This window comes from Haemaphysalis longicornis, unplaced genomic scaffold, assembly GCF_048455015.1.
Source record: "Haemaphysalis longicornis isolate Haplotype H1 unplaced genomic scaffold, Haemaphysalis longicornis Haplotype H1 scaffold_1, whole genome shotgun sequence".
Classification (NCBI taxonomy): Eukaryota; Metazoa; Arthropoda; class Arachnida; order Ixodida; family Ixodidae; genus Haemaphysalis; species Haemaphysalis longicornis.
This window is the reverse complement of record NW_027526203.1, coordinates 434,293,750-434,361,488: the sequence shown is the minus strand read 5'-3', so window position 1 is coordinate 434,361,488 and position 67,739 is coordinate 434,293,750. Positions and strand designations below refer to the sequence as shown.

At 44.7% G+C, this 67,739-nt stretch overlaps 4 protein-coding genes across 5 annotated transcripts; 2 read left to right on the top strand and 2 right to left on the bottom strand.

Annotated features, from left to right (window-relative positions):
- Positions 1-7,000: 7,000 nt before the first annotated feature.
- LOC144155762 (uncharacterized) lies at positions 7,001-16,039 on the bottom strand. The gene is made up of 2 exons (XM_077687400.1): positions 15,747-16,039; positions 7,001-13,994 (listed from the first exon to the last, which is right to left on the bottom strand). Exons 1-2 carry the CDS (start codon positions 15,934-15,936, stop codon positions 13,762-13,764), a joined length of 423 nt encoding a protein of 140 aa, XP_077543526.1. The 5' UTR covers positions 15,937-16,039; the 3' UTR covers positions 7,001-13,761.
- Positions 16,040-17,511: 1,472 nt separating this feature from the next.
- Positions 17,512-50,067, top strand: Uba5 (Ubiquitin-like activating enzyme 5). Of its 2 annotated transcripts, none has more exons than XM_077687396.1 (12): positions 17,512-17,760; positions 18,524-18,569; positions 20,524-20,613; positions 21,731-21,840; positions 21,944-22,030; positions 26,058-26,139; positions 31,160-31,264; positions 34,930-35,057; positions 40,099-40,234; positions 41,954-42,032; positions 45,690-45,805; positions 49,953-50,067. In XM_077687396.1, exons 1-12 carry the CDS (start codon positions 17,618-17,620, stop codon positions 50,025-50,027), a joined length of 1,197 nt encoding a protein of 398 aa, XP_077543522.1. In that variant the 5' UTR covers positions 17,512-17,617; the 3' UTR covers positions 50,028-50,067. The 2 variants fall into 2 exon arrangements, with proteins under 2 accessions (XP_077543522.1, XP_077543523.1); XM_077687397.1 differs by lacking the exon at positions 49,953-50,067 and adding an exon at positions 47,195-48,119.
- A 2,079-nt stretch (positions 50,068-52,146) lies between these two features.
- Positions 52,147-56,588, bottom strand: LOC144155760 (transmembrane protein 41A-A-like). The gene is made up of 5 exons (XM_077687398.1): positions 56,061-56,588; positions 55,840-55,996; positions 55,581-55,742; positions 53,597-53,735; positions 52,147-52,421 (listed from the first exon to the last, which is right to left on the bottom strand). The coding sequence occupies exons 1-5, from the start codon at positions 56,159-56,161 to the stop codon at positions 52,255-52,257; spliced, it is 726 nt and encodes a 241-aa protein (XP_077543524.1). The 5' UTR covers positions 56,162-56,588; the 3' UTR covers positions 52,147-52,254.
- Positions 56,589-56,834: 246 nt separating this feature from the next.
- Rsfs312 (ribosomal silencing factor RsfS-like protein, 312) lies at positions 56,835-63,410 on the top strand. The gene is made up of 3 exons (XM_077687399.1): positions 56,835-57,543; positions 57,778-57,956; positions 62,843-63,410. The coding sequence occupies exons 1-3, from the start codon at positions 56,982-56,984 to the stop codon at positions 63,122-63,124; spliced, it is 1,023 nt and encodes a 340-aa protein (XP_077543525.1). The 5' UTR covers positions 56,835-56,981; the 3' UTR covers positions 63,125-63,410.
- The last annotated feature ends 4,329 nt before the right edge of the window (positions 63,411-67,739 follow it).

Sequence of the window (67,739 nt, the reverse complement as noted above, 5' to 3'; positions counted from 1 at the left end):
GCCATCATTTCTGGGATCAAGAAGTTCCACCACTTTCTCTATGGGAGTCCTTTCAAGGTGTACACAGATAAGAGCCGCTCCTGGGTCTTCTGCACCAGAGGCGCCCAATGCCTAACGTGCTTTCACCGCGAATGCTTCGTTGGAATCTTCTGCTTGCTCAGTATGATTATGAGCTCATTTACAGACCAGGACGACAAATGGGCAATGCGGATTTGTTCAGCCGCCTGCCGCTTCCGTCAACGGATGCTGAGAGTCCGGTTATGGGAGACGTCCTGCTGCGTCTGCGAAACCCACCAGAGGCTTTCGCAGACGCAGCGAAGATCGCTCAGTTGACGAAGAAAGATCCTGTGCTCTCTCGAGTGTTCAAGTGGGTCCGCACTGGGTGGCCAGAGAAAGTCGACGACCAGTTTCGAAATTCGACCCTACATCGTGCGCCGCAACGAATTGTCCAGCTACCGCGATTGCATATTGTGGGGCTGTCGTGTGGTGATTCCACCTGCACTTCGCTCCGAAGTACTCCAGCTGCTGCATTCATCGCACCCAGGAATTGTACGCATGAAAGGACTGGCACGAGGCTACGTTTGGTGGCCTAAGCTTGACAGCGCCATTGAGTGCCTTGTTCGCTCCTGTCAAGTATGCCAAGAGTCGAGAAATGCTCCGCCCCGCGCTGAAATCCACCCTTGGGAACAAGCTACGAGGCCATGGTCCAGGCTTCATGTCGATTTCGCCGGACCGTTTCAAGGCAAGCTATTCCTCATAGTCGTCGACTCGTACTCGAAATGGCTCGAAGTCATCATTGTATCGAATACTTCAGCAGCCAATGTAATCTGTCAGCTAAGGAAGCTGTTCGCTGCGCATGGACTTCCAGACGTTGTCGTCTCTGACAATGGTTTTGCATTTACATCTTCCCAATTTCGACAGTTCCTAGCAAGAAACAGGATATACGCCAAGCTTTGGTAGTCCCGTACCACCCTTCTTCAAACGGACAAGCGGAACGTTTTGTTCAAGAGACAAAGAAATCTCTGAAGAAGTTGAAGGGAAAGGACGTTGAACTTTCTCTCACTCGCTTCCTGTTTCAACAACACGTGCTACCATGCACAGCAACAGGAAAGAGCCCAGCCGAGTTACTTTTCTGTCGCCAGCTCAAGTCCGCTCTCGACTGCTTGCACCCTGATTCCCAGGAAGGCATCAATACCTTCAATACCAATCAGGATCAACCCAGACAAAAGAGCTCCGTCCGAACAACTCGCACTTTTTCACCGAGTGACTCCGTGTTCGCCAGAAACTTTTCCTCCGGACCACGGTGGCTTCCCGCTACCGTTTGTTCAAGAAAAGGACCTCTTTCCTATGAAGTCCGCCTTTCAGATGGTGTGCTTTGGCGAAGACACGTGGACCACATTCGAAAGCGAAGCCACAACCTACCCGAATTCCAAGGCCACAGGTCTGATCCTGCGGCACATCTCCCCGATTTCTTCAGTGAATCAGACACAACAGTCAACGCTGACCCAACTAGCGATGCACCTGCAAGCGCGCACGGCCGCTCTGAAACGGATAACACCAACGGATCTCCAGACACTTCTCAGGGACGCATCGGTCCCCGCTCAGTGCAGGACATTCCCCGCCGCTCCACTCGCGAGCGTAGGTTCCCCTCGCATCTTCAGGATTACGTGTAGTGTGTCTATCTAGCAGGATTACGTGTAGTGTGTCTAACAACAACAACAACAACAACCAGAACAACAACAACAACAACAAGCTGTCTTACTGTGGGTATGGTTGAAAGACAGCTGTCGCCTTCGTGCCATCCTGCGGCTGGCACTGCGTCGTAGCTGTCTTACTGTGGGTATGGTTGAAAGACAGCTGTCGCCTTCGTGCCATCCTGCGGCTGGCACTGCGGCGTAGCTGTCTTACTGTGGGTATGGTTGAAAGACAGCTGTTGCCTTCGTGCCATCCTGCGGCTGGCCCTGCGGCGTAGCTGTCTTACTGTGGGTATGGTTGAAAGACAGCTGTCGCCTTCGTGCCATCCTGCGGCTGGCACTGCGGCGTAGCTGTCTTTCAACGCGGCCTCTTTAGAATGGATGTTCTTTTGGGGAACGCGCACCATATGGAAAGACAATTCGACGTGTTGGCCGTATCTTTAAGAAGTTCGCGCAGATACGCGTACACCTTAACACAGCTTTTTTTTAAGTGCAATGCACTTTATAAGCGACCCCAAACCATCCACCGCCGGCGTCGGCGGCGTCGGCGTCCGCAGTGCTCCTCTATAAAGAAACAGCATCCGGCGCCAGGTTTCGATCCGCGGACTTTGCGGCCGCAGCGCGACGCTCTACCGACCAAGCCACGGACGCGACGTGATATCAGCGTTAGTGACGCGCCTTATATCTTTAACGCATTCAAACTACGTCATATCTTTAACGCATTCAAATTACGTCGTCAGCGGCGTGCGTTGGCGACTCAGCGGCGTTATAGCGGCTTGATAACTGCGTGGTGTACACGTGATACTACAAACCCGATGGAAGAGATGGAAGAGAAGGCGGCGAGGCGGTGGGCTGCGGGGGCCGAGCGCAAGCGCCGCAAGCGGGCCGACAACCGTGCATTCGCACTTTCACATTCTCCCCCTCGGGGAAATGCGGGGGAATTTTTTTCCTAACTGCCTGAAAACAGCACCCAGAAATGGCTTCCCAGCTTTCCTTTCCTATTGTTGAAACACTGCGCGCCTTTCTTAGGTAGTAGCAGAGTCCGTCAAAGCATTGACGGACTCTGGTAGTAGATTGCGGCTGTATTATAAAGAGATAATCGTGAACCGAGAAGGGAAACTTCCAGCTCCATTTTGCTAAGTTCTCACAAGCGTCTCGCACTGTTAACTTTCTCTCTAAAGAAGTACTGACACCAAATTTTTACTTCATGTTTTACTGGTTAGGTGTAATATTTGGTATACGTTGCCGTGAAGGGGTATTCTAGCGATTGCGCGATTGGAATGGTGACACTTCGGAAGCCTATTTAGGGCCCCTTTAAACCATGCATGGCCGGGTTGTTTTTATGTTGTCGTCTGTATATCCTTACACAAAAATAATCTAGATAGAAGGCTCAAACATTTCCTTGTTGCTGAATCCTCATAATTGTTCGAAAAAATTAATTTACTGGAGAAATTTTATATGCACGCTATATAAACTGGGAGTGGAGTGACGTGGGAGTGCGAGCCATACATGTCGCCAGTTAATTACAATCGTATGTTTTCCCTCCATATTGCCGCAGTAATTACAGTTGATTCATGAAATGGATTCAAACCCAAAGTTCATGTTCTTTAAATTGCCCCCTTCTTGTGACATTTAGTCACTTTTATAGCCCCTCTGATCAGCGAACGTTCCAACTAGTCCACAGCTTGCAGCCTTGTTTGAAATAAACAACATGAATTGGGCTGTTTTATATTTCAACTTCCCCATAGACATTTCACCTACCTCGAGCACCAGTCAGACAGCTGCGCCGCAGTGCCAGCCCAATTCGAGCACCAGTCAGAGCACCATCATATAAAGCAAAACAAAGACCTAACCCTGGTCTGACACCCATTTTCCAGCCGATACTGCCTGTAGGAAAGCTCATTGGCCTATTTCAAGGACTTTTCTCATTATACAAACGAACCTTCCCTGTAACCTGGTAACTAACTTCCCCATTTTTGCTTTTGTTCCCTTCCAATAGCATTGCACACACTATCTTCAGATTCTTCCTGGTGTAATTTTTATTCGTAATAGGCTCCAATGCATCGAACACTTGTCGCATTCTGCTTGGCGCGAAACGAAATACAGGGCGCCAGGCGTTCTCAGAAAAAAGCGGGGTGCTGGGATCGAGCTGGCACGCTGTCTCGCGTGTTCCTTTCTTCCTACATGCCCTATTTTTTGGTTTCGTCCCCGCCCCATCTTTTCTAGAGTGTGTCGCAACGGAAGTTTTAGCAGCCGAGCGCGAAGTTGGGGAGGGCCGAAAAAAAAAAAAGGTCCTTGGCCAACCTCCTACTCACACGCGCATACGTGCGCGCCCCTCGCAGAGTGGTCCCCTTCTGCTCCTCTGCGCCTGGCAGCCGCAGCTTGGGCGTTGGGTTGGGGAGAGTGAACGAAAAGCGCGTGCTTTTGCAGAAACGAGCAGCCATCCTGACAATCAAATGGAATGGAGAATGAGCCATGCCATACGACATTTTGTTGTGTGGCCGCATGTTGCGGCGAATACCGTAATTACCCGATTCTAACGCGCCCCCGATTCTAACGCGCACCCGATTTTCCAGGCAAAAAACCGAAAAAACTTGCACCTCCCATTGAAACGCGCAAGGAACTTTGTGAGCAAGAAAAAAGAATGCGAGAGAAACGGGCGATTTATTTCCCGAAGTAATCTCACTTATCTCAATCCTCATCGCTCTCCGAGAGCTCCTTGTCGCCTTCCGCTGAACGCAACATCTCGTCATCGGTTCCGTCAAGCGCGTTCGCGATGCCACACTTCTGAACGAACGTTCAACCATGTTCGATGGGATCGTGGCCCACGCCTCGCACGCCCATCCCGGCCGCGAGCTTCTCTAGAAGCGCTTCAGCCAACCGCTCGTTGTGAGCCGCTTGTAACCCGCGGAAGCGGCGCACCTTCGTTGCCGCTGCTGCCATTGCTGTTATCAAGCGCGAGACTGGAATAATTTGACGATTTGTGTGAACGCCGATAGAAAAGCCTAGGCGCCTAGATCCGAAAAATTGTTGCTATAAGCTTTGGCGCCATCTTAAGAGGATGATGGCGATGGGTGGAACGAAATTTTAGCTGTTCGGCAGTTTCAGTTTCGTATCCGATTCTAACGCGCATGCGATTTTTCGGTCTATTTTTGCGGAAAAAAGGTGCGCGTTAGAATCGGGTAAATACGGTATTTGTGGGCCAGAAAGCCCATAGCAACCGACCAGTGAAGGTAAGCGCTCGATTTTCTGAGCTCACCTCGTTCTTTCGAATGCAGTTTACTTCGTGGGAACAAGACTGCCCTCCCGTTTCTAGCTTCTAAGCATCCTTCTTGCTTTTGCGAATGCGTACGGTTGTAAAACGTGGAACTTGTATTCAGCGCTTATATTTTATGGAAATAATATAATGCGAAATTAGGTGGGCGCTCAGAAGTAGTTTTTTTGTTATGATGCTGAAATGGAGTGTAGGTTCTGCAAGAACCTTGATACGTAGGATTGGCTTTTAATTTAGGACGATGCTATATGTACTACGTAGTGAAGTCCCACCAGAAATTGCTATACGATGATGATGATGATGATAAGGCCTCTCCTTTGAATCGGGGTGATGGCGTGCGCCATCTAGCCTATCTTAGTAGTTTGAATTTAAATTTAGTCCCTCAACTCGGATTTCTTTTTAATTCTGCCCTGCCGCTACCCCTGGCTGGGATGTTCTTTTATCGACTTCCCTGCTTTTTTTCCACCAATACTCTAGCCGCTACTTAGTAATACCTACTGCTGACCAGTTAATGCTTCCATCAATTGCGAACCCCAGTGCCTCAGGAAGTAGGACTTTCCCCCCAATTCTATCCGGCTGAATCTTTTGGCATCCTATTACTATGTGGTCGATTGTTTCTTTATCCCTGCCACATACAACACGTCTCATCCTGGGACGAATATTTGCTCATGTAAGTTCGAGTTCTCAAGCAGCCAGCCCGCGCCTCAAAGAGCAACGCACTACCTTTATTGTTGTCATAAAAGTTCTCTTTCCGGATCTCTTTTTTGCCTGCTTTGTAGATTCCCAGCGATCCCTTCTTTTCCATCCTCTCTTTCCACATGAGCGTCTCTGTTTCCTTCACTTGCTTTTAAGTGCGAATGCACTTCTTAAGCGAGCCTGAATCGTCCGCCGCCGTCGTCCGCATAGCAACAGCTGCGGGTGCGCGCGCTCCTCGTCTTCCCTAGCAACAGGGGGAGATGGGCGCGCGCTACTCTCCTCCTCCTCTCTCCGCTCAGTGACTGCGGGTGTTGGGCGCCTCCTCTCCACTTCGGGCGGGAGAGCTCTCGCTCGCGTAGCGGGCGCTCCGCATTCCGACGCGTGAGGGCGCTCGTGTAGCCCTCGCCGTAACGGGAGTGCAGGCAAAGCCGTGAACCCGTCCTGCACCCGTCGGCACCACCGGTGAATCGAACGGCGCGGTTCAGGTGCCGCAAGCTGCACCGCTGAAACGAACGGCGAAGTGCGGCACCGCCTGAACTGGTTCACGCGGTGCAGGTGAAACGAATAGACCCCTAAATAGACCCATAGTTTCAAATTTTTAATCTGGCCTCTGTGTTACTGCTTCGGGGCACAAACGCCTTACAGAAGAGTTCTTTTATTCGGAAATGCTGAAAGTGTTTTGGTGTCTGCTACAAAGGACTTCGGGTCAGAATGCTGTTCATAAAAATTAAATTTGGTGTGCGTGCTTACTGCAAAAAAAAAAAAAGTGATTTCTGGCTGGGAATGGAAACTAATCCAGCATGAAAGAAGTGATTTCTAGCTGGAAGGTGGTGCACAATCCAGCAAGAAAACAATAAATTTCCAGACAGAAAGCGTTGTAGAGCCAGCAAGAATAAAGCAATTTCCAGCTGGTAAGCTACACCATTCTGGCTGGAAATAATAGTATTTCCAGAAAGAAAATGGTGATTCCCAGTTAGAAGTGGCATTTTTCGTGCTGGGAATGGTGCGATTTCCAGCCAGCAGACGTGGCATTTCTGGCTGGAGACAAGCCCGGAAATTTTGATTTCCAGCCAGTGGTGCCAGCTCCAGTCCAGGCTGGAAACGATTTCAGGCTGGAAGACTGTTTCATAACACAGCCGGGACTGGAAATCATTTCCATCTGGGTACCATTAGAGTTTATCAATTGAAATTTTGGTAAAATGATGCGTACACTTTGCACAAAATTTGTACGCATGATGAAGCACTGAACACCCATGTGTGCATGTATTTTAGGTATTTCAGAATAATCTTTGCACTCACCATTGGTCTGACCTAGCCTGAATTTCCCACAAGTTCCTTTCGGGCACAAAATACACGTTTATTGTTCCTAAAACATAAATACAGTTGTGGGTCAATTGACAACACAGTCATGCATAAAAAATAAATACGGCATAATACACCACAAATGGTTAACGATCAAATGTAATGACCCGTGAAGCAAGTGAATAAGTAAGCGGTAGAAGCACAAACGCCCACAAGCATGTCTGCTCCCACCAATTCCAGTTAGTGAGCTCGCCTGGCCTCCAGTCCGCCGCCGGCTTTTATGTGCACGTGTGCGCATTATCTGTTTTGAATGAAAGAAAATGCTCATGCATCGCGCCTTCAACGAATAGCAACGACGGATGCTACCAGGAGCTTCTATGAAAGGCAAGCCCTTTGTAACAAATAAACAACATGCCGCTGGTGGATGGGAGGCTAGGAGAGCTCTTAAACCATAAGCAGCGGGAGCAGACATACCCATGAGCCTTTGCGCTTCTACTGCTTACCTAAACCACGGCAAACTTCACTGTACCTAAAACTACAAAGCATGGTGCACATTACTTTCTCCACGTGCTGGTATGTGAACCACTATGCAGTGTTTACATGCTATAGACCTACATAAAATAACTATTTCGAACAAGCATTTGACAACCATGTGCGACATAATCACTGGTACAACATGTGTAGTCACAAAATGGAATTGGATACCATTGCATCAATGCAGTTGCAGAAAAAAAAAAAATATATATATCTGTATATACATGTCTATATTGAAGAAACTTTAAACCATCGGCACATAACATTGTTTTAGAGACTGTATTGTAATTTTCCATCGCGCAAGAGAGTAACAATACAGTGCCACCCGAGTATTGCAAAGACATGAAAAGCCCGAAAAGAGCTAAAAAATGCGCCTGCAGAAAATTCTCACCCATTACATGCAACTGCAAGCTAGGTGGCCTTATGCAGGATGCAACTGTAACAATGTTCCCTTGAGAGAGTACGAAAATACTATCCAGGCACCAGGGCACCAGTGGAACTGGCTGCATGTGCCACCAGTGTGCCACTGAACAAGGATGGCCTCGATTGGGCACAAACTCATGCGCCATACACAGGAAAAGAAAAACGCCACAATTCGTAGAAGGCTAGATGTACCAAATGTGCTGTACTTGTGAAATGGCAGAATAGTTTATCACACGATACACTCCATGAAAAATCAATTTCAACACGCCTTTTGCACACATCTTACAGCAGAAATGTCACATAAATTTCAGTGGTTGGTTCACAAATTTCTCAAATTTGTGCACTGTAAAAACAATTTCCCATCCCGTTTTACAACCGAGGAAAAAGAAAGTTACTTTTTAAAAGGAGGAGGAGGAATAAACTTTCCTAAGCTGAGCCTTGGGTGCTGATGCCTCGGCACCTGCCTGATGGGAGGTTTCCTGTCGCCCAGGATACCCTGGCCTGTGCTGGTTGCACAGGTCCTCTCTGCCAGGCTATACTAGGAAAGGTCAGAGCTGGTGAGTGGTGCCACCCACTGCTCGTATGCGGTTTGGGGCTTAGGAGTAAGGGGCGGGGTTAGCTGACACCCCCACGCTGGACAATGTGTGTGGAAGGCAGAACTCACAAAAAGGAAAAACAATGCTCCCGTACTGCCACATCCACAAAGCAAGCCACTAAAGCACAGAAGTCGTATGCACAGCAGATACAGTAGTACTCCGTTAAGTGTTAACATCACAGTTCATTCGTAGGTCTTAGATGCACAGCAAAATACGCCCTCAGGGGAAAATAGCTATCGAGACAAAACAGCTGTGGACCTTTTATCTACTACACATCCCATTGGCACCAGAGTACTAGCAGTGCTCAAGACAATGCTAGACAATTCACGTGCGGCCACAGTACACCGGTCTACATACGAAAGCACCAACACTGCATCCTTAACGGCTACAAAAGAGCCACGTGGTCGGAAGCAGGCCTGCATCACAAGAAGTCTGCCTCCCATCCGTGAATGTGCCCCATGCCGCCTGGCTTCTGTCAATGCACACAAGAACCAGTATATTAAACAGGGTAGGTAGGGACAACATTCTCAACCTTCATTAAATCTGCATACATTGGGGCTGCACTACACGTGCCCTTAGATCCTCCTGCCGAACGTGGCAACAAAAGCGTCACTAGAACAGTCCGACGATAAATTGCAGCACAGAAGAAAGGAAATTTGAAATGGCCCACAAGTGATGGTGCTCCCGTGCGTGTGATAAAATTTGAAGGTAACGCAGTTTCATTCATGCAGTGGCACAATCTACAAACTGTGCTCAACTACACTATACTTCCAGCCCTAGTTAAGATAATCGGACAGGTATCACCTCAGTATATGCAACACATTACAAATATAATGGCAGGCATTAAAATAAATATTTAAGTTGCGTAAAATTTAAGAGAAAGCAACTAAATTGCCTTTTGATGAGATAATGAACGTTGAGGTGTTTTTAACTTGGCCTGGAGCTGCCGGCACCACTGGAAGGTTGAAGAGAACACGTGCAGGAAGCAAATTAGTCCTCCAAAAAAGATTTACAACTCACGCTACCCCTTTTGATTAGCATTTTACAGTGAAGCCGTCTTGTACCAGGTACTGACCGAAATTGCATGTCTATCAGGTCGTGCCGAAAAAGAATGGCACGCACTCACTCCAGAGCTAGCGTAAAATGCTCTGCAAATCTAAATCTAATGTAGGTGTCTTGAAAAAAATCAGAGAAACAGCTGCTAGGACGACTCTATCATTATGCTGAGTATCATTTACTTGTCATGGTTAGGGCACAGTGAAGTTCTAAACGTTACAGAATTACCTCCAGTGGTGGCTCAATGGCTAAGGCGCGCTGCTGAGCCCAAGGACACAGGTTCGATTCTGGCCACAATGGCTGCTTCTCTGATGGAGGCGAAAAGCGAAAAGGCCCGTGTGTTGAGGTTTCGGAGCCCGTTAAAGATCCCCTGCAGGTGGTCAAAATTAATCCGGAGCCCTCCACTATGGGGTGCGCCTCATAGCCCATACGGAGGGGGTATGGTGACAGAAAACGGCTGTAACAGAAACTATCCCAAAACAAATTATATAGCAACTAATCTAAAATTAATTCTAACGAGGCTATGTGAATGTCTTTTTATAAAATCAATATAGTAAGACACCATACATAACTCAATATTGTGATCTGCCAATACAGCTTCACTGGTCTTCCACCTTCGCAGTAGTGGAAGGGCTCAAGTTTTTGCTCATGCTCACGTTCCTTTAAAGATAACCGACTTTCTGCTTTTGCTCCGATGCAAGGAGAAAAAAGAAAAAAATTTCCGGGCCATCTCCACTAACGTGAAACCTGGGGAGGGGCGAAGCATGCAGTGTGTAAGTGTATTCTCGGCGCCTTGGCGTTTTTGCCAACGGAGGTGAAACCATTGGGGTGCAGAGGTATACAGCTTTGCTATAAAAGTATCTTGTGTTTGAAGCGCGAAGCTCTCTAGTGCGAGGTGTAGATGAGTGTCCCGGAGTTTTTATTAGTACACATTACGAAGCGCTCCAGCGCGAGGCGTAAACGAGTGTCCCGGTGTTTTAGTACGCGACTAAATGAGACAAACGAGGATTATGACGACGACGACAACGACAAAAGACGCCAACAGCCCCAGCCCCTAAGGGGATTCACACCTAAAAAAAAGCACCACTCATCTTGCGTTCCATAAATTACCCCGTTCAGCCCTCATTACCAAGCAGGTATTGTTATGAAACGCCTGCCCAGCTATTGCAAACCTTTGAGTGAAACATGTTTCCTATTTCAATTTCCAATCACTAAAACCTGCTGCTTCAACTGCAGCGTTAACCAGTGAATACAGACAAAAACATGCTGACATTTTTCTCTTCACACTACTGAGAAAAAAAAGCTAGAAAATTTGTCGGGTGATTTATCAGGTACACATCTGTGCAAGCTGAAGTAGTGCACAGGGGCAAGGAGCACGGCAGAAATGCTACACTTGCCTTTGTCACCAAAAACCACCAAGCCAACAGTGACATTCTCAATGTGTCTGCAAATTATTAAATGAGTTTTAACACTCTTTAAATAGCAGCTGACAAAAACAGACGCTATATACATGACTCCTGCTACTGGTGCTGCATGAATCCACTTCCAAAGAAATCACTAACAATGAAAGAATTTCTGGAGTAGATTTCTAGCATTATATGTGGTCTCATGACAAGTACAATAAAGTGGAGTGAAATGTATTTTCATTGCATCATACAGAAATATTACTGTGCATCACAGAATAGGCGGTGTTTCTTTTGGCGAAATGGGTGCTACTGCAACGAATACAAGTTGACGGTAATGCAGTTCCACGTATGCGTAGAAAAGCCAACAGAGCATTATCTACATGCAGCTCTTTACGGATTCAAACTCCATACTAAGACCCACCAGCATATCACAAGACTTTTCTTATACTTGGCTACGAAATTCTTCTCAGAAAGAACACACAAATATATACCACTGTATGCGAGCCTGCAGTTATTTAAAATCCTGTGTCAGGATATCACCAGGTATACACAATTATGGTGAGACCTAAAAGAGGACACACAAAAACATTTCAGTCGAATCATCTGATATTACACCATCAAGCGCAGACCATGAAAAACTATTCTGGGAAAATGGCATTCCTTCTATATGAACACGAACCACCACCGGGCCTCTCGGCAAGCAAACATCAACCACGCAAACGGACAAAAGATACAAATTGACACGTACAACTTACATCAGCCTATTGCAATGCTTCCCTCACAACCCTGGTACTCTGTTTAAATAAAGGGACCATGAAAACAAAATACAACTTTGTTCAATTTGAAAGAACTAGATTTTAGTAACTCACTCAGCTCTATTGCAGCCATGAAGGAGCTTTCTGAAACCCCCAAAATATTCAAAAACTTTCAAATTTTGTGCTGCAGTGATGCAACATGGGCTGGTGTGACGTCATGTGGGCAAGCACAAAAACCGTTATCAGAGTGCCAACTGCATGTCAGCACTCGAGTGATACAATCAAACGGACCTAGTGGCCCCACTGCAATCACCCGCTCATGTTGCCTGGCAGTGGCTGAGGTTGGTGGCCGCCAATCGCACAAGCAATATTCTGTGTTGCCATAAAGAAATCACCAGGAAATAGCTGGAAAGTTGCCACTGCTTGATATGTTTCCTTCAATATCTCAATTACTTGTTTAAAGTTCGGGATAAGTTTAGTGTCTTTGATATTGGGACGAAGCAGTTTCTTGAATGAAACATTTTGTCTTCATGGCCCCTTTAATAGGGAAAGGAAGAAGTAATTATCAAGCAAAAATCAACTTGGCAACAAAGGCACTCAATTTATGCCCAACACCAACATTACAAGCAACATAGCTCCGGCCAAAGCCACGAGTTTGCCAAACACTACAAAATTAGCGTGGCTGCAAAAATAGGTGCACATGTTCAGAAAGAAATAACCAGCCCAGCTGCAGTACACTGAACATTGACCACAATATGATGAGAGAAGCAGACCAGACACACTAAAACACTACTGCACTGTCCCTGGCAAACCGTCCGCATGCTACATATGTACACTACATTAATATATTAAGAATATGTAACATTTCCTTGTTGTAAACGTTTATAGGTACTAAAAACTAAAAACCGTACATGTCACGTTGTTAAACGCCTATAGGTACTAAAAACTAAAAACCGTACAAGTCATGTTGCTGTGGTCTTGCAGATAAACAAAGAAAACAACAACACATGCTTACTGTACTTTGTTCTCACAAAAATTCATTTGATTCAAGTCAGCCCTTCACACAATCTTACTTGGCGACAATGCCGCAGCTTTTATCAACAGTCAATACAACTGGCCTCTGACTACCCCTAGTTTCAAATGTCACTGGATGTACAACCTGCTAACCATTTTTTTTTTTGCTTGTTCAAAGGTATTTTTATATCAGGGCATTTCTTAAAAGCAAACATGGCAAACCTTCACATAGTTTCTGAAATTTCTGGAGCCAAGAGGGCAAAGCTGCAGACCCAATGCACAGAGAAGAGATAGAGAGCAACAGGGCTGGGCAAGAAGTTATTTTTTCTGGCCTAGATCCCTCCACAAATGTATGCTTGCTAAGGTCAATTTAGTAAGGGAACAATTTTAGCTTGTGAAGCAACTGTTTTAAATGTCGCTGAAGCCAGATATGGCAGTAGTACCAATGCATGGCAACGATGGCAGGGTGACAAGTTTCTGCCAGAGCCTACCATACATGCCAACAGACTTGCCTTTAAAAACAAGTCAGTCATCTCCTGTTTGCTCAAAGATACTGGGTTAGTGAAACCGGTTGCTCACTACTGCGCATAGAGTGTGCCCCATGGAAGCTGCAAATGATGCAATTTGAAGCAGCAAAAGGGAACTCCAATTTACTCATAGAGGCAGTACAGAAGAAGCCTGGCTCTGCAGCAGGCACTGACGACATGCCGCTGTACTCTGAGACACACACCACAATCATATACAGTGTGGAACTGTTCGCCACACAGCTAAGCCAATCTATGAAATGCCGGAGTGCTAGGTAGTCACGTCAGAAGCAATTTGCGAGTGGTGCAAACAAATGACTACATGTACTGCTTTCATTCCTGTAGCTAAAAGAGCAGCCAGCCCCGGGACACAATTTCGGTGTGGGAAAAGGGCCCAGCCTGTCAGCTCAAGGTTGTCTCTGATTGCGCCCACAGACCGGCTGTGAGGCCAGAAGAACCGGGAAAGACGTTGGCATGGGGGGTCCCACTAGTGGTGCGTGCGGATTCCAGCCTTTTCGAGCCGCTCCCGACGCCTCAGCCGTGGCGGGTCGGTGACCAGGAGGCCGGCCAGGTCACCAGGGTGAAGCAGGCTGTACAGGATGAGTGCCCCCTGGATGGACAGCACCCGGTCCTGGTGCTTCATGTCGTCAAAGAGGTCCCAGTACATGGAGTGCTCCCAGATGTGCTTGGTGAAGCACACCTTGCTCTTGTACAGCTTCCCTGGGGGGGGAGGAGACGGCAATGCGGAGCGTCAATAAGAAGCTTTGGCAAACATCAAGTGCGGCACTGATTTCATCTACGCACGAGGAGAGAGTCCGTGGCTCACTTGCTACATTGATGGCAAGATGGCAAGAGCCACGGCATCGAAACAACTTTCAGAGCAATTTAGTTCCCATTAGCTGTAGCCGGAAGGACACTAGCACAACTCTTAGCTCTTCCTACAAGGGACTTTGTCTGTGCTCTTGCTGCTGCATACAAATAAGCAAGATGTGAAAAAAAATTATATACATATATATCACAGTAGATTGCTTGGCAACCGAAGTATACATTATAGTGAGGTTACCAAGAAAAACACAGTTTCTTGTCAAGGTGCAGCCGGCAGGCCAGTCATTTTCAAGTATGATACAAGCGACTGAAAACGTAAGGGGGTGCAGCCTGAATGCAAAGTACTGAACTAAAAAAAAGGCACACAATACATCGAGAAATGAGAAAAATGCCAGCAGGCTCTTCCCCACAAGCAAGGACAAGAACCACCTTCAAGAAAGAGGAGAACGCACCTCTCAGACTGTAAATGTTGCCCAACCATGCTCATCTTTCTTTAGGCTAGTTCATGTTGGTGGGGAGGAGCCTGACGGCCAATTTTTGTGGGTTTTTGCCATCTCACTTTTGTTTTGTGCCTCTTTAAAGTAGGCAACCATGCATCTGTTGTGCACCCCCTTATCTAACTTGCCATTTTCAGCCACTTGTATCAATCTTTAAAAAGGTTGGCCATGCAGCCCAAAAACATCGTAATGAACGTTTTTTCTGGTGACTTGATTACACGCACACAACCGATATTTTGTTCTTTCTTTTTTTATTGAGAAATCTGCGAAACCATTCAGATTGCAAACTGCAACAGAAAAATTATTGCGAAGATTGTTCGATCATTGAATCCAATATGCTTTGTATCCAATATTCCAATTTTTATCCAATATACCATTGTATCCAATATGCCTTGATTGAGAAAAAGTCCTTTAAAAACGAATTTAAGAACTTTGATTAAGAAGGAGGTTTACTGCCTGGCTGTACAAAATTTGCATCTCCATACTAAGTATTATCAACATAAATCAAAATTTAAAAAACTGGCGCAAGCATACGCTTGTAAACTTGAAGAGAACAGAAAACGGAAAACGGCATTATGAAGACAGAAGTCCTACCGTGTTTGCATCGCAGTAACTTCAAACACGCCAAAAAATAACTTCAATACTAACAGAGCTAAATTTGTGACGTTCTGCAACGCAGCGCTGATGAAAGTAGGTAAATTTGTGGCACCCGAACGATTCCAGCCGCTGTACTTTCACGTTGTGCACGGTCATCAAAAAGCAGTTTGCCGCCACTGACATCCCTCCCGAAACTTCAACCTGGGCCTGGACAGCGACTCCCATTCATCCTAAACTGATTCTGTACAGCTTTCAACCGTTCCGTTTGCAGGTACATAGGGTAAAAAGTGCAACTCAACGTCATAATAGTGCATTTACTGCAGCAACGCAGCTGTACCATATTGGCGCAAAATGATGGTGTCTAACAATTACAGCTAGCCTTAATTATAAATAATTTGGAGGCCAAAGTGACCAATAAAGAACGACCCCTTAGAAATGATTACGCGTTTCAACGGGTTTATTTTTTTTTTTCTCCCTGGAGAACTGACAGCCATCGTACCAACCATTGCGTCACAAATCACGAACGACAACGGCAAATTTGTAATATGCTTACCACAGATGCTACAGTTAATGCCTCCCACAGACTTGTTACAGGTATCCTCCTTCAGCATTGTGACAATTCCTTGAAGGTTGAGACTCCTGTCAACAACGGTGCCATCACTCGAAAACTTGGAACGCTGAGAGTCGTTCTTCAGGCGTCTCGACCTGAGTTCTTGGTCTTGCGGACAAGTATTCGTCCGCATTTTCAGCCTAAAATGCGTGACATAGATAGGAGGGAAAAAAAAACGACCTCAATCGTTCCTGACGCGCCGCTGTTGCGACAATCAAGAAGCCATACACCAGCCACACTACCACAGAACAGGGAGGATTACACTACGAATACTGCCGTAGTCAAAGCATTCGGCAAAACACGACAATCAGGGATTGTGTTGGCCTCCTCAATTTACCTGTCCTGGTTTGCCCGCAGGCAGTTCGGGGGCTACCCTCGGACTGAAAACGCACGTAAAAACGAGTGCGATGTCACGGCAAACATATCTGCTGGCAAATCGAAAACGCCCAACGGTACAAACGTTGCCAGTGCACTACTTTTCATCCACGAACCAACAAGAGAAGTTCAAGTGCTTTGGCAATAAAACTACAGTTACAGACTAGTTACCATGAAATTGAGATATTTTGAGCAAGCAGAATTGGCAGCATTTTATTTGCCATGTTCAGACAGTAAAACATTTTTAAATGAAAGAAAAAAAATAATCTTTACTGCACAAACACAAAGTAAATTTAAGGCTGTTCTGTTGCTTTTGGCTGACTATTAGCATCCTCGATTAACCGCACCGGTGCACACCGGGGCACACCGGTGCGCCTTTTCATCCTCGATAAACCGCACCGGTGTGCACCGTCCGTCCTCGATAAACCGGGGCGCACCGTCGCGGGGCAATTTTCGGTTGCACCGTCGCGCACCAAGAGAGTCGACGGTGCGCCGGGGCGCAATCCCGAGATGCATCGCGGACGACGCCGGCGAAGGGGCTTCCTCCGCCGTCTGCTGCAGCGACGGCGCATCGCCGCACTCGTGTCAAGGCGGGAGGAGCTGTGTATTGTTGCTGACAAGGATGGCGTGCTTGTGAATTCATCGGGCAACGATGCGACAGGCTCCTAACTGGCGGTAACAACGGCCAGAGATTGTAAATGAGGACGCGAACTTCGTGTACTTCAAAGACGGCTGCATGCATTGCCAGACAGTTGGGGATTGACATTCGTTTCGTTCGATCGAATTATCATGAGCTGTCACCGGAGTGCCTAGACGATGAAGACCTACTTGTTTTGCTGTAACGGAAGGGCGGAACAAAGCAGGCACTCGCATTATGGCTCAAACGAAGATAAGAAGCAGCTTGTATGTAGCTGTTTAGTGGAAGTGGTGCGGGTACGTTGTTCCGCATGTGTGACGGATTTAAGTTGTGCGTACATATAATCATTGGCCTTCAATAAATACCACTTTCTAATAGCGCTGTGTCTCATTACAGTGCTGTATTGCTACTTGTGAACGTTTTTAATAGTTGATTTCTTAGATTAAGAGATGGCGCCTGGGTAGAACCGCCCCGTTTGTCCTCGATCAACGCTCCGTGCCGGTACGCACCGTCGTGGGGCACTGTGCACCGCGCCGGTTTTGGGGGCAACACCGGTGCGTGTTTATCGAGGACGCTATATATTTCTTACAAAATCTGCATTTTGTAAGAAACTTTATCGCTAGCTTTCGCTAGCAGCGTATCCAAGACGCCAACTTCAAATCCAAATCAATCCAAAAACGGGCACGCCTGACCGCTTGCGCGCTTGTGTCGCTTGTGTGCGTGGCAGGTAGCTCACAGCTGTCAGATCTTGGGCTCGTACCTGAGTAGTTTGACGTTCGTGAGTGTCGCTTGCACCTCAATAATGGGAGACACTGAAAATCTTAAGGATGTTTTGGAGAACCTTAAGGCCGAAGTGGCGCGTTTAAGGGAAATAGAAGCAGTTCTCAAACCGCGTGAAAAACTTGCTGAGATGAGCTCGGAGGTGGTAGACTCAAATCCGTACAGGTGAGTTTCGCTTTGATGTTTGGCTTAAATGTTGAATATTTCTATAGGAAAATTGTGTGAAACCCTCTTTTTTATCTCTTGCTCTTTAGTCTGCATCACCGCGGAGATTCGCTTTTATAATTATAACTGTTCTCCTTAACAGGTTCCTACCTTGTCAATATTGTTTTAGAAAGTATCCTAATAGTCCAAGCAATGTTATTCTGGGTTTGCTTACTTTCGTCAGCAGCTGAAACTACAGCATGATTATCCATTTCCGTTACAATGGGATATAAGGCGTTGCAATGCTTTTTTTAGACACTTCAATATTTTACCTTTAGGCACAGCGCTTTCTAAATCGCATTCGCGTTGGGGCCCAAATCTCGCATAAAAAATAGCTCGTCTATTAGATTTTAACGCCAAGGTTGGCGGCAGGACGTGTCTGGCTATTTCGCGATGAAACAAAGTCCAGCTTTTGTCCGTCACAAAAAAACACGAAAGCCGATGCTGTTAAAGATTAAAGATGCCTGAATACACAAACCTTGGGTTTTGTGCGATTGCCAATTATGGAGGCAAATGCTGCCCATCATTTCGTTGTTTGGATAAACAGTGCTGTCTTCGGGTGCAATTTGGGCCCGAACGAGTGAGTGCTTCTGGGGAAATTTTTGTTTTAAAAGGCCTGTAAAAGGTTGTGAAACCCCTGCGTAGCTACAGGTGCGAATACACTTTTAACAATGACCCTGTGCACATTAACCACATCATTGTATTATGTGTTTTTCATTTTCAGCCGCCTGATGGCCTTGAAGCGTATGGGTGTCGTCGATAATTATGAGGCAAGTTACTATGTGTGAGATGTATCCACATTTTAAGTTAAAATATTCGCTGTGTCTAAAGGCACATCAGACATGCCCTGATCCCAGAAGCCAAAGATACGTTGCATGCATGTGGATTACAGAGGACATTGGTCATACTTAGTGATGTTCTGTACTGTGGAGAAAAATTCCCATTTCTATTCCCTATAAAAAATTCCCTAGTTTTAGCATATTCTCCCCGCAGGTTTGTCACGAATTCCCTGAAAATTTTCTTGTGTTCTCCTTTTGCAGCTGATACATCTTTACATGCATTCCTGTTTGCTTTTGAGTGTTAGCCAGCATTACCTATGTCTATTTGTGTAGCCTTCTGGACGCAGACGGCGTTCAGGAAATCGGAGTTTCGGCATGAATTTCACACTACCTACATCTGCCGCTCAGCAGCATTTGACTAAGCGTTCCATGTTTTGCACTGAACAGCATGCTTACTTTGCAAGGTAAAACTCTAAATTAAAACTGCCGGTAAAAAAAAGAACAAGGCATTGTTAGGTAATTGAGGAAATTTTAGCTCTGCTCCGGGACTGCTGGTGCCATCTCTTGTTGACAGCACACGGTATAAGGTGCACCTGAAATACTTTTTGTATATTGTGCAGGAATACATGCGAACAGGCTTCAGCCGTGGCCACTTCCTGCTTTACTAGCTCTTTCTCATGCAGTATTCTTTCCTTTATGCTCCCTCCTGTTTTATGAACTGGGTTGGAGGCAGTCTTGGATGCTTGTGGCTTGCGGTAACACGACTGTGGATATTTGAAAATAAATCCGAGGAAGTGGTAAGGGAACTTTTTTTTTAAAGAAAACAATGTACTGAATGATTCAAGGTCTGGTTTACTGGGATTATTTATCCTTTTTACTTAAAAAACAATTCCTAAAATTCCCTGCATCTACTAAAGATGCCCTTTTTTCCTTCTTGGCCAAAATTACAACCGAAAATTCCCAGAAAAAGGGAACCCGCATGGAACATCACTGGTCATACCTGGGACTGGAAGTCTAAAGATGTGTCGGATAGAGTCAGCGCCAATCCGTCAGACACACTCGCTGGTGTATCCTGAGAAGTCCAGAGGTGCTACATCTCGCCGTCCACTTCACAGCTCACGTTGAGAGCAGTCTGTTGATTTTTACTGAACTATCCAAACAACTTCTGCTGACAGACTAGGCAGAGTCACTGTTAATTATTTTTTTACTATTCCCTGCTTAGATGTACCTGGTACGACCATCATACCATGGACACAGCAATCCCACTCCCAACTGCGTCTGACATACCACTTGTACATTAGACGTACCTTTAGACACATCGTGAAAAATGGCGTGGTCACATTCGCTGTCCCTGTGCAAAGTGGGTGAAGAGTGGTAGCTTTTCTTGGGCTCGCTTCCGTTGCAGATGTGACTTGTATCCCATTAATTGCACATCTTTTTTATTGAGGGGATATTTCAAGTTAGCATCTGTTTAAAAAGTGTCTGTTTTAAGCTGTGCCACAGCATATGCACGGGGCCTGTAATGTGCCTACGCCGCTATGTTTATTGTCTGTTTTCAAAAGTGCCCTATTTTCAAGCCGAGTGGTATTTTGTGATGAGGCACACACAAAGCAGACATCCCTGATCTTCTTGCAATGCCGGGCATGGTACGAAGCTTAGTTAGGTAACATCTACTGCCACACGATGCAGCTGCCTCCATGCAGTGGCCCCCTAGGCAGGTGCACAATCTGCTGCCATTTGCATGTCCTAGCTGTAATTTTGTGGCGACACCTGGTGAGGCAGGACTTCCCATTGGTGCCATGCAGCATAGGAGATGCTGCCAAGCCTTGAGGATTTCAAAGACATACACAGGACATAATTTTCCCCCACACCTTCCCACATTCAAAACAGTCAGCTTCGTTGTGCCCAATAAATCTGATCTAGAGTGCTTTTCCTTTGCCTTCAGGCCATCAGGACTTACACAGTAGCCATCGTTGGTGTTGGTGGCGTCGGGAGTGTGACTGCTGAGATGCTGACAAGGTGTGGTGTTGGAAAGGTATGCCTTTTGTCTATGCCTTTGTAGTGTGACTGACAGAGTGTGGTGCAATTTATAAGCAGCCTTGTAGACAGTTTAAGGAGCAGTAGATGGCAAAGCAACACAAATTCTTGAGGGCAGCCTCTGCTAACTGCTTTGGATGGAATAACCCAAACGTACAATCAGCGTGCACTGCATCATTCCGCAGAACGCAAATGGCCGAAATGCAGAAAAAATGTGTAGGGGGGCTGGCTCTCTACTTATGCAAAGAAGCTTAGTGAAATAGCACGGTGCACTCACATTGTAAAGCAGATTAGGGGGCCTACCATATGCATGCAGAATCTAGTAGGATAGTGTAATACTGCTGATGCATCACAAGCGTTTGCCAAACAATGGTACATCTAAGGATGAGATGGCACAGTTGTCGTTTTCAGAAGGTCAACTGTGTAAGTACTCTGTGTCGAGTACAATTTCACATGTTAAGTTCTCAAGCTGTCTACGATGCCGTTGTCGCGAAAATTACTGTCCTGCATAGCCTTCATGTTTGCCATCTACTTGAGGATTTGAAATGCTCTGGGAGGTGGTGGATAATGTACTGTTGACCGCAATGTTTAGGGCCAGAAGTAAAGGGAACCCAAGAGTGAGCAGTGTTCATTGTGCATCTCAGTGCCGTTCACCTAGCAACACATTGTGAACTGAGAAACAAAGACTGCAGAAGGGCACTTATTCAGACTATTGGGAGGTGTGGTGCTCTGAATTGTTGTTTTATTCATGGCTGGGCAGTCGTAACCACTTCTAAAGCACACCACTAGGCAAGTTTTTATGAAGATGCCAGACTGCTTGGAGCAAGTCATGTAGCTGTGCATGCATGCTTCCTGTGCAAAACATGTTTTTTTTTTTTTTTCAGCACCTATGTGAGCTGAACAGGGCATGCTTGCAACATCTGCACATTTTCTATAGCTTTTATTCTAGCGAGCTTAAAGCCTGGAAGGATGCACTCTGTTTTATTAGTTTTTATTGCTCATATAATGGCTTGCGGGGACAGTGCTAGTTCCTAGCTTCAGAAGAAAAATGTATAGATCTTTCTTTTGCTAACACTTCAAAACGTATAATGGTCAGTGTTCTTTTTCGTTCACAGCTTATTTTGTTCGACTACGATAAGGTTGAGCTTGCCAACATGAACAGGCTGTTCTTCCAGCCGCACCAAGCGGGTAAGAGCAAGGTGGAAGCAGCCGCCAAGACATTGGAGTACGTACATGTCACACTTGTGCACGTCAAGCATGTTTTCATGCTAGTCTGGTTGCAAGCTCTTTGGCCATCTCAAACATTGCCCTTTCAACTTCCCTTACAGGTTTATCAACCCTGATGTAGAGTTTGAAACTTACAACTACAATATTACTACTGTTGACAATTTCCAGCATTTCATGGACACTATAAGGTAAGATACTGTTATCCTGATCATTGTGCTGAAACAGCTATTAGCTATGCAAAAAAAGTTTTGCTTGTGTATGACCTTCTGAAATACTACGAGATAAATTTGTGGCCTGCTGGGGCTTATGATATACTTTTGATGGCAGCATTCTTCACTCATTGTGTCTAATGCTTTCTGCTGCTGAACACAAGGTTCCCAGCTGCCACAGCCACTGCAGCCATATTTCTGATGGAGGCGAAATGCATAAGGGCCGTATGCACTATGTTCGGTGCAATTCAGGAAACCCCTGGGACGTCTCAGTTAGTACGCAGTCTTTCGTTCTGTGCACTCCTCCGCCATAAACAAGGATTTGAATTGATGGCAATACAGTTCAAAAAACGTGAACACAAGGGCAGTACAGAGGCGCCTGCCTAGTAAGATATTAATGCACGGCAAAAAACATCAGGTGGCTAGATTAACTTATAGCATCCTCAATAAACAGCACTGGTGTGCACCGTCTGTCCTTGCTAAACCGGGGCGCACTGTCGCGGGATAATTTTTGGTTGCCCCGTCACAGACCGAGAGAGTCGACAGAACGCCGGGGTGCAGTCCCGAAATGCATCGCGAAGGCCGCCGAGGAAGCGGCTGCGTCCACTGTCTGCTGCAGCGACGGTGCGTCAATGCACTCGCGTGAAGGCAAAAACGGCTCTTGCGAATTCATCAGACAGCGATTTGACGAGCTCAGAACGGGCGCTAAAAATGGCCAAAGATAGCATATGAGCACACAAACATGTACCTATGTGCCGTGTAGAAGTTTTACTGCAAAAAGGGCGGCATGGCGAGCCTTTAGGAGTAAATATTGGAGCTTTGCATTCGTTTTGTTCAAATGAGGTTTCACTAACAGTCACTGGAGTGCCTAGGCCACGAAGGGCCTACATATTTTGCTGTAGCTGAGGGACAGGTCACGACTGCAGGCCCTCGCGTTGTTGTGGCTCCCAGAATATGAGAAACAGCTTGAAGGGGGCCGTTTAGTAGGAGTACGTTGTCGCACGTGTTTGAGAAATATAGGTTGTGTGGTAACTTTCAATAAATGTCAGTTTGTAGCAGTGCTGTGTCTTATTGAGCTCCTTTGTTGGAACTTGTCAACGCTGTCACAAGTTGCTCTCATAGGCTAAGAAATGGCGCTAGTGTAGAACCGCTCAGTTTGTCCCTGATCAACGCTCCGTGCCTGTGCGCACCGTCGTGGGGCACTGTGCACTGCGTCGGTTTTGGGGGCAACCCTAGTACATGTTTATCGAAGGTGCTGTTAGAAGCCAGGTCTAGATTTTTCACTTTTAGTTGAGTGCGCATGTTTCAGAACAATATTTGGTATTGCTGAAAGATAAAAAAAAAAAGAACAGCAGAGTACGCATCCTACGACGACATCAAAAAGCAAGGTGTGGTGGAATCTCGCAAAATGGGAATGGACAGTACAAAGAGTGGCTACACGGACAAGCGCTGCACTTGTCCATGTAGCCACTCTTTTCGTCCTAGTAAGATGCGATTTGTTTGTCAGGAATTCTGTTGTCTGAGGGTGCTTTTTGTTAAAGGGTTGTGTACATTCAAATAACTATGAGGCTGTGCTTCCATTTGAGAGACTGTTCTGCCTATTGTTGTGCACTGCTGTTGCAATGAGCTCCACAGCAGGCCTTGTTACTTCATTGCACATGAGTGTGTTCTCTGCACAAGGCTTTACTTAGTATGTGACCATTCACAGGGTTTCACTATCCATGGGCTCCTATTCTGTCAAATGCAGTGCATAAATTCGTGAGGTTTCTTAATTTGCCAACCTGCAAATGCAGTAGTGCTGCAGGTTTTTATTCGTTTATTGGAATAAAATCTCTGCTTGTTTTGCAGCTTGAACTGTGCTGTGGTTTTCCGGCTTTAACTAAAGAAAAACAAAACAGAAACATTGCAGCCTGAGTGCTAGTGAGAACTTTAAAGGGGCCATGCAGAGAAAATACAAGTTTGTTTTATTCAAAAGATTTGGTGTTTTATAGTGCCCCCAGCACTTGTCGGGTACTAAATCCTCTACTCACTGAGAAATTTAACAATTTAAGCCATAATTTTGATTCTCCTGCTGAATCGCGTGTTTCGTGAGGTCTGCAATGGCATATCCAGTGCAAGTACTGAATGGAACTTAAGTATGTGGATTATGGCTGCAGCGAATGACCGAACGCCTTGTTTGCTGTCAGTTCTCTTAGATGGCGCCACTATACCGCTAGGGACAGCTGTCCACCCTTGCTTTGTTTTGTACCGGAATTGTGCCTGGATAATGTTTGTTATGATTGATAGTACTCGTTTCGTGAAACTTTGGGAATGCTCGACAGAGTCGCACAAGACAATGTGACAATGTCGCTTATGCCAGTTGGCCAGTGTAAGCTCAATGCACCGGGCGGCTGTGGTGCTTATATGTTAATGTGTGCGTTCGTAACTTCCATTGGTTACCCCACCCTTCTTACTGCTATAAAAAGAATATAGCAAATAGCTAGTTATGCAAGCTTATAACTTCTGTTTAATTTGCATTGGATTTCGCAGGCCACAGCTAATCGCACAGCTGCTCGTAATATGTCAAAGGTTCTAGAGCAGGAAATGAGCTAGTTGGGTGCATGGTCATTCTCATTTTTCTTAATTATGTAGCTTATTTGAGTGAAGTTTGCGTTAAAAGTTGTGTCAGTATTATTGTAATGAGGCAATCTTTCGAATGAACCAAACTTGCGTTTTGTCTGCATGGCGCTTTTAATTTCTTTCGGTATACTTAATTAAAGGTCAAGTGCAGCTGAAATTCCGCCTCTTGATTACTCTGTTTTCTTATTGTCTGCCCAAAATACAAGAAGGTACAAAAAAATGATGCCTGAAGATATGCTCAAGCATGCTGCAGGCAACCAGAGGAAATTGTAAGGGTAAAACTGAAATCGGAAAAAAAGTGGCCATTATGGCCAGGCAAAAGTGACATCGCGGCCAACCGCGCGAATGGTGCAAACAAGTCTGGCCAACTGGTCACTCTGGTGGTAGCGCTTGAAGAGCTCGACTGGTTCTCTAAACCTCTGGTGGACCAGGCTGGCTATATGTATATAGCCAGCCAAAGTATACAGCCAAAGTATATGTAATGGTTTGTGTAAAAGCAGCACCCTGTAAAGGTTTTAAGAATAATTTTTCTTTGGCACTGCACTCTTTTTAGGTGACGTAAAGAAACTCGCCCAGACACAGTAAAACTTTTTCATAGCAAGCATGTTAAAATTTGTTGCAGGAAATGACCAAAACCTCCCGAATTTTTTTGTTTTGTTTAGTTGATGAGAGAACTTTTTTAAAATCAAAATACGAGTGCCTATTTCACTTTATTTAGAAAGTAATGTTGAACTGGCTGTTTTTCTTTTCCATGTCAAAATTGCATATTCTTACACCACTTGCTGTGGTTTGCCATCTGAGTACAAATCAGTGCTGCTTTTTAAATAATATTTGGTGCACAGAAATGGAATACTGCACGGAAAAACTATTCCTCATGTTCACGAGAAGCAATAGCTGTCTGTGCTAATGTGCGGGCCTAGTGCAACAGTGCTTTTACTCTGCACCATGCAGCCACGCCCAGTGGTTGCTATCTGTGCAGAAGGAGGCACGGGAGTGGGCAGGTGAATGTGTGCACATGCATCGCACGAGGCTTAAAAATCCCCTTCACCTCCCATTATACCATAGCCTAATGGCTGTTCGCTGTGAAATATTATCGGCCTGTGTAACTCCTGAATGGTTATTGTAACTTGAAGGCGTTTGTGGAATCCCAAATAAGAGCTTGACATGGGAGAATGGGTTGTCATTTTGCACCTGGTAACACCTTCGTAAAAGGTCACAGCTGCGGTAATGTAAGATTCTCCTTTATCTTAGCCTGCCTTGGAACGAAAAATGTTTGTTTTTGGAAAAATTGATACTTAAGGCGAACTGTTCATATAATTGGTGAAATAGTTTGTTGTTATTTGTGGTGCACTCCTTGTAATCGCTTCTTTTTGTCTTTTTTCCTTAGGACTCGGAGCCTTCAGAACGGTCCAGTAGACCTTGTGCTCAGCTGTGTGGACAACTTTGAAGCGCGCATGGCAATCAACACGGTAAGCTTCCCTTTGGAATCTACGTATATAATGACCATATACAACCGCTGTTATTTTGCATTGTCCTACCACCTAGGTATAAAATTTCGCAGCGTTTGTTTTGTTAAATTTATGGAAAACTTACATTGTCATCATATACACATATATGTATAGCCATGCGTAATTGGGAATGAGGAACTTGTTGGGTGAACCGAGAAAGGAACGCCAATGGCCAAGGTATGCATAGGGGAAGCAGGTCGTCTCTTTTTTGGCGTGAAAATGAAAGGGGAGAAAAATATGTGCTTTGGTTAGTATCCGAGCCCACAACTTTTTCTTTTGGGTAATGCATCTGATGCTCTACCATTCGAGCTACAGGAGTGGCTATATTCGCCTTCATTTTCTGGCATATTTGTGTTTGTAGGTGTATTCTATGGTTACATGTTGTGGCCAGCACTGCTCCAGCAATTTCACAGTGAAGAGGTTCGAATTCCACCCCTGGAGCGCATAGTTTTCTCCATTTTCGTCATCTCCTGCCATTTCAAAACTGCTATTTGCACACAAAAAAGAGACTAACTACACGTCCCTTAATAACCATTATTTGCTGTACTGGACTGGTGGCTTTCCTTTTTTCACTGCATGATCACATGCACACACACACACACACTTTTAAATGTGTGTTTGCATTTGACTCGGAATTTTGTGCTTTCCTTTAGATTTTTTTTTTATTCCGGTCAGCCAGTTATATTTTGGGCTGGCATTGTAATAAGCAGCTTATTTTGCCCTGAGAGCAAATGATATAGCTGGTGCTATGAAGCATATTTGTTGTGTTCATTATATTTGGCACATTGCGTGGCACTAATTTTGCTACAAGTTGATATGACTGTATGTGCTTTATTTATAATGAGTCGGTATTTGGCTGGCCTTAATAATTGGAACGGATGTGTGTGTTGCTGCCACCCACATCGTTCTAGTACAGTTAAACCTCGATGGAGCGAACTTCAATGTAACGAAACCCTCGATGTAACGAACCACAGAATTTTTTGTAACTTCAAGTATATGCACACCATGTATTTTTACCCCCTGTGTAACGAAGTTCTGTTTGCCGAAATTTCAATGTAACGAAGTTTTATCGAGAACTAGGCACAAAATTTTAGTTCTAAAAGGGGATTTTGGGAGACGCAAGTGCCGAAACGCGGTCTCGATAAAATGCGAACGGCGACACTGGCCGCCCAATGCCGCGGATGCAGCAAGCCACGGAGTCCGTGAGCAAGCTCCTCACATGCAAACTGCGTGGCGTTCATGCACGGCTGGCGCACTGTTTCTGTTTCTCTCGGCATCATCATGAACCACATGGGGCCTTTTCTGCACGGACACCACCCGCGTGATGCGGTCCGCTTCTAACCACTCGCTGAAACGCAACTCGAGGGGCATGCGAGACAAAAAGCAAATAACGGGGACGACATTTTCACTGTAAAACTTCACAAGCGCCGCTTACGAAAGCGCCCATCAAATATCCTCTGCGGTAATAAGCCTAATCGTCTCTAGCGGGGCCGCCGGCACCACATTCCGCTGTTTTGCCCTTTGTTTGAGTTCGCTCATGCTTGTTGGGTTCCATCGTTCCAGCAAGCATTTGTGAATCTTTAACAGCATTGCGCGCTCGTTTTTTTCACTCTGCCTCGACCAGAAAGCGACTCGCGCTGCACAGATTTTCCGGGGGTGACGGCTGCGTGCGGCAGTGGGAAGAACCTGGCCAGTTTCGCCATTGGGGAGGCGTGCACCCTATGGCGGGAGCTTTGAAGCGCTCGGGGATGCCAGCTGGCCCCGTCAGAGATGATTTGGCTTCCCGCCGCGGAGGATATTTGATGGCTGCTTTCCTAAGCGGCGCGTATGACGTATTGGAGTGAAAATTTCGCCTATGTTATCCGCTTTTTTTCTCGCATGCCCCTCTCGTTTGCTTCTCGAGTGGCGTTTCAGTGAGCAATTAGAAGCATCGCGTGGGTGGTCAAGCGCGCCTGTGGCTTGCAGGGTACGTTTTTGCATGCAGAAAACGCCCCATGCGGTTCACACTGATGCCCGCGTCAAAGATTAAGCTCCAACAGAAACAGAAACAGTGGGCCGGCCGTGTGTGCGCGCCACGTTTTCGTTTGCAGGAAATGCTTCACGCGATGATATCTGCGAATTCAATGCAGTGAAATTTCGATGTAACGAAGTAAATTACGAATGTTACCGAATTCGTTACATCGAGCTTTAACTGTATTTTAAAAGGGTGGCAAGCAAAGTCCACTATGCAGCCAAGATGCTTGTATTCAAATTATGCTAATCTAACTTATGCTACGTTCGAAAGAGAGATGCTACTGTAAATAAGGCTCTACACAGAAGCATGTCAGGCTCATTTTCTGCAACAAACCTAATAATAATCCTTTCCAGAATAGAATTGTTATCGAGCAACACCATACAAATATGAAGGAAGAAGCTGGGTGTTACAAAGGGAGCAATGTTTGCAGCCAAAGCTGTGTATTGAAAACACATTTCACTGAGTGTGTGGCATGCACTGCAATAAGATTATGTCAATGACAACTTTATAGTCACAGCTGCCAATTTTTAATTGAAAGATAATGCCTTTCAGAGCTTGGTCAGTCATTGCTTTACAAATGTTCTGTTTGCTCAAAAAAAATTAAAGCTGGCATTTCTCTCTCCTGTGCCCCTTAAAATTTTCTTTGATGCAAGAAATCACATCGCAAAATGGGCAGAACGCTGCGAAGTTGACTGATCTGCCACCTATATCTTGCGAAAAAATTCCCGTGTAGATTAATAGTGGTGGCAGGCAGACCGGTCACATAGCCATAATTGTGCCAGTAACCTCTGATCTTCCCATTGGTTGTCATAATACATAGATACTGACAGTGAAAAAAAATAGATAATAGCTTTCGGGTTTATCCGCATAAATACATTGGTGGGCTTGTGCAATAAGGGAAAACAATTGACCAATATCAAAATTGAAAGAGAGCTTATTGCCAGTGGTAGTGAGACAGCAGCCTGTTTATTAATAACGTTTAAAAGTTGAAGTTGTGTCTTTTTTAAGAATGTATACTCAGCAGAAGTTCCCACTTAAAGAGATTTTACATTTAAATGCTCCTGCTTTAGTTTTTTTTCCTTTTGTATGGCACTTAAACAAGCTCTGCCAATCACATTTTACCCTCCACGATTTGTGGTGTCACAAATTGTTATGCAGGCAAATGTATGGGGCGCTGTTATTAGCTTTGCTACTTTTGTCATTTTTTGCATAAATAAAGAAGTGATGCTGCTGCAAGTGTTATGTCTTTATACCAACTGATGTTTGCACTGTAGGGTCCCTTTAAAGCTAAAGCAGTGGTGTCGACTGATGATGATCTAACCTGCATGTTTCTGTTTGTGCATTCATAACCAACAAGGACCTGTCCATTCTGTCACCCTTTAGAGTTGCTTCAGAGACCATATCAAGTGTCCACAAGGGTGCTGCAAGGTCATCAGCTGAAAAAGTTTCCTTCATGGGCGAGGGGAGGGATGGTGCATTCCTTTGATGGCAGATGTAAAGGCAGCCGGAAGTCACACCAGTGGTAGTGATCGTGATGATGTCCTTTCTGTTGACGTCATCACTATTTGAGCACCTGAAAGCGGCGGTGGTTGTAGTGCTAGCAATTTCCATGGATGAAGACAGACTGAAACAAGCAGAGGAGGCCATGGCACCGTGCAAACATTCAATGAATGGGTGTAGGTTGAAAGATTTATCTGAATTTGCAGTGTGCTTAGCAACATTCGTCATTCATTTTTTTGCGTAGTGGATTGGCGGTGTAAGAAACAGCTAGGGGCAACTGCAGAAGCATTTTGTTCTTGGACTAGCCCTGATATGTGTGCAAACTGTTTTCGCATTGGGATTTAGTGACCGAGACTATACCATTGGTGTTTCTAGATTCCGACGCCACAGGAGAGGTTCAGTCCGGAATAAAGAACCCTCCAGCATTCTGGTAGATGTCTTAAGGTGCCGTGGAACCCAAGGATTGATAAATCCAGCTTGTTAACTGTTCTGTTCTGGTAATGACTGTTTTCTGTGCAGTAAGTTTAAATAGGAAATGCAAACTACTTGGAGTAGTATTATTTAAGAGCATTGTAATACTTTATCGTTAGGCAACATGCTAACATATTTTGAAACAGTATAGGGTTGATAAAACATGTTGGTACAAAATACTGCTTTTATTTAAGTTAAATACCCCTCTTCTTTAACAGTGCAAAATGAAGTCACAAGACAGGAATAAAAAATGTGAGCTATGAATTAAAATGTAAAATTTTTCATTGAAGTGCATTCATAATGATCAGTCGCACTTGCATGGCGTTTTGTACTGTCGCAGCAGACGTCTCCAGTTGTTGGAAGAAGACTATGAGATATGCATTAAAAGTGAATGTCATGTCTATAGCGGGTTCACGGATTTTTTTTAGTACCTTTGACTGCAGTAAAGAGGTGGTATATTTGGCTAGAATAGGAAGGCCTCATATGCACCACAGCGTTAGTGCTATGCATTTCCTTTCTAAAAATCTGATGTCTGTGCTTGCGAGAACTCTGGTTTTGGTTAGCGAACAGCTACTGTAAACTGAATGCGACAAATTACTTGATAAGTAGTCTAAAAAGCAAATATTCTGTAACCTAGCATTTTCAGTTATTAAAATTAGGATCTGTAGTTGCCCGCTAATAAGTATCCTAAAGATGCTAAGCCATGCTTGTGTATGTACTTCATAGTGTGCATGAGATTTGACATAACTGTTCACCTGTAAATGGCATCGTTTCAAAAAAACTTGGCATACTTCATCCTTGTTTTTTTGGATAGAAAGAAATATTTTCTTGGAAAGAAAAGGTTCGGATTAAATTTTCTAATGTTACTACTATACTATAGTAGATACTATAGTAGATTGCATTTAATTGATGGCCAGCAAGAAAATTTAAAGCATAGTGATGGCAGTCGCATGAAAATAATTGCAGTTAATATGTGCCTCTTTTTTTTTCACCAAGGCCTGCAACGAACTGAACCAGGTCTGGATGGAGTCTGGTGTCAGCGAGGATGCAGTATCGGGCCACATACAGTTGATTATTCCAGGTGAAACAGCCTGCTTTGCCGTGAGTGACTTGATTTATCCAGTGAACGCATTTCACTTTTGGCACATTCGGTGCAGGAATTCTCTGGTTGGGGCTTCTTGCTTCTATGCACATACAGTGCTGTATGTTCAACGTTTTTATTGAACTCGTCAAAAACAGCTGAATGCGCATTGAGTTGATATCAAATTAATAGTACCACATACACATAGAAAAACCTTTTCGTGTTCCCAACATGGTTACTGTAGCTGCAGTGGTGCCCGCCAAAATAAGCATAAGTAGACCTTCAGCATATTCAAGAATTCATAGTTTAAGGAAGTTTGACCTGGGAGGGGAAGAGGGGGGGGGGGTTCACGAGCATGTGCGAAATTTCAAAAGCCCGAGGTCGTGTAATAATTCTAGAGATTTTGTGATGTAAGTTATTCCACTTGATAAATAGGAATTGTTGCAAATATATTTTTGCTAGAAGTTCTGCTGTTTTTTTTTTTTTAATGGATGAATCGTATACATTTTACCGTATTTTCGTGCGTATGACCCGCATCTGCATATAATCCGCACCGCCACTTCCAGCCTGCCGGAAAAGAAAAAAAAAATTCTCGCGTGTTGCCCGCACATTTGATACCGAAAAGGCTGCACCAGAGCTACTGCTCAAGCAACACATCACATACTATGTAGACAGAAAAAGGGTATATTTAGCAAGTAGAGTACACTGACTGCAAGGCGAAAGTCACAATGCACTCAGTGTCACTGCTCTTGCTAGAGAAGGCTTAGTCAGTGTTACTGTGCAAGAACTTCACGGCACAACATGCATAGCCGTGAAGCAGCACTAAATAAAAACCCCGCGTATTATCCATGCCCTTACTTTGCCACTGAAGTTTTTGCATTTTTGGTGCGGGTTATATGCGCAAAAATAGGGTACATAAAGGTCACCAGATTGACCACAGATTGACCACTTTGTCTGTTTTTTGTTATTTAGGGGCTCATTCCTAAAACGTTATACAGAATGCATTTTAAAGGTTCTTTCCTGACCAGAAAGGACGCAAGGTACCACAATGAGACAAGATTTCATGCCAACGACATGAAAATCAGTACAATAACAGACGAGCTATGGGTTCTGAAAATTTGCATATCCGCTGGTTGAACACGTGGGAGTGCATTGTGTAGCAGTGTCATTCAGCAAAACAGGCTCAGGCTTTTTTTATTGTGGAGTATTTCATCCTCAACTGTTGTTTGCATGTATCCTTAGGGAAAAACAGTACTGTGTGCCGCTTATGGATTTTTTTTTTTTTTTTGCAATGGAGGCCTGTGCATGCATTAGTCTGTTAAAAAAATTACCTGGCAAGCAACATTCGTTTAAGGAAAACATTGTGCGGTGCAATACGGGCTTGCGTCGACACAGTAACGATGCAACAGTTATGGTAGGACTGTGTTGCACAATTGAGCATGAGATTGCAGGCTAAATTTCTAGCTGTGATGGCTGTTTTTCTGACCAAGATAAAAAACAAAAATGCCCATATGCATACGAGATTTTTATACACATTAAAGAACCCCTGGTGCTCTAAAGTAAGCCGCAACACTCTGCTCTGGCATTTCATAGCTCCGGCATAGCTGCCGAGTGTAAAGCCCAATTTTAACTTTTTTGGGAAAGCTATGCCACGTTTAGTCCGCTTTTCAAATATCTTACAGCACATCTGCAATACATGGAAAGTTTAGAGCCTATCACACAAAAATTTATCTGCCATTTGAGAGGGCTGCACTAATTTTCTCAAATAATATGTAAAGAGTATGGCAGAATTTTATGTGAAACCTGTGGGGAGCTGTGAAATTTGTAAAATGAAACTGATGTGTTTGTAAGTGTATTAGTTTTAAACACAAACTACTTTGATGCTGTTTTTTGACTATGAAATAGTTCCGTCTAACGAAAATTCACTTTTTTTTTGCGGTTGCTTTAGGTCAAAAAATTTTTCTTTCGTGTTATGTAGTCCCATTAACTCTTTCGTTACCGCGGGAAAATTTACCGATGTTTAGGAGTCCAAGAAAACATTTTTTTTTTCTGCTAAAAAATTGGTTAGGCACTAATCACAGGAACACAAACTGCAGATTATTTAACGGCGTTTCCAATAACACCAGTTTTTTAAATGTTTTTATATATCATAGTCGTGAAAAAAATATCAAAATCAAAATTTGTCAAAATGTTGAAAAAAATGATGAAAGAGGAGTTGTGTATAACAAACGACCGGTAGTAGAAAAAAATTAGAATATACATTTTGTAGGGAAACATTTCAATAACACGCCCTAGAAAAAATGTCGACGTGCGCGGAACAGTTTTTCAGATATAAAAAAAAATGTACAAAAACTTATCGGAGACTCCGTCCGAATAGATAGTTCGACTAAGCAGCAACACTAGACCCCCGGAGATACCCTCGTACGGAAACGAAACTGGAAGGCGAACAGCTGGCAGTGTGTAAGGCCGGTTTGAAGCGCTGTCCTCGTCAGAATAGATATCTAGCGACTGGGTGTGATTTTTTTACTTGCATTTGAAGTTCTTATCGCAGAAATCGGGCTAGGGTTCAACGAAATCAGGAGCAGCATGCTTTGTTCGAGGATCAGTCGCGGATGCTCAAGGCACCATGGCAGGTAGCCTTGAAGTTGGGTATCTGCGTAGTAGCGCTAAATACGAATTTGGCGATGCAGAAACGAAACCGAAACTGTTTTAAACTTTCGCGAATGGTCCTGGAGTAAGTAGAACTACCACACAACTTAGAACAACATGTGCAAAGGCAATAAAACTGCCTAAAATCATAAAGCAGCTTTGCAAACAGGCACTGCTTGAATTTTCAGCTGATTTCTGGGATTATTGCTGTCATAGTGCAAACCTGACGATTGAAAATTGCTTGCTGGTTCATCATTGATGCCCTGATAACAAAAAACAAAGGCTGATGCAGAATAATTACGAGTGGCACACATTCTTCGTTGGTAGCAGCAACGCAGGATGACCACGCCCCTTTTCCACACCCGGGTGATTCAAACGCGTGTCAAAACTCTCGTTTTTGTTGCAAAAATGAAAACAAAACTAAATTTTGAAAGGCCATTTTTTGATCTAACTCGAAATAGCTTTACTTGTTCAAGCAGCGCCTGGAACGCTATGAAAAGGCCGCTCCCAAAGTATCGTTCAAATTGAACGATTTTGAATAGGCGCGGTAACGAAAGAGTTAAGTTGATGCACCATTGGATGTTGTATAGTTGGACAGTCTTCATGGTTTCACATTAGGTCTGCAGTTGAAGCCAGAAGCGTGTTCACTCCAGCTTCTAATAATATGAAGCGTGCAAGAGAAGGACTAGTCGTTTGTAGCAGCATTCTTTTTGGGACATTTGTCCAATGCGGGGCTTCAGTTCCTGGCCTGCAAAAATTTGTGAGAAGCGAGCCTCCATTTATGCTTAAAAAGAAGGAAAAAAACTGACAATAGGTCATTAAAGTAAACTTCAGTTTATTGCTAAACATATTGCTAAACATATTGCTAAACACATCCAAGGTTTGGCGAAACCTGTGCACATGGTGTGTTGTGTTGCTGGAAGCTACCTTGTTGCTCATTGCTTTGCCATTCTGTAATGTCAGTAATTGCACTGATTGGGAATAGAAAGCATGGCTGCTTCAGCTATGTTCTTTCCTTTCTTTTTCCCCATTTCAGTGTGCACCGCCATTGGTCATTGCTGCCAATATAAGTGAGAAGACTCTAAAAAGGGAAGGAGTTTGCGCTGCCAGCTTGCCTACCACAATGGGAATTGTGGCAGGGTTTCTCGTGCAGAACGCGCTCAAGTGAGTATGCCTTGCTCGCTTGACCGAAGAAAAAAAAAAATCACTGCACTAGGTGGCGCAAGTCGTGTCAGCTGACGCATCTGTAAAGCTTTCCCCGCCAAGTTCGTAACATAAATATATGAAACAGTTACTTCCATCTCTAGTTCTGGCTACATGGCAGTGACCAGAAAGGCTTGTTTCCGTAAGGTCATGTGTTTTGTAGTGCATATTTAGGTAAATACACTAGATAAATACAAGGAAGTTTTCGCCACTAAGATTCGCTGCAACATGCTTGTAGCACTGACAAGGAAGCCGCAACATTATCGTCGTTATTGCAGTCAACAGGCTGCTGTTGCTGCCATTCTTCACTAGTCACCAAAGATATTTTCCATAGGCATAGGTATCTTTCTTTTTGCATGTAATTTGCAGGCTAGAGACAAAGCCAAACAGCGAAACCTCGAGGGGATTTATTATCAAAACCTCCCTAGTGCTGGCTGGTTAGGCAATCTGAGCCCTTCGGCTCAGTCACTGAAGATGGACAAAGTTGGGTTGAGTCTGGAGAGAAGAGCGGGTCACCTTGCGGCCGCTTGTCGCCTGCAAGTTGAGTCCATTCCAAGCGATTTCTCTCTAGTCATACAGCTTGCAGTGGCGCCACGTAGCTCTCCCTGCTGCTCAATTGGATGGCTGACGTTCCGTGTGGCATGTGATGCAAAGAGTGACTTGCGAGACACCACATGCGCATGGGGAGAGCAGGTTTTTGTCATTCTCCTTTCCACAAAGATTTAATTTTGGGGGCTCATCTAATAGGGCACAACACATTAGTGACTTTACCTACAGCTGTCTTCTATCAATACCTTGCCTCTTGTTGTATACATCCTGTAAACAGAAGAAATAGGCACCCTAGAATTGCATTGCCTTAGGTAACATTCAGTAAGGCAAAGCAGAATCAAATATGCTATTTATTCAGCTTCGAATTGAAGTGCCCTGTTTGAAATGTTTAAATATTTCATAAATATTTCACAGTTCGAATGAATTCTGATTCATGTGTTATGGCTTGCTGAAGATGAGAAATTCCCCACTAAACACTCTTACAAAATATACCTTTGCAACAAGTTAGAACTAGCTAGGCACCGGATGTATCACACCTTGACTGGTTATGTTCAACCATGGCAAAAATGCACTGGCTCCCTCGGTTGCGGCCACAGGATTACCTGCAGTGCACAGGTAGCCTGTGGCTGGAGGGAAAGAGGGTAGTGGCTTCAGAGTGCCCTCCTTGGCATTGGGCCGACTTCAACTTGGCGCTTATCTTTTTGCATCCTGTAGATCTGGTCATGCTCAGGCTGCCTTAAATGCTTAGTCAACACTCTCTAGAAAGCCTGGTCGTGTACTGCCGTAGTACCCAGTTGACTGATAAAATGATGAGCATAGTTCGTCATTTTTAGCCTGTAATGCTCCTTTTTCAAGCGAAGCTTGTGTTGAATGACTTGTGACGTCAGTGGTGGTGCATGACGAAACACCTTGCGGCAAAGCCAACTTTATCCACATGCTTTAATGATGACGATGATGATCCCCTTGAAGTGTTTGACTTGTACACACTCGGGGATTGGCCAGGGATAAAATGTCGACTGTGCCCCCTGTTGAAGTTTATAGATAGATTGTTGGAGTTGGCCGTTCGCAGCTGGCGTGGGAGCACGCACACAAGTGTTCCGCTATATCACGCCACAGTGGGAGCCAGTCAGTGTTGTCGCTCGCATGACGCGCCATTTCAGGTGCGATCGCTCAGTCTTGTCGGGCAGTTCACCTTTTAGTGCGGCATGGGTAGGCCATGTGTGGTTTGCTCCGAAGTGCGGGCAGCCATTGAAGAATGTAAATGTTCCCTATTACCGCAGAAGAATGACCTACAATACTGTATACCAAACATTTGCGTTTGGGTAAAACAGCACAATGAAAGGGCTTGGTCGATCTTCGCGTTTTCATTTCGGTCATTACATTTTAATTTTGGTAGAACTGTTTTGTTTTGCAGTCGTTGCATTTCGGTTCTGGTCGTTTTAGTTTTCACTGGGGTCAAGCTTTGCGCACACCCATTTCTGGAGGGTAGGGGTTCGTTAATTTTTTTTTTTCTATAGAAGACATGAGGAAGAATGACGAATTTGTCTAGCTTTGTGCCTCGAAACATTGAGATAAACCTTTTTTATTGACAAGGTGGCATTGATTCTGCAGCACTGGTGCAGTTAGTTTGCTTGCTTTGCAAGTTATCACATACTCGTACCATTTATGGTCCAAACTCTTTTTATTCATTTCTATTATGCATGACACGCACGTGTGGGGAAATTCACAGTGAAGGTTTTAAAATGTAGTTGGGCATTATTAAGAGAGACTTATAAGCACAGCGGTGTGGCAAAGCCCAATAATACCACCATGCCATAAAGTCATGCATATCAGGCCAATTTTTCACGCCTTGCACTTCCCTACACCCAGAGTTTCCATCTTGGAACTTCGTTTAACTATCATGGAACTGCCACTGGTGGGTGTGTATGCATTTTCTTCAGGGTGAGTCGCCTGTTAACATTCCTATGGGACTTACTAATTCATGACCCATGGGCTCAAAAACCATCATGCACCAATACGAAAAGTTTTACAATTGATATCAATATTCACAACGGCCTAGTTTGCTTATTTTGGAGATATGTCACTTCTATACTGAAATAAAAAATAAAACTTGCTTTCTAGAAAGATAGCGCCATCTAGTAAAACCTGGATAAACCAAAAAGTGTTTCTTGTTTTTTTTTTTTTTTAATCTCAGTAAAGAGTTCATTTCTAAAAGCAGCAAACTAGCCCGACGGGAACATTTCTTTGAATTTGTAAAACTTTTCGTATCGGTGCACGATGCTTTTTGAGCCCATGGGTCATGAATTAGTAAATACAATAGGAATGTGATCAGGTGAGTCCCCTTAACTCTTTCGTTACCACGCCTATCCAAATCGATCACCGGTGATCGATGATTTATATTGCCTATTTTGACATGTTGTAGTTGTTTTTTGTACACCTGCACTCATAGAATCAGTTTAAATTTTCCCGCTCCGGCAAGATTGAGATTTGTGACGGCGTTTTTTGCAAGCGGAGGTGCGTGTGTTTTTGAGGAAGGTGGCGTGGCTGATGCACTTGACAAAAAAGGATGCAGATCGTGGTTAGGTTGCATTACCATAGTATTTTTTTGTCAAAAGGCTCCTGGCAAGTCAAGTACCAAATGATGTTGTCAGCTTTGTAATACGACAGCATTTAGAGGTGATAATTACTTAAAAATGACACCAGCTATTCACTAGTGATCTTTGGTTCGGAGATGGGGCATCTTTATTCTGCCAAAGCTTATTTCTGATGGTCCCCCGCATGTCTAGCAAGTGTCCCTGGAATTTTCAGCCAGTTTCCAGCTGTTTCGGTTTCGTTTTTGCATTGCAAAATTTATATTTGGCGCAACTACGCAGTTACCCAACTACCAGCTCATTTGCCATGGCACCTCTGTTGCCCGCTACTGTTCCTCGAAACAAGCATGCCACTCGTGCTTCCACTTTATCTACTCCTTAATTCTTCAATAACAGCTTCCACTGAAAGTAAAAAGATAACACCAAGTGGTCGAGTATCAGTTCAGACGAGGAGAACGCTTCCAATTGGCCTTGAACACCACCAGCTGTTCACTGGCCAGTTTCGGTTTCATACGAGGGTATTTCCGTAGGTCTAGTGTCGCTGCTTAGTAGAACTGTCTATTCTGACAAAGTCTCCAACAGCCTTGTATTTGTTTCGTTTCGAAATTGCTAGGAGGCGCTGCAATGTAGGAGGCTCGTAGTGCTGAACACACTTCATAGCACGACGACGGCTTGGTGAAAGCTTGCTGGGCACAATTCTAGCTCATCGTACTTTATTCCCGCAAGCATGGCTACAATAGCGAGTCAGAACATGATAATAAAGTGCAAATGAAAGTTCTGACTGATAAGTGATCATCAGAACGTCAACAAGCATCCACCAAAGAGTTTGGTTTTCAACTCCAAGCGGATTTTTTCGCATCGCTTGCTTGCCTTCAATATTGTGCTGGTCATAATCATTGACAAAGTGTTTTTACGTCATGTGGAGGCTAATTGTGGCTGTTAATAATGTCAACCCACCAGATTTCTTCTAAAGAACCATCCAAATGGTTGGGCTTCACCACAAGGCACGGGCACCACGCGGGCTCACATTTTCTTTTATATCTGACAAACTGTGTTGTGCAATTCAATTTTTTTTTCTAGGACAGGTTTCTGAAATGTTTACCTACAAAATGTATATTCTAAATTTTGTCTACTATTCGTGGTTTAGTATACACAACTTTTTTTTTATTTTCTTCGACTCCTGGCCAAACATTTCTAATTCGATAATTTTTAACGGAATCATTATTTATGAAAGCATTCTTAAAAATAGTGTTGTTGGAAAGTGTGTGGAATTATCTGCATTTTATGTCACTGCAATGTGTACCTAACCAATATATAAAGCACAGAAAAAATGTTTTGTTAGACCCCTCAAATTGGTCAATTTCCCGCGGTAACGAAAGAGTTAGAGAATTGCAATAATCATATTTTGTTACCATATAGTTATTTCCTGGTTATACTAATGACTGAAACACTTGTGCTTGAGGTCGCCACATGGAATGAAACTTGCCTTTATTTGGAATCAGATATTGTCAATACAGCGAAGTGCAACAAGGTAGCTTCTTCATGCTTGTTTTATGCCACATAAAAGTTTTGAAAACTGAACAGGCAATTTGTTTTCTACAGACCAGTTAATTTCAGAATACATACCGTATATGACGAAATAGCTGCTTTAATTCAAAACTTAGTGAAAACCACTATTCACTTTACAGTCACCTTGGAAGTAAAAATCACTGTTTGGACAGCCCTACAGATGATTCTAGAAAAAGATGTGCATAGGCCTAATACCTCTTGAGGGTATAGCCACCCACAGTAGAACAGAAGCCTTGTTTATCTTTGGTGGTATCGAGGTGAAATGTGAATGGCCTGTCCGATTCTTCTTCCAGGTATCTCCTGAAGTTTGGCAAAGTCTCCCACTACCTTGGTTACCAGGCGCTGCTGGACTTCTTCCCAGCGATGGAGATGAAACCGAATAGCTCCTGCGAGGATAGTTTCTGCAGGCAGCGTCAGAAGGAGTACCAGGTAATGGGCCATATAATTCTGTCCCACTTCCGTGCTCCAGCAGGCAATTTGATCATGTTCTATGGCCTTTTGTTGGCTTTCGAGCATAGCTGTGAGTGAGCAAAAACATCTCCCATATTTTATCGCTACACTCTTACCTTGGAAAATTTTCTGTTGAGTTCTTGCAGTTGAACTGGAACAGTGCTAGGAATGGTGATGCCCTTTTACAATCTCCAATCTCCTCTTTTTAGTGTGCAGCACTTATCTGCCCGGTACTGTGGCTTGACGGCGCCGTCATCCCTCGTCACTGAGCGAACGAAGGTGACACCGAAGACAGAAGGAAAATGAAGGGGGAAAGTGTGGCGAAAGTGTGAGAGGAAAGGCGCGAGGCACTCTCTGGCGGCGACGCGCTATGAGATAATCGAGACGATGAAGAGGCCACAGAAGATGAGCCCGCAATAAAACGAAGATGAAAGTGTGAGGGGGAGGGCAGAATGCCGAGGCCGCGCCAGACGTGTGTGAGAACTGCGCCTCGGCGTCTAGTGGCGCTTGAGAAAGGAGATGCAAAACCAGGCATCCATAAAAGCAAGTGTCTTGTTCTTTCAAGTTCACAAAAAACAAAACCCCGCACATGCTGCGTGCTGCATGTGCATCGGTCCTTCGTCGTCCTCCTCGTTGCGTGGCTCAGCCAAACCACATGACGTTGCGGGAGGTCTAAACATAGACATGATTGGCAGCGGCGATGCGCTGCAACATAACAGCAGAGTAGTGTGTGCTGCTGTGCATTAGCTGATCACGCAATCACTTCCTGGGACGCAGCAGCTATGCACCGTAACCGAAGAGACTGCAGTTCGCTCTGCGCACAAATTTCGCATTAGGGAGTATCATAATCGTCAGCCATTTTTTTTTATACTATTTTATTTTATTTATTTTTATTTTTTTTATACATTTTTTTTTATTTTGCCACAAGTATTGATAAACTGTTGCAGTTACATTATGATTTTCAACTTGATAGGTACCTCGCCTGTTTATAGGAAGTTTTTTTTTTCTTTGTCAAATTTTTGCCAATGGCTGCTAAATTCATTTTCTTTCCTTCCCTGTCGAGCCTTTCACTTGTATTGATCTAATTAATTAGGCTTGTTTGAACAGTCGTTATGGACAGCATGTGGAACAAATGGGGCATATTCTATATGTTCTTTTTTATTATTATAACATGTAAACTGTTGTATTACTTGCATGGAGTAGAGCAGTTAGGAGTGCTTACTGATAAAAAAAATTCCTGACAGCATAGCACATGCTTGAGGGGAAAAAAATTAGTTGTGCAGGCATATGGTGTGTCCCCTAGTGTAATCTGTTTATAGCACCGGATGTGCTGACCGATGCATGTATTCTCCCAGGCACTACCGGCTCATTCTGGAAATCTGTGCTGGCTCCTTTTCAAACTGTCTCCCACGGTGCAAATGTTCATAGATGTGGGCCTGCACTCCCTGAACACATCGGCCAGAGAGGAATGCTTCCTTTTAGCATAACTGCCTACAGGCAAGATATAATTTGTTGCACATCGAAATTGAAGCTTTTGCGCGTGTTGCCTGCAGTCATGGAGCTGAGGTTAACAACGTTGGAATTTCAAATGCTTGGTTCGCATATTGATCAAAACCTGTTAGCCGCGTTACATGGTGCTCCGGTGTTCTGACGGTGCCTTTCTCTCTCTTTCTCCTTCTCCACGGTGTGGGTTTACAGGCTCGAAAATTGGCCATGCCAGCCCCCGAAGTGAAGGAAGAACAGAAAGAGGAGGTGGTTCATGAGGACAACGAGTGGGGTAAGCTCAGAATACTGCGGCACTTGGCTTTGCTGACTGATTTCCCATAAAAACCTCGAATGCCACCAACTGCAAAAATCCTGGAACCTTTTAGTCAGCATTTGTTATACATGGTGCCTTTGCATTGCTGTATCATCATCCTTTTCCCTAAACAAATTTGAAACCTGCACCCTTTTTTCTTTTTGTCTTGCTGCCGTTGGGCACTTCTAAGACAATATTTTTAAACTCCTAAGCAATGAACCACATAGACGAGATCAGCTTGGCATACACTGTATGGTGCACAAAGCAGTGGTCTTATCAATTGAGGTACTGTGCTCACAGGTATTGACATTCTGACCATGGAATAGACCAGAAATTTTGTGCATTCTTTACGGCTCCCAAAGTAGTTATAAATGCGATCACACACATGGGCATGATGTAGTAGTACTATAATCCTGTTCACGTTGACCGGAAAGAGCAAAGTTGCTGATCTGCTTACAGTGTATATGCACCCTAAGTGAACAAGTAAGCATGAATGAGGAACAAGCAAAGCCATTGTCAAGGCACGTTTCCATATTGAACTGTACACAGGCTTTGAAAGCTATGGGGATATGATTCAAACGGGCTGCACTTTAGCAGGTGACCAAGTCTACTTTCTTGATGTGAGTTCCTACACATGGAATTCTTGTATATCCCATGCTTCTAAACTTCACGATGACCATGCATGGACATCTAAACTTTTTATTTATGGCTGCACAACAGAGGCACACCAGCATCTTTGCTTTTCAAGTAGAGACACTTTGCTTATTAAATATCTTGCAAACTGCAGGCTATTTGTGAATTTAGAATATTTACAGTGTATAGGATCAGCAGTGATGTTTTTCATGCAGCAAACCTGATGTCAACGAAAATTTCAGTTAGAACTTGTGGGATATACATGGGGTTCTTAGGGGCAACCTAGCCAATTCTCCGGCGTACGCCACCACACTAGCTCCCGGCGTGTCAACCACGTGGGCCCCGCATCTATGGCAGCCCTGCGAGGTTCGCCGATACAAGAACACAGACGGTAGTGGCAAAGCACAGCCGTTTATTTGGGATCTCTTAAAGCGTGTGAGCACGAAGCTCGACGGCGTTCACGAATCACGCCATCCGGTAGTGATCGCGAGCGAAAGGCAGGCACTCACGGCGCGCAACAGCAGTCCCCACCTGAGATACTTGTCTGCCACAGCCGCGGTGTTCCACCAATGTCACCCAGACCGGCTCTCCAATCTGACTCTCTCCGTCTCCCGCATGCGCACGTTCACGGGGCCGGCGTGCGCAAAGCGGCGCTGCCATCTCCTGGGGCACTGTTGAACCAGCGACGCGCCCGACCAGTTTTCGGAGCACCGCTTCTCTTCCCGAAGCGTGTGCTAACTCAGGGTCACGGGCCTCCATGATTCACACAAACTCTTACTCTTCTTATAGTTGGTATCTCCTGTCTGAACTGCTGTTTTATAATAACTTTGCTTCAGTGAACTTTCCCTTCAACAGACTTTCTTTTGTCCCCTGAATTTTGCTCAATTTAAGTTTGTCACAACAGGGAAGCATTGAGCTCACCTGACCCTCTTGGTCCACTGCATGTTAAAACGTCCAGCCACAAGCATATTTCTTTTTGGTTCAGTCACTTTGTCCCTCATGGCAATGTACTGAGATTCCTCCATGAAACATTCTGCTTCAAAAAATTTCAGCACAAGAGACTTCAGGCAAATTTTACTTTGACTTCTTTTTGAAACTGCATGCAAATGGTGTAGGAACCACCTCACCCACTAATGGTGGATAGAAGCTTTTTCATGGGACCTCTTCAACATTACCTACATTTCCTATCTTAGCTGAGAATACGCACCAAATATTTACACTCAAGACTGAAGATCTTGTCATAGAGGCATTTGGAACAGTATGATGCGTTGGTATTTGCCCTTTCATTTAAGTTTAAAGGACAATGTTCTGAAGAGCATAGGTATTTGTTCCGTAATCTCAAGTGCTCTTTATCGGGCAACAGATACAGTGAAATCTCGATATAACGAACTTCAGGGGACCGCGGAAAATTGCTCGTTATTCTGAAAGGTCGTTGTAGTGAAAATCGCAAAATTTAAAACAACAAACAATACTTCAATGCCTAAACCGACCTACGTGTACAGCAGTGCATCCTTGAAGTCATTTTTCACAAAAAAATGCACAAGTGATCATGAAACAATGCACGTTTATTTAAAATAGTCGGCAACTTTTTTCTGGTGCGTGCAGCACAGGCTTCCTAGCACAAAGGACTCCAACTATTTCACATTCCTGTGGACTGACTCAGTGGCCGTGTGGTTTTTCCCCGGAAATGTGCGGAGTTTTCGTAAGCTGTCCAGCACATCCGCAGTCATCACGTGCTCGTCGCAGTCTTCGAGTGCTGCCGTGGCACACTCAGAGGCATCGTTGTCCATGCTGTCCTCGCTGCCTTCTTCATCCTGAACGCTCACGCTCTGGAGAATGTCCTCTGTTGCCAGCTCCGCTGATGTCTGTGAAGATCCAGCAAGCCACCCGAGCAGTGGCGGAACGTAGAAAAACTTGGGGTGGGGCGCGAATAGTGCGGCCGCGGCTTTCTGGACGGAGGAGGCCACCCATGGTTCATTTTTTTTTTTTTCTCTCTCACATCGGCTCGCGCATTCCGCGGAGCGAGTTGCAAGACGTCTTCTTCTGCGCTGCGCTTTGCGTGTTGTCTGCTCCGGTTGCCGTGATTGTTTAACGGAAATCTAAGAATCTATGGGCTTGAAAATGTGAGTTCGTAGTACCGAGGCATTGCACAAAACTAAACAAAACGATCCTTATTTTGAAAAGTTCGCTATTCTGAAGTACGTAGTAGTAAAACAATTTTACATTAAAGCTATAAGCAGTCGGTGTGGGATTTATTAAATGCTCGTTAATCTGAAAAGTTCGTTAATGTGGTGTTCGTTGTACCGAGATTTGACTGTATGTTAGTCTGTCGATAGCTTTGTTGCCCACCTCTCAGCAAAGTGCAATTTCAAAAGTTTTGCCTGGTTTTCTGAAGAGAGTCTAACATGTTAGAAACGGTGGATTTTGCATCATCCCCTAAGGGAATTTTCACTGTAGTAAAATTTCTGTATATATCATCACAATGAGCATGTGACAAGTAATTTCTGAACTTGGGTAACTACATTGAAGCAACCACATTTGGTTAAGCATGGAGCCTGATGCGAGCTGTGTCCAAAATTTGAAGTTCTACATTATCCCAAATGTGGTAGAGTCTTCTGACACCATGTCAAAATGTTGCTGTTCCAACCTCGCTGGAAAAGAGGGGACAGCCTTTGTACATGACTTTGTAGGGTTTTATAAACCAAGATACACTATTCTGTCACATGTAGAGTGCAATGTGGACTGACATACTTTCACATGGTAGCAGCTGCACTTATAATGCTAGGAAGAATGCAACAAAAACAAGTCTAACAAAAGCAGTTTTCATTGGGAGAAATCTAACCCAGAGTACAATTCTTTGTGCAAAAGATAGCAGGGTTGTAGCCAGCTGGCCATTGCAGGCTAAACTTAGAAGCCTACTAAAAAAAAAAAAAATCAGTGTCTGTATACATAAGGCAGCCAGGCTGTCGTGACTGAAACAGACTCTTATTTGTGCTTTTGCAGGCATTTGCCTAGTGTCCGAAACACCAGAAGAGGCAGGCAAAGATGATGCTGAGTGCACAGTGCCTGGCCTTGTACCAGGAGTCAAGTTGGCCTACACTGTCCCCAAACCACAGCAGGTATGCAGTTTCAGTGCTGTAAAAGCGGCCAATTTCCAGGGGAACTTAGGTGGCTACCTACTCCGCTTTTGCTGTGGACGATGATGCCTCGCTTATCATTCGCCTCGCGCAAAGGCTAACGTTTCTGGAATGAATGAGATTGGTTATGTTTGGAAAAAATTACGGAACCCAATAGATGGTTTCTGAAAATTCGTGCTAAGTCTAAAGGGGTACTGACACCAATTGTTAAGGTTACTATTATTAATAGTTCACTTGTTTTGTCCCACAGAATACTCTTGCTGAAGTATAAACGACACGCAAAGTGTGGAAGGTGCTTTATTTCGATTTAATTTATTGCTCCGATGGAGCAGCTTGGGGAGTGGTGCGCAGCAAATGGACATCATCGTGCCGTCACCCCCATGGTAAAGAAAAAGTGACATGGACGAGTGTCTATGACGTTGGGCGGGAACTTGTAACGTCACTTCACGGGCATGGCCCGGCAAGTGGCTGCATGTAGCCAAAGCTACAGGAGTATCCACTCACCAAAATGGCACTCGTGACAAAAAAATGCACTGACGATTACTATACTCCCTAATGCGAAATATGTGTGCAGCGTAAGCTGCAGTCTTCTCGGTCATGGTGCATATATGCTGCTGCGTCTCAGGAAGTGACAGGGGGTACAGCTGCACCAATTGTGCCACAATGCTACATTTGCTGTAGCAAATGCAGCATTCTATAAATGTAGCATTTTGTAAATGTAACATTTGCAGCTTGTTGCTACAAGATGTGCCAAAACCACAAATTTGATCCAAACTGCGTCTGTGCTGCGCCAAAGCACAAAATTCAGACCTTTTTTTGAGCCTATGCTAGTTCTAGCGGGAAGTTACAGCTTTGTAAGCAACCTGTGGTTCAGCATGTAAGGGGGCGCAGCGGTCGTACAATGTCGCTCCCACCCATTCCAAGTGGAATTACCCACCACGGTTGCCCCCTGGTGGCTACTTTTTGCCAAATTGGTGAATTTGAGAGGCCCATGGCGGCCTAAAATCATGAGTGGCAACATGCTGAATTTCTGGCGATTTTCGGCTAAGGCTTCTCTCGATCGAGTTCTGGGTTCCAGTCGCTGTTGTGATCCTCGTTCGCTTCTCTTTCTCCGTCCATCCTGACAGCAGTGCAAAGCTCTGTGCGTGATGCAGCGTTGCGGGGTTATTTGTCTCATTTCGCCTGAGGCACGCACATGTCTAGGCAGGGGTGTGGGGGTAGGCATCAGGGGCAGAAGGCGGGATGCAACTGGCACAGCTTGCGTGAAATCATCCGCCGCCACGGCATAGGAACCGCGCGGCTAGCTGAATTTTCAGCATGCTTTTGGGTACTTATCCATCTAAGTGCAGACACTGCTTTTTTTTTTTTTAGGTTTTCAAGATAACGAATGAAGACATGCTGCGCCACCGGCAGTGAAAACAGCATTGCTGGTTTGCAGCTTAGCAGGCGCCCCAATTTCCCGGAAATGCGGTTAGAGGAAGGGCAGAAGGGCAAGAATGTGTTGTGTCCTTGCAGTCAGTGATGAGCTGATGCAGGGGAACACTTAAAAAGGCAGTTTATTCCGGCAAAAAAAAACAAGCACTGTTTTTGTTGAGGCGGCGTTGGCGAAAGAAAGCATATGCCATCTTAGGAAACATTAATTGGCACAGGTCATGTGGGCCCGAACGCTCCCTCGCAAGTCTCGTGCCCGCACAGCATGGACTCAGCATAACCACCCCCCCTAGAAAACCGCCTTGTCCTGTGCTGGCAATGGTGGTCAAGACCGTCCTTTCTCTCCCTCGGGGAAACACAGACGTAGGGAGAGGCTTTAGCAAAAACAGGCACCTTTTAGAAGGGCGCAGCTCCCTCAATGTGACCAGCATCAATGGAATGCGCCAGATAAAAAGTCACCTGTAGCACTATAAAAGATGCCACCAAAGTTCTGCTGACTGTGGATGTTGTCAGGACTGTCAAACAGTCCTGGGCAAAGTATGCTGAAAGGCTCAGCTCTGAAACGACTACCAGCAAATAGAAAATGGCAGATGTCGGCACAGAAGAACTCCGGCTGACAGGCGGGAAGGTCTTGGGAGACCAAGTAACATCAAGCAGAGCCTTGCTCACAAGTGCTGAGGGGCTCATTAGTTCAGTAATTAAGCAGAGCGACCTCAACCAGGTACAAAGTGGCCAAGTGCTTCTTCAAAAAGGCAACACAGCTCTAAAGCAGGCTCTTCAAGAGCTTGTGCAGAGTTTGGCAAGAAAGCAAATAAGAAGTTGCAGCATTGATGTAATGACAGAATAAAATCTGTTTGAGCATGCAGTTCAAATTGTTTATTTACCCGGCCTCAATGTTCATATTTACAGCTTTTGACCTAAAAAATGAGTAACTGAAAGTGTCACTTGTGCCTTCACTCAAGACATGATTTGCCCTTTAGAGGGCAAATTAAATTTTTTTATGGTACTCTGCTGCTCCAAAGGCATTATTTTTTTCCTGTGCGAGGTTCTCCAAAAGTGGGTTTTTGTGCTCCAAAAAGTACTCCAAAAGCTGTTCTAGCTGCCCCACTCCTGAAGTGATCGCGTGATCAGCAAACGCACGGCGGCACACGCTACTCTGCTGTTATCTTGCAGCACTTCGCCACTGCCAGCCAGCGTGTTGTTGCAAATCGTGTTTGAACCTCCCGCACAAATTTCACGTGGTTTGGATTAGCGGCAAATGGAACAGCGTCTAGGGAGGGGGAGGGCGCATAAAACAAGAGGGAAGGGGAGGCAGTGAGAGAGATGACGCCATAGCCGTGCGTGCCGCCCGCATCCTCACCCTTCGCCAGACGCTCCTCTCCGTTTTCTTTCTGCTGTCGTTGCTGCATTACGCGGACGTCCGCGTAACCCAGGTAACGGCTGCCAGAGGGCTGGACCCTAAAACAGCATTCTTTATGTAGGAAAGGAAATTATAATATAGCCTAGAATGGCAATACAAGTTTTCATCTGCACCTCTGTTGAAATCGGTCACCAAATATTCACTGTGATACAGGCTGGTGGCGTCTGTCAGTGGCATCACGAACTTTGGCAAAGCGGCAGAAAATTAAGGCTAGGCTTTGAAAACCAACAAAAAGCAAAGATTGTAAACAGAAATGAATTGAAATGTCTCCTAACTGAAAATTTAACACAGTAAATAATGTCTAATTACACGAATTTTCAAATTAATTTTTGAATTTCCAGTGGTCTGGTTGCCACCGCAGGCATGGGTGGGCCAGTGCTCACTATGGGCAATCACGGCAGAGGATGCGAGAAAACATGCGTGATGTCATGGGTTTTTGATTGGTGTCGCCACCTGCAGTTTGGCAGCCACAACAGTGTGGTGTAATATTTTCTGGCATGGCCAAGAACAGCCATCTGTGCTACCAGTGACAAAAACTGGTTGAAACGAACTTGTTTCAATTATTTCTGTGCTGGCTTCTGGCTCAATTTTCATAATTAGTAGGCAAATTGGCATAAAAACCAAAAGGCTCAAATTTGGTGTCAGTACTCCCAATTCAAGGTGGCCAAAATTTATGGCTTTATACTCTATGTACATTATTATATGGGAACATATTACAGACTTGTGTTACGGTAACTTAATAATCTGATATGTGACAGTTTTTTCATACATTACAAATAAGTTATTGGCTCAACTTGGAACTCTGTGGCCACCATTTAAATGTGAACAAGCCAAATCAGGCTATCAAGAAAAAAATGGGGAAGAAATATTGTGTGAACTCCATTGTAGTGTCTTCATTGTTGGGCCGAAGACCTAGGTTAAACCTGGCATGTCCCATGCACAGTGACACACCATGGTTTTGGGTTAAAAGCCTTCTGCATCAGTTAAAAAAATTGCTCAAACTTGTAAAAATAACCATGATTATATACGATAACTTCTTCTGATAAGCTAATTGTGAGGATATGCCACTGTGTGCTAAAATATTTATACTTATAGCATGCCTATTCCATTGAGTTTAAGTGTCATGGAAGATTTCAAAAGCTCTGCACGTTCATTCAAGTGACATGTTACCGTGCAAGCTCAGTATTCTATTAATTATTCATGCACCCCTCATCTTTCTGGTGCTAAAGTTGTTTGAGTCGATGCATTTGCTGATAGCTTTTTTTTTCTCCTGGTCAGGATGAAGAGACAGAAGCTGCAGCTGAAAGCGAGCAGACGCTGGAAGAACTTATGGCACAAATGAAATCGCTCTAAGGGATGATGCATTGTCGAGAAATAAAGTCCGTGCTTTTCTTGCGGTGATCCCTCAGTTTGGAAGCTAGCACAAACGGGCCCTGTTGCAGCCCATTCAACAAGTGTGTTGGCATAAGATCAACTAAGCACCCTGTAAGAACTTTTAACGGAACCACTGAAGTCAACTCTTGAAACCCTTATCTGTGTCTGAATTGTGTGGTTGCCACTGTTGCAATAATTTCACAATTAGCGCACCAGGTGTCCATCGCACTGGTTGCTGTGCGCTTTGATGCCATCCCCGTAGTTCGTGGTTGATTGCCCATGCAGTGTGTACATATGAGGCTTTTTTTTTTTTTTTTCCTTCTTTCCCCAAAATGAGCCAGATCCCCCCCAACGCGAATTCGAGAAACAAGCGGAAGTTTGGTACCCGACCTAAATGCAAAGCTGTCAAAACTATTATATGATTTACATGCCAGCTAGGGGAAGTTTATGGCTACAAGTAATTAAAAATTATGCAATGAATTTCAGCAATATTGGGGTGGTAAGTTAGGATTTGACTCGAATTGAAACACTCAAGTTGATGCGGCAATCTTATAAAAACTACATTTAAATTGACTTTCAAGCATGGTGTGATTGAGTTTTAGCAAAGAAAGGCATTAAACATATGCAACATGGCTTCAAGAAGAGTAGAAGTATACATGGAGAGCAGGCGATCCTCCTGCCACTATTAGCAGCTCTTTTCGAATCTCCTCTAAGGTAATTTTCTTTGGCACGCCTGAATGCACTCGTGAAGCAAGCAAGCTCTTCATTGGCTTGCCATGAATTTCGAAAACGCTTCACAAGAAGGCTGCTCACATATTCTTCACCTTAATGAAGTGGTTTGTACTCTCAAAGGGGGGGGGATTTGCCAGGGCTTGTAAGTGGTATTTAGTATTTTTAATACTAAAGTATTTTTTAGTTTATTAGTTATTTAATAATATTCAATAATAATATTAAGATATTTATTAGTTAAGTACTAAAATGGTAAATATGGGAGTAAAAAATAAATATAACCAGAGGTACTCCGTAAGTACGGGAGAGACGAGATGAAATGATTGTTTCACATCTGTTTCATTTCGTTCACTTCTTCCTTTCTCTTCGTTATTGACATATAGGGACAAGTCTTTTGCTGATCTCCTAATTGTCGTCCGAATTCATGATAAACCAGCTCCGAAAAGAAAAAGAACTTCTGAAAACACCCACGAAGCAGTCTGAACGTGCACTCAAACCAAAAAGCAAACTCCCATTGGGCAAATGGATTTGGCTCATTTGATCCGTGAAGCAACAGGATCTGGCTCATTTTTGTTGCAAACTATGGTCTGCACACACGTTTGCAGTCATCTGCACGCACGGAGTTATCTCAGCCATTTTCTTGCCACCCCTTTTTTAGGGGATAGATGCAGTTTTTTTCTTGTCACTGGAGTTTTATCTTAGTTTCGGTTTCTGAATCTGGCTCATTTCAAAATAAAAAAAACGCCTCATATATGTCACGCACACTCAACATCCAAAAAATTCTTTTGTCACTGATTTTGTGTACCAATTGTCTTTCTAGAGGAAGCTCGGCACAGTTCAGCAATGTCGGCACACATCGAAGTCATGCCACTCATTTGCACTCTTTCTGAACCCAGCTCCACACAACAAATTTTTCGACAAGTCTTGAGTTCTCATGACTATTGTTACAACTGAATCACACACACCATGCCAGAAATGCCAAACAATTGAGCGAGAGCATGCACTGCTGTTCACAGTAAATTAGACGAGTTGGTTTCTTTGGAAAACTGAAGAAGACAAACTACCAGCCATTCCACTTAGCCCATGCCATGCCTGAAATTTAGGGACCAGCCTTACTTGTTCATAGTAGCCCAAAAAATAAGCTAGTAAAGTTACTGAGTCTCTTAATCAGTTTTACCACCCTCCCTTTTTTTTTCTGCACTTTATTGCTACCACAAATCCTGAATCTCGCATGCTAAGAATCTGCATTGTGATTTTCATTTTGGTAAAAGCACTCACTGGGAACTCCACCTGTTCTGTACATTGAGCAGTGGGGAGCTCGAATGCATAGCCTGCACAATGGTGTTGAAAGAAACATCAGCCGTACAGGTTTCCAGAAGTGGTATGTATTTGAGATATTTGCACAAGTCCTGTTATTTGCAGCTATGAAAATGCAGCATGTGTTCAAGTGTCCTGTCACGTGCCCCCAACACCCATTTCACTGGGCCTTACTGCCTCTCTTCATCACAAGGCTTGGCAGGAGCGCTACACCCGCGATGCCTGCCATCTTGGCCATTGTAGTCCACGTGAGCACATCGTTCATAGACTTCAGCTCGGACAGTATGCATCCCGTTTGCACACAGATGAAGTTGTAGGGCATCAAGCCTGCAATGGACGAGAATAGGCAAGACATGCATCATTAAAAATAGCAGAAGCGGTGTAGTACGTTATGGCTGAAGCCAGCTTTCAATCAGCCGGATAGTAATTTCTTTCCAAACTTGTACCACATGGCACAGCAATGGCACAAGTCTAGAAAATTAAATTATTATAACTGCTGTCATCAGAATATGACCAGCAATGACAGTGCACACCCATACCGATGGTCTAGAGTGCTCTAATAGTGCCCTCTGCCATCATAAGCTGAAGCTTGCACATTCATTTTGAGCCAGCTGCCATGTGCCTCTCGGGCTGAAAGTATTTCACTGGACCAGATATAACACACAATGAGTGTGCGTAACATATCAGTTGTGGTGGTTTCTGGTGACTGTAGAGCCCTTTCTTCTGGAATGAGCCTTCAATGCGAGCAGCATTTATGGGTAACTCCACCCCAAATGTGTTTTTGTGGATTTTGAAACACACAAGACTACACCATTTGACGTACAACATTGTACGAAGCAGACGGGAGTTACCAAATTTCATATGGTAGAATGGCACCACTCTTGTCACTGCAAACGAGTAGGCACTTCGGTATGCTAGGTAGTTTCAGTTTGTGTTTAATTTTAAACGCGATTAGCACTGCTGTCTGAACACACTGAGGCCTTGCTATGGTCAAGCCAAACGCTAATTTGCTGCAGTGCAGAAAAGCCGGAACACAACGAATACACAAAGAAATCGAACCACAAGCACATTGCTTGACTAAAATTTGTTGGATTCGTACACTTATGTAAGCACTCCTACAATGCCATGCATTGTAACAAATGAAAAAAGGAAAGGAAAAGCGAGCGCTGTTTGTGGCGCACAAAACAATCGTAGCCTACCAACGTCGTCGATGCAGGCCACTTATTTCTTGCACAGAAATCGAAGGGTGGCTGATGCACAGGGTCTTTTTCTTTCTTTCTTTTTCTTTTTTGTGATAAGGTAGGCCTCAATTATTTCCCTTGGTAAGATGAAGATATGCATACTATGCACATGCACATTTTACAATGTAGCCCAGTAATGGCTCAAGCATTCTGTTGAGCCAAGCAGCACACAGAAAATGTTATAAAAAAATGGGGGAGGCAAACTCAACTCCCTTTGCCCAGTACGATGGTGCTGTGGAACTGACAAAAATCCGTGCTTACCAATGACAACTGATATGAAGAACAGGTGCAATGGAACTCCTACAACCGGTGAGGCGACGTTGAGAAACCAGTTTGGAGTCATGGGAAATAAGCGCAAGAAAAGCAGCCAGTATAGGAGGCGATCACTGTTCTCTTTGACCTGGGTGGGAATACATGAAAAGACAAGTTGCCATTCAGTTTGTGCAGCACAGTTAATGGTTAGACAAGAGCTTTTCATACAGAGTCTTTCTCAAGTCTTTTCCTTATTCTCATGCACAGTGCACTTAATTCCCAACAGGCCAGTACCCTGATGCTCTCAAGAATTCTGAGGGCTTTATGTTCTAAAGGTACACCTATGATATAAGGTGTGCCGTGTTGGAGGGCTCCGAATCGATTTTGGCCACCTGGGGATCTTTAACGTTTGCCAAAGTTTCGACACACAAGCGTTTTAATTTTTTGCCCCCCATAAGCTCAACGACTTGGCCAGTGAGCCACCACAGTGGGTACCCTGACCCTCCTAAGTTACGAAGGTAGGAGGTGGCCCTTGCTGGCTCATCACATTTATATCCGTCAAAACACTTTTGGTTTCTTGGCTATGCACAATCACGTAAAAGCAATCTCTCTAAACAACTTTTTTACAACATTTACGTATAGCCACAAGGGAAACCACATGGTGCAAGGGAGAGAGGAGTGTCATAATATTCAATACCAAGGCATTTTTAACACAATATGTAATGTATGCCTTGCTACAGCAAAACTTGTTCATACGTGCACACTTTGCCCCTCCACCGAATCTACATCCTGCTCAATAAAGTGCCCTCTGGCTAACAAGGCATAACAGCCAAGGCCAAAAACATACAATACTGCTGAGGAGTTGCACTGCTCCACAATTTTATTTAATCTTGCCTGTGCCACTGTGCTCGTGGAGAGGATTTCATGCTTAGATACGATATACAACGAAAAATGCACATAATGTACCATCAGCCACTCATTTTTATAATAATGCAGGAGCATCAACTGACGGGCGAGTCAGTGCCTTATCATGGTGGAAAGAGGCGAGAGGTGCGAGTAGGCGCTTGCACAAAATCCCGCCAGTGAGAGCGTTGCCTGCTTGGCTGTTCACCCAAGCATGACAGAACCCCTTTCCCTGTATACTAGCAGGCTCCGTTCATTGCCAGATGGTGACAGCAACAATGTGTGCAAATTTTGTCGTACAGACACACACGTGCGTGCTTGCACACATGAACAAACAAGTTTTCTCTTGCTTTTTTCTGCCATAATAAAAAAAGTGAAGATAAGCTTGTACAAGGTGCACGTGAAATTGCTGTCACCATTAGGCAATGAACAGAGCTGGCTCAAAAACAGTGGGAGGGTATGTGTTGTGCTTGTGGGTGCAGATGACGCTTGCTCTGACGTGATTTCTGTGTACTTGACTATGTTCGCTCATTTTGTGGCTGCCCACAGTGATAAGGTGCTGGCCCGCCCGCTGGTCAATGCTCCTGCAGTATCTCTAAAAATGTGATTAGTTGCACCTCATGAAGCATCATCACAGCCATCGTGATGCCACACTCCTCACCAACAGGGAGGTGCAGAATGGCAACAGGGTAAAGATCACTATCGCAACAGGCAGTGGCGGCCAATGCTGCTCTTCGAAAATGTGGGGAAGGAAAGAGGGGTACAAGCGTCTTCTTATGAATGCTTAGTTAGAAGCGTACACTAACATACCATTGCTCCTTTTAGCAACGGCAGAGGGGTGCTGAATTGCGATTTTTCTCTTCAAGAGCGACACTGCATCACCCACTATAATGCACAGACCATATTGATGAGGAGGGTGCGTGCTTGTTACACCTGTCGGCGCATTACGTTAATTCTCAAATTCCTTTTAAAGAATGATTAATCGAGAAACAATATTAACCTTGCAACGCCGGCTACACTATGCTGAAGAGTATCTGAAGCACATAAATTCAGTTAAAAAAAAAAAGCCGACATGAGAATGGTAGCTCACCTTCTCTTGCAAGAGCTTCACTTTGTCGGGGAAATAACGCACAACGTACTTCTGTCCAGCATACTTGGAAAGTAAATAGCACTGTGACGCGCCCATTCCGGAGAGCAGGCAAGTCAATAGGAAGCTTTTCCAGATGCCGAACAGCGCACCAGCCAGAACATTCTGAAAAATTGAGGGAAATAAATGGTGCGCAAGAAAAAAAAAAAGAAAGCACGCTTTACTTCAGCCGACGTATCTATGGGGGGAAAAGTTTATTCACCAGGAACACGGATCCTGGAATGGCAAATGTCTGCTTGTACAGATACGCCGACGAGAACAGCACCAGCACGTACAGCGCATGCTGCTCGTTGTAGGAGCCCAAGAGCGCCGCTAACTCCTTCAATTCCTGATGGCTACTAGGAAACTTCAGGCGGCTCCTGAAACACAACGCACACATCCCAAATATACAAGTTTGGCTTAACCAAACATCTCCGCACTTACACATCATTTTCATGCCCGACGCTTGGGAGAAGAATGGTGAGCAGGTATAGCCACCCTGTAGCAACAACCACGCAAGCTGGGAGCAGCAGAATCGGCGTCATTTATGCGTCCTTCATAATACCCACAACGGGAACTTCACGGCGCAGCAATTTGGCTGCATAAGACAGTCGCACAGCACCTGCCCTTGGCCCACAGTGTGGCGCCTTAACAATGTGTACCGAAGAACCACGGAAGTGCGCGCAGGTACTTGATGCTCTCAAGCTAGTACACGTCGTCGGCAGCAGACTCGGACTGACACAGATGTTCCCCCTGGACACATGCCTACGGTCTAACCGAGCCTGTAATGTAATTTCCCAAAGTAATGCAACTACTCAAGAACCATTCAGTGAAGGTGGGTGTCTGTTGTAAGGGTAGCAACAGGCGGTTAAATGTCAAGTGGCGAAGTTTGCGCGACCTTGTGTACACAGAGAGCCTTGAACAGCCGCAGCAAGTTTTAGTGGGCGGAGACGCGCGCGGCGCCGTGGGTTCGGTTACCGTTTATTCCAAGCCGCACAAACGCCGCGTAAAATCATAGATTTAAAATTTTTCAGTTTACTAAATTTTTATTTTTAGAGCAACAAAAATTTAGACAAATTTTATTTTGATCTTACTGACAAATTTTTGAGGTTGCGTATTATGTCGTAAGCGTTACGTAACTCTGGCGATGTAAAGTTTGTTTACTGATAACCACGGTCTGATAACCTTGACGAAAATCCGCTATCACTTCCGTTATGTGAGGTTTTTCCGGTTTCGTCGGTAGCTGGCTCGCTGGCTACGGCAGTTGCAATCATCGCGCAAGGGAAATTTGTCTACGCAGCTAGGTGGCTTGCCAAAAGCTCCGCGCGTCGTCGTGTCGAGAGCCTGAAGGGTTTCCGCACCACGATGGGGTCGCAGGTGATTCTGACCGCCTTGTTCAGACTTGGAGGAGCCGGATTGAGACAAGTAGGCTACCGTGCTGCTGACATTCATCGGGACCAGTTATGTCACAAGCTGACCAGCCAGGCCGCTTTCCGACGCAACTTTTCTGCTCGTTATTCGTCTCTGCGGAAAGACGACGCTGTAGACTCAAAATTGGAAAGCCACACCTCTAAAAAGCCTTTGATAGAGCCCGATGACGAAACGCGGTCAATCTTGAACGACATTTGGCGCGACTTCGAGTGCGTGCCGACGAAACCTAGCCCGGCAGAAGGTGGTAGTGGTGGTCCGCCAGCGCCCGCCGCCGGGCCTAAAGGAGATGTCTCGGAAAAGTCGGCAGACGGTCCTCGGATCACCAGCCTGCTTCGCTCTGCTCGAGCTAGCGCCAAGAAGCTCTTTGCTGAGGAAGACTCTTCTATAATCCTGGACTCCGCTGAAGAGCAGAGCGAGCTTTTCAGCGCCATTCCAGACGTGGATTACATTCCTCAGAGCATCAAAGTCGACCCATTTGAAGGCCTCAACTTGAAGCGTGAGAGCCCTGCCTTCTCCTTCCGTTTTTCATATTTTAGTGGTTGCTTTCTAATGTGCCTTTTTGTGTGTTGTGGGTTCTTACTCAAACACGAATCATAATCTTTAATGCAATGTGCTCGACAGAAATTAGAGCGATTTAGAATTAACTTGTAGTTTATAATTTGTGTGCGGCGCATGTAAAAGTTACCCCACTTGTAAATGTAAAAGTTGAGCTTTTTTTTTTTCTTTCTAGGTGGAGAAACCGGTGTCTTCGAAGTAGAAGAACTGGTCGAGATTCTACGAGAGGAAAAGCTGACTGACATTGCTGTCATCAGTGTTCCAGAGGAAATGGCCTACGCCGATTACTTGGTTCTGGCCACAGCCGTCTCTCCACGTCAAGCCCGGGGAGTAACGGAGTTTCTGCAAAGACTGGTACGTTCCGGCCATTCTGAGACTATATTCTCTCATAGCAAACATAATACAGTTCCCAGTGTGTACATGGTGCACTCATAGCAAACATTTGGGCTGTAACGCTGTTCAATTAAGTAAAACTGATCGTACTTTAACATTTGAGAACTCGCCAGCAGTGTTCTCTGAGTGGCGCTGGTGACATGTGCTGGTGGCCTCTTAAGACATAACACACAAGCAGGCTCTACTTTTTGCCGACTTGAAGTGGGAAGCCATTACACATTTAGCTTGCAATAGTTGCCGTGTGAAACACTTTCGGGTGCAAGGCTGTAAGACAGATGGTAGTCAGGTGGACGACTAATGTGATCTTTCAATTGGGACACAATTGCCCCCGCAAGTGTCGGTCAGTGCTCACTGCATTTGTTCTGTCGAACCTAGGAAAACCTGCACCAGACCTCCCCCGTCGTTTATATTATTAAAGGAGCCGTGAAGGCAATTTAGCCTTTGATAACTCACTCAACCTGATCCTAAAGTATGTTTTCACCAAAAAGAGATCATTAATATTAATGAGCCTTGAAATCTCCCACTATGCAACATTAGCTGTAACACCATTGGTGAGGTGCCAAAAACAGAGCAATCAATGTGTAAACTACATGCTAACAATTAAGGTTCATCTTGGTTTTTCACTCTTACTTTACTGGCAGTATTTCTGAGTGATGATAACGTAATGCATAAAACGCTGTTATAAAAAAGCGCTTGCAGCACCACTTCATAAAGATAGCCAGTTGATACAAGTTCATTTTGGAATGTCTGCACAAAAGGACGACGACTTCTTGCACCGAATTTGCAAAATTATTTTATGGCCATTTTTTGTCATGGAGATGCGTAAAGAACTGGTCAAAAAAGCCTGAACCTGTGGGAAGGTAATCTGGTGTTCAGTGTTGTGGTTACATTCATTCAGCTCATGAAACATGCCCACAAAATTGTTCGTGTCGAAGGGCATAGGGCTGGAAGAAGAATAAAAAAAAGGCGCAAAGGCTGCCACTTGTTGGGTGCTGTAGGGCAAATCCTGCCTCTGCATTTTGGGCAGTGCGTGCTCACAGATGTGCAACCTGCACTGTGGCACACTGAAACCGTGCTGTGTAGCCAAAGCTTCAGCAACCAGCCGCAGTCACACCCCGCCGCTCTTACCGTATTTGTGCATGCAGTCAACCCACGGGGACGTGTGAACTGGGGAAAAACAAGCACTTTCGCCAGTGTGCTTATCAGCAGATCAGCAGTGCTCAACACAAGCGCTTAAATAGGAGCGGGTGCATTGTTCTGCTTCTCAGTGCTTGAGTAGGGTCAAAAACTTCAGTTTTTGTTATTTTTTTTAGTTATATTGCACGGGACGGTTCATGCAGCATCCGTTCTTTGTCACTGATAGCACGTTTCAGTACGTGGTTTTGCTGTCCAGAAGGGCTACCACACATCGTAGCACTGACAGCGCTGGAGGGTTTCAGCGAAACCCTCTAGCTTTGTAGAGAAGAGTGGTGAGCAGTTCAGTGCCTTGAACTGCTGCTCTCTCTCTCTTTGGAGCCGAGGCGAGGGGGGCTGGTGGAGAAACCTTTTGGACTTGGAGGTGCACTAAAACACCCACCACGGACTTTGTGCGTGATCAGCAAGTGTTGCATGTGCACTCGTACAGTCTAGATAAGTTTGATGTGGGCTTCGTTCACGCGATATGTTAGAACTTCAGGGAAAAGTTGCCTGCGTATGCAACCCACGGAGGAATGAGTATTGGTGTCTCAGCCCAGGACCACCCTTTTGCATAGCTTTGCAAAAGGGTGACATAAGGAATAACTGATTGGCCTTGATAAGGTCACCTCAAGAGGGACTCGCCTGTTAACATTCCTATGGGACTTCCTACTTCATGGCCAACCGACTTAAAAACCATCGTGCGCCAATCCCAGGCGAAAAAGAAAAAAAAAAAAAACAACTGGACGACCATTTGGACCTGCCGAAAACACAATTGGTTCAAATGGAACCATTTGAAAATGCAGATGGTTCCATTTGGCCCAACTGTGCATTCGGCAGGTCCAGTTGGGCCTCCAATTGCTTTTTTTTTTGCCTGGGATACAAAAAGCTGTGCAAATTATTTTAGAGGTATGTCACTTCTGTACTGAAATAAAAAATTAAACTCTTGCTTTGCTTGCTTGACATCTAGCGCCTTCTAATTAAAGCCGGATAAACGAAAATGCGTGTATTTTTTATTTTTCATCTCCACAAAGAAGTGATACATTTTTAAAGGAAGCAAACTAGGCTGTTAGGGGCATTTCCGTGAGTTTGTAAAACTTTTCGTATCGGTACACGATGTTTTTAAAAAAGCCTGTGGGTCTCGAATTAGCAAGCCTGATAGGAATTCAATCAGGTGAGTCCCCCTCAATATGGTGAAACCAAACTGAGGCTCCACTCAGTAGTTGTTGCATCAAGGTATGCAACTTGTTTTCTCATCCGGCTGGATTGTCGGTTGCTCTTAAAGTGCATGCATGACCATGTAACTCCATTGCTTTATCTGCTGGACATGAAATGTAAGCAAAGGCAGGAACGATCTCAATAGCACAGTTTTCCGAGGCTGTAACACCACGTGTCCATCATTTGGGGGAAAAAAAACTAATATTGCTAAGATTCAACTACTCATCTATAGTATGCTGTATTTTCTCACGTGCCAGCAAATCAAAGCTGCTATTCTGGTAGTCCATGCTTGTGCAGGAAAAAAAAAAGTAATTTGAAATTTTAATCATTTGAGCTTGCCTAATCTCACTTGTATTATTTTAACTGGCAGTTGGTGCCATCTTGGCTTGATTCATATAAATTGTCTGTCCCCGTTGAGTTCGAATCAGTTAGACTGCAACATAGGATATGATCCAAGGTGAAATGACGCTTTTGCAGACCTAATGGGGAACAGGATGAGGTTTCTGTCAAATCAGAGCTTTGGAATTTCTATAAAGCTACACAGTAGTCAAGCTGGCTGACGCTCACTAGCTGCGGCCTCAGTCGTGCATGGTGTGACATGCAAGAACTCCTGAGCTCTCTGGCGCTGAATAGGATAAGAATGCAGGAAGGGGTAACCCGACTCTCCCTTTTCATTCTTCAACTTTTTGACCAACCAGAATATAGTGATTAGCTGCAGAAGTAGTATTATAGGGACTTTGCTGCTGAAAATGTCATCATCATCATCATCCTGTTTGTGTCCACTGCAGGTGCGAAGGCCTTTCCCATGTTCCTCCATTCGTTTCTGTCTTGCATTGTCCTAGTCCATTCTTTGCCACAAATTTTCTGATTTTATCCCTCTACCAAATGAACGGTCTTCCCTTACTTCTAGTTCAGTCTCTTGGTAGCCACCCTGCTGGCAGTGGTGATCCACCGGTTGTCATTTCAGCTCACTACATGGCCAGCCCACTTCTTCGTTCTAATTTGGGCTAGTAAATTTTAAAAAATTGCCTTATTGGGAGAACAGAATTTAAAGTACAGATTTAAGCTGTGATGCATCTTTTGTTCAGTATTGTGAAGGGCATCAGAGGTGATGTGCATAACACAAGTTTCTTCAGCAAACATTAAAAGATGTTTATCACTGCATGTTGGTTCCATATTCTGGCAGCCAGATAATCGACACAAAGTTGCTAAATTTTCACCAATGCTTATTGGTTCTCTGTACTGGATAGTTGACATAAACTTCTACTTCCTAGTATTTGTACTGTCTGGTCTTTCTTGTCTAGTAATTGTGGTAAAGTTCAGGGAGCACAAACAAGTCCAAATGTCATCTTTTGGTGCAACTTTATGCGCTAAACTGCACAAACAATTGGTGAGCATTGAATGGCTCCAGTAGCTGGATTTCACATGTAAGAGTAAACGTGTTTTGCTCGCACAGTGCTATGCACTACCAAGTAAGTCTAATATGTTGCACGAGGCAGTTGCGATTAGCCTGTTGGTTTCCACCGAAGTCTGCTGAAGGTTTCACATTTGATGTTAAAACACACTTAAAAGGGATCCTTTAAGTTCATACTGAACATTTCCAAAACATTGCACTGCAGTACTAAGCTTTGCGCTGCTGAGCACGAAAGTCGCGGGTTCAATTTCCGGCCGCGGCGGCCGCTTTTCTGATGGAGGCGAAAAGCAAAAATGCCCGTGTGTACGAGATTTCGGCGCACGTTAAAGATCCCCAGGTGGTCAAAATTAATCCGGAGCCCTCCATTACGGCGCGCCTCATCGCCTGCATTGCGTCGGCGCGTTAAACCCTACAATCAATCAATCAATCCATCAATCAGTACTAAACTAAGCCTTGCAACAACTGCATTAGTTCCAAATGCGACTTGTTCCATTTAAAAGAAGATGCAGTGTAGTGAAGTTTTGAGCATTAGGGCTACAAATTTTCATTGTTCTTGTCAATATGCTAATGCTACTACATGATACTTTGTGAAACCACAAGAGATACCAATATGCTGTAAATTTAGTTTAGTAGAGTGTTTAACTCCAGTAGAAATGGTTGCGCTTGTCATATTTTGTGTCCTTAACAGCATGGTGTACAAAATAACATACCACATTGGTTTGGTCTGCTGTTGCGCAGCTTGTGCAACAGAGCATAGCTTGCGTTCCTAGCTTGCCTGTCAAGTATAAATGGGGACGCCAAAATGCCCCAAGTCATTTTCATGTACGAGGAGATGCACAATGTCTTACAGCCAGCTAAAAATTTGTTTTATAAAGTGCACAGCAAATAAAATTGTACATTAAGCTGCTCAGTACATCTGGTCATTTTCCTTCTCAATAATATTCTGAGCACTTTTGTTTTTGTTCTCTAAAGTCTCGTAGACCGTTCTTCTCTCTCTGCTTCACCACTGCAACCTTTTTTTTTCTCTCTTTTTGCGGTGTAGTACAAGCGCAAGAAGGACAGCACGGACCCGACATTGTTCATCGAGGGAGAGAACACTGCCGACTGGAAAGTTCTTGACATGGGGAACGTGGTCTTGCATGTCTTTTTACCCGAAACGCGCAGGCATTACGATGTCGAGACCCTGTGGACTGTGGGCAGTGATTATGATGACCTGACGCACGCGAAGGATGACCCCGTGTACAACGTTTTGCAGCAGCAGATTCAGCTGCTGCAAGAGATGCAGCCCGGGGGCTCAAACAGCCGCTGTGCCCTGCAGTCCTGATTTGCACTGGGATGAGCTCATGGGTGTCGTGCTGTAGCTCTCACCTTGTTCATGTGCAAGCTGTTATGTGTGTGTGGTGACACCTGTGAAGCGGTGGCATGTCTAGTGTGGCAAATTGCAGCTGGTTTTTAATGTTGCAGCACTGCCGAGTGGCCCAAACAAGGATGGCTGCTTGGTAAATCGTGCAAGTGGGGAAAGTGCTATTTATGTTGAGGATAAGTCGAGCTTCACATCTCCACCTTTGGCAGAGTGTACATTAAAAGCGTGCCACTTTATTGTTGCCTCACGTGAGTGTGGTTAGCCTGGTCATTTTCCATGCACCCATCAGTTGTGCAGAACAAGGCGCACTGGTGTTTTTTGTTGTTGTTGTTGTTCACCCGCCACGGTGGCTCAGTAGCTAAGGCATGCTGCTGAGCCCAAGGACGGGGGTTTGATCCCGCCACAGTGGCCGTTTTTCTGATGGAGGCAAGGAACTAAAACGCTCGTGTGTCGCGATTTCAGCGCACGTTTGAGATCTGTGGGTGGTCAAAATTAATCTGGAGCCCTCCACTGTGGTGTGCCTCATGGCCCAGGTGTAGCTTCGGCGCATTAAACCCCAAAACAGATTTCAGTGAGTAGTTTGTGCTTTATTGCCTCAACCCCCGACAGCCGAGGCACCTTTCTTGCTTGACTGGCTGTAGGGAAGGCTTGGACGCTTCACCTTTAGCATTGTCTTCAGAGCAATTTTTCGAGCCTTGTGTCAAGCTTAATAATTCAGCGAATGCCTGAGTAGTGATGTGAAGCTTTGTACTATAGACCGTTTACAGCGCGGCGCCGTGGGCATGACCATGTTGGATGGCGTGACATCATTCGCCAAGGCTGGCCTTCATTGATGCCCGTGCACATTGGCGAGTGCCGGCGCGGCTTTATGGACAAATTTGAGATTTTTTTTTTTCGATTGTAGCTAGGTACAACTAGGTAGTGTGTGCCAAGGCTCAAAAATTACTTAGTCATAAAAATCCCGCATAAACGTTGGGTGCTGTTTTGATTGACATCTGTCACCTAGTTTCCTGTTCACTCGTTTCGTGCAACATGAAGCTGCCTGTTGTTGTTGTTGTTGTTGTTGAAAACGTTTATTATGGCTGCCTGACGGCTTTAATTTTTTTTCTATTTCTACATACTCGCTTAGAACACAAAATAAATTCCTAAGGGCTGTAACATCGTATAATATAACACAATTCAGCATGTATTGATTACGGTCTAAAGCTTGTTCTCGGAGTCTTCCTTTCCAGCCTACGTTAAAATGGTTTGCTGTAGACGCACTATATTATGTATATGAAGGGCTGCGAAACTACGTAACCCTGCATGGGCGTGGGAGTTGTATGTTTCTCCTTGACCACTTCATGTTTTGTAGTGGAACCATAAAGATGCAGCGTTTAGCGTTAATTGTGAGCTAGGTTACAGCTGATGTGGTCAGCCTACCTGTTCCACGTTGTCAGCTGTCACCTGTTCAGTGTGTGCTATGGAAACACTTCTTGAAACTGCCTTATGGCGTGTGACAGTGGGTGGAAAAATCGCATGTGCCTGGCAATTAACATTAAGCATGCTTGTGCACAAATCACAAAATGTACTTATAGCGCATACAGTGAAATTCTGGCACATGAGACTGGTGATGTCGTAATGCTCTTGCATTTTTATACTGCACATTATAGAATCGGTTTGGCAACATACACGACATGACAATTTTGGTCCTCCTTAGTAGTTTTTATGTTTAGTTATCTATTCGTACATTCATTTTTGTCAAATAAGCTGTGGCAAGTTTTATTTATTCCTGGCTTAATGGCTTAACTGCTATGATCATGCATGCCGCCGATTGGAATCCAACGTAGGATTTAATTACTGAGAGGTGAAGTGACAAACTTCGCCTTTGTGGCAGCCTTTCAGTTATGGCGCTCCATTTAGTTACGTTTATAATGCACCGTTAGGGTAATCTGCTTCGACATTAACATTAACAAGAGTATGGTGTCCTCGAGAGTGGCTTTTGCAAGGTACGTGATGCTCGTGCAGGGTGCAAACTAGAATACGTTCCAAGCCAAAGTTTTAATCGATGAATACAAACTCTTTCTCTCTCCCCACTTCCTCTGATCTGCCTGTCGTAACAAGTGCGACACACCGGGCCTATGGGGAAAGCTAAAACTGTTAGGAGCGAATGATTGAATCACACTTGGGAATGGCACACCAGGGACTTCATGCTTCTGCACATTGGAGCGCTGCCGCGAATGTTTTGTTCCGTTTCACGACGACCAAAATGAGTATCGTTTGCATCGAACGTATTGCGTTATGACTTTTTTCATGCCCAACCCATTTTCATAACGGCACTTTGAGTGGACGATGGCAGTCAGCGGCGAAAATGAGACTTGCAAGGGCCAGTAGTGATGAGTGCGGCACTAGTTCCATCTAGCTAAGCCGGGTCTAACTGCTCACTGTAAACTGTCTATACATGCAGTCAATTTCTGCATGTTTCTACATGACAGTTTTTAATGCTATGAGCACCCACTGCACCCAGTGTGGGAGAAAGCGCTTGCTCTGCTGCAGTATCAATAAATAGAAGAGGGAAAATGAAACGTTGCATGCAGCTGGTAACTTTGAAATGTGCAAGCATTTTGGCTTCTGCGCAGAAGTTTCACCTGTAGTTACCATTGCAAGCTAATGCAGCATTGTGCCAATGCTCTAGTCCAGGAAGGGCAAGTCCCTTCTGACAGGTAATGTTCGCAATTGTGATGGTTTATATTTTCACTCCCGTGTCAACAGTATTGCAGTCAAATTCAAATTTTGAGTGTTTTTAGTTCCAAAGCTGCACCTGTGCTATGAGGTTCACCGTAGCAGAGGGCTGTGGATTTATTTACGCCATCTATGGGGAAATCTTGGTGCACGGGCATTCTCGTTTTTTGCCTCCATCAGAAAGTTTTTAGCAAATTGCTAAGCAGTTGTGTAGCATACATTAAATGCTCACAATTCGCAACACTTTTCACTGAACACCGCCCGTCACTAATTTGCACCATTGTGATTGGTGCTTGTCTGAGCCACTCCAATACGACTTCATCCAAGCAAATTACATGCTTCTTGTCCCCCAGCATGCACCCTAGGAACTGTGGCATTCACAGCAATGCGTAGAGCACGGACATCGCCTAGCAATGACGGTGGCTAAGCTGTGCCGTGCCCATTGGTTGCAAGTTGCATACCATGGTGCCCATAGCAATGCACAGCCGTCCCATTCCAACTCTGCGTGCAGTAAACACCCTGCTTCTGTTGCACAGCGGATGACATGCTAGTTTGGCTATTGAGAGGTCCCTGGTGCAAGAGCAGCTGGGGGAAGGAGGAATAATAAATGTTTATTGCAACCAAAACTTGTAAATTAAGGCTGCATTGCCTGGGGAGGTCTTTTCAGTTTACAAGTTCTTGGTCCCTGGCTGCCAGGGTGAGCTTGAGCACTTGAGTTGCTGGAAATGGAGACTTTGGCTTTGATGGCTTTTGTGGTCAGCTCATCTTCGTGGTTGAGTGTGAAGGCGTGTAGTGTGGCATTGAACCATGTCGAGGTACCAAACGGTTGTCAGGTTGGTAGGTCTTGCGAAGTGCTTAGAGTCTCGGCATCAGCTGTGGACCAGGTGCATATTTTAAGGGATTTGAGGCGGTGGCAATTTCGGCTTGAAGGTTGAGGGTGGGAACGGATGAGTGCAGGAAGTTGGTAGCCAAAGTGGTGAGGAAACGGCAGCCGGTAGGGGTGAGCTTGAGGTTTTCTATTAGATTGACATGGTGGGCCCCTCACAGCTCCTCCCTTGTGTTACAAACACCCATCTGGAGTAGTTTATCAGTGGAGGTGTTCGGTGGGAGCCTTAGAGCCTTAGAGCCGTAGGCTTGGCAGATTATGATGTCATTTTTTTTTCCCCACTAATTTTAAGTGCCAGGTATCAGGTGCTGTGTACGTGATGCGAATGACAAGAAGTTCTTGTACGAGGCATTTGGGATGTGGTTAGTAAAGCAGTTTTTTTATTTTTGGACTAAATTGAATAAGCATTTATGTAGTTTAACATGCTAACAAAACTGAACTAGGTTTAAAGGGACCCTGCAACACTTGCCATCGACTACTAGTAATGTATTTTGGGATAAAGTCTATTGTCCCAGAAATCTCCTCCCGCGAGAATTGTGAAAATCCGTTCACAATTAACGAAACTACGCGCGATGAGAAATCGCGCATAATCGTTCCCTCTCAACTCGACCGTGGACAACGCGACGAAAGCTGCGCGCTCTCTCCCGGAGAGGGGGGCGGCTCGCGGCGTTCTCTTCGGCAGCCTTCGATATACCACATGCCGGGTAGTTTTCTTCTTTTCTCCGCAACGCGGAGGGGCCTATTTCCGGTCTGGTGCCACAAAAAAGCAGGCATGGGTGCCTGCTCGCAAGTGCGCGCTCGGGCTGGTAGGGCGTTTTTGAAGCAATAAACGTTTGTAGTCGAGTGTTCCCGTTGAAAGGGAAGTATTGAGCTCATCACTCAAACTACGCGTGCACTCAAAACACAAAAGAAACGGCAAAACTGTGCCTACAGGTTCAGGCATAGAAGAGGTTCGTACACAGCGATGAC

Bases quoted from the DNA above. Each gene is read 5' to 3' on its own strand.
- Rsfs312 (XM_077687399.1), top strand. From the start codon at position 56,982: ATGGGGTCGCAGGTGATTCTGACCGCCTTGTTCAGACTTGGAGGAGCC. The intron at 57,544-57,777 runs GTGAGAGCCCTG...TTTTCTTTCTAG, and splicing joins TGAAGGCCTCAACTTGAAGC to GTGGAGAAACCGGTGTCTTC. The intron at 57,957-62,842 runs GTACGTTCCGGC...TTTGCGGTGTAG, and splicing joins CGGAGTTTCTGCAAAGACTG to TACAAGCGCAAGAAGGACAG.
- LOC144155762 (XM_077687400.1), bottom strand. From the start codon at position 15,936: ATGCGGACGAATACTTGTCCGCAAGACCAAGAACTCAGGTCGAGACGC. The intron at 13,995-15,746 runs GTAAGCATATTA...CTCCCCCCCCAG, and splicing joins CATTAACTGTAGCATCTGTG to GGAAGCTGTACAAGAGCAAG.
- Uba5 (XM_077687396.1), top strand. From the start codon at position 17,618: ATGGGAGACACTGAAAATCTTAAGGATGTTTTGGAGAACCTTAAGGCC. The intron at 18,570-20,523 runs GCAAGTTACTAT...CTTTGCCTTCAG, and splicing joins GTGTCGTCGATAATTATGAG to GCCATCAGGACTTACACAGT. The intron at 20,614-21,730 runs GTATGCCTTTTG...TTTCGTTCACAG, and splicing joins CAAGGTGTGGTGTTGGAAAG to CTTATTTTGTTCGACTACGA.
- LOC144155760 (XM_077687398.1), bottom strand. From the start codon at position 56,161: ATGACGCCGATTCTGCTGCTCCCAGCTTGCGTGGTTGTTGCTACAGGG. The intron at 55,997-56,060 runs GTAAGTGCGGAG...GTTGTGTTTCAG, and splicing joins GTCGGGCATGAAAATGATGT to GAGCCGCCTGAAGTTTCCTA. The intron at 53,736-55,580 runs GTGAGCTACCAT...ATTCCCACCCAG, and splicing joins TGAAGCTCTTGCAAGAGAAG to GTCAAAGAGAACAGTGATCG.